The following is a 72,089-nucleotide window of genomic DNA, read 5'->3' as shown; positions in this document are numbered from 1 at the left end:
CGTTTGAGCTAGTTTGTCCCAATTCCTTGTCTTCTAGGTTAGGTTTAAAATTATAGCACTGCGGAATTGAATATTGATAGTCATAAACTTAGAATTTGGTCTGCTGATCAAAGCCGGCTATTATAAACAAAAACTCATTTTTTGACGTGAGACATTTCTTCGAAAGCATTTGCAAAGTTCGAAATTCAGTTCAGTGATTGTTTTTTTTCGATTCACTTAATGTTTTATTTAATTTAAATTATTTTTAACAAATAGTAACGAATTAAGCAATAAACAATCCCATAACAGCTAAAAAGATGAAGACTATGTACTATAAATTTATCTTAAAAAATTCCTTTAAAATATGAGAAATGGATAAAATGCAAGCCATAGCCATGATATTTTTTCGGGGGGGGGGGATATGGTAAGAAGCAAGGACAGTTTCAGACATGCAAAGTAGGGGAGAAACATTGTAACAAATATTGTTTATTCTGTTGTTTGCAAAAGTTAAATTTGCAATTAAAAATTTTTACATAATAATTATTTTTCAGCTAATATTACTTAATAATTATAATCAATTTACAAACAAAGTTTACAGAGAAATGCGACGGGGATTTGAAGAAAATTTTTCGATGAAAATTTTTATTTTTACAAGTTTAAGAGTAGAAAAAGTTCTTTCTGCAGTTGCTGTGGTGATTGGCAACGTAGTCAATATTGATAACAAGCTATAAATGTTTGGGGAAAAGATACTGTCACATCTTCCATTGCTGAAAGTGCCGTATCTGGTCTACTAAGGGATTCACGCAGGTTCCACTTTGAAGTCCATACTTCCATTTCTCACATGAGGTTTTCGATGACAATGAAATCTGCGTTGATTCGGAAATTGCATAAATAAATATCAACGTTCAAACAATACTTAAGTAACACTTTATTGAGAGATGCAAGAGTATCTTCGTGCTTCGAAAATCTTTCAATCAGTTGGGCAGCGAAATAATCTGAAAAAGGAATGTATATATTTTGATGGAAGTACTGTTCTGGGTCTGTGTTCCGATTTTTTTATATTGCCACGGTGATTTTGATAGGATGCCAATCTAGGAAGTTTTACATCTAGATCCAAACTTGTGAAAGTATTAAGGAGTTCCGAATATAGCTTTTGAAATTCATACTCGGCATTTTTTCTTTTGTTTAAAACTGCGTTGTTTATTGATTTTACATGTATCAAAGATCCATTCAAATCTAGATGAATTTGTTGGAGTGCTTTGCTCAGTGAGAAAGTCACAGAAAAAATATTTCTACAAATAAGTAAAGTAATGTAAAACTCACTTTTAGTGACTACAATTGTTTGATTCGACAGTTTTTGTTTTTCTTTTTACTGCGAGGCTCAAAGAAAGACTAAAATGTTTGAATCCCAGAATTTCAGAAAGAGGGGATTTGTTCCTCCCCCCCCCTGGCTACGGGCCTGATAAAATTTATACGGGCCTGATATAATTTGATCGATATTTGCAAGGGAGATAAAATAGGACAGAAATAGTATTTTTTTAGTCAGTGGCATATTTTAGTCAGTTTAGTTAGTGGCATATTTTAGTCAATTTGGTAGTTATAAACTTTTGAAAATCTAGTTTATTTAATGGGTAGGCCTCCAGTGAATCCATGATAATCAGCCAGATACATGCGATAATGATCACCAAATAGAATTGAAGTATCGAAGCCTTTTGAATTTAAAATGTGAATAATGCGTCAAATGTGTTTAATTACCAGTTATAGTTCAATTAAACAATTAATAAATCAAAAACGTAAATCATTAGATAATCTCTCCCAATTCAATGAGAATTACACCAATGATCTACACATTATAGTAATTTCCATTAAATTAAATAAATCAAATACACAATGAAAATTTTCTAGATCTCCTACAGTCAAGAAACGTGAAAATAATGAACATTTTACGATGTGAAATACCTAACTATTTGAAAATTGCTTCAATTAAAAAATACCGATAAAACATTTAATAATTAACTATATAAACATTTTTCTTATGTTAGCTGCCACTTTAGATTTTTGAAAAATAATTATAAAAAAAAGAACATTTGCTTTATTTAGTAATTCTCTGAGACAAGAGCAATATGGACTGGCCTTGACGATAAGGTTTTAAAATATTTAAATTGTGAAAAACTTTTGAATACTTAAATGTCTTTTATACTTTCTCGGACATTACACTGCAAGGAGAGAAAAATTTTCTGGAAAAATTATCTTACTGACATTTCTGGTAAAAAAAAACTAATAAATAAATAAATAATGAAATAAAACATAATTCTCTTAATAAAACCGAAATATATAGTATTTATTGACCATGCGTTGGTAATTTTTCCATTCAGATGATAACAATTTATCGGAAATTTTGGTTTTAAAAATTATAGTTCGTATTACTAAATATTTAGTAAAAATTATAAAACAGAAGTGTAAATTTAACTGAATAAATGGTTTTTATGCCATGTCAGAAGTCATAATAGAATTACCAAATTTTGTCATATTTACTACCTTTTAACACATATTATAACACTATATTTTATGGTTAATTTAACCAAAATCAATATAAATGCTCTTCGGTAAAAATTACCGAGCTGTTTGATGCTCCCATAAAGTCAGATATACGGTAAATTTTACAATATTCTGGTAGTTTTGACCATACTTATATAAGAAAAACAATTCTTAAGTAACAATATTTTTTACCTTAAAATCTTTAATATTTTATAAGATTGCGCATTTTCAAGAAAAGCAATACTTAATTTTCAGTTTATTTAGGCTGTTTTTCTTCTTACTGTAAAATATAAAACAATAATGAATTCTAATATTACGTACCTATGCTTTTATTATATAACTATGATTATCGATAGGCAATAAGATTCCTATCATATCAGCAATTCGATTTGTTTTTCCAAAACACTTACTTGTCTCTTAGATCTAATAACAGGGTTTGTGTATTTAAGGTTAGATTATATTGAGCTATGAAAGTATTAATAAATAATATTTCCTCTTCTTTTATTGTAACGCGGTATTCGAGCATTTTACAAAAGAATGTGATCATGTAGAAAGAAATATTTAAAATACTTTTAAAAAATCACACATTTATTTGATAACAAAATGAAATTATGACTGAAATTATAAGTAGCTTAGTTTGTAGTTTAACTTTTACTCTTGATTGTCTTAATTCAAAAGTAAAATAAAATCTTTGACCATTCATTCTAAACTCAAAATCTCAGAAAATGGATTACAAATTTCAATACATTTAATGAACTTATAGCTATTACTCAAATCTTCAAGTCATAAATTAAAGCACTAAAAAAATACATTCATTGTGATGTTTTAAGGATTTATTTCTTAATTTGAAAGATTTTATACTACTCAAAAACTCAAAAAATGAGTTTATATAATATGATTAATAATTGCATAGCTAATACTCAAATCTGCTTGCAAAAAATCCGTGTTCTATACATTAATTTTAATACTTTGTGTTGAAAAAAGACTAAATTTTAATATATACTTTGCTAAATCGAGCAATATTTCAATGTTTCAAAATAATGCTTTTGAAAACAGAATAAGAAATAAAATGGCAAACCATATTACTCTTATTATTTATTTTATTTATTAATAAGCAATGAAACACCGACCCGAGCCCTGAAGGTTCCCTACGCCAAAACTCATGAAGACCCGATCACTACGAAGCAACACCGCAACAACACGGGAAAGTCAAGCAATGGGAGACTCAAGGACCCGAGTCACGCACGTAAAGGGGCACCAAGTCGAAAAGCAAAGGAGGACTACGGCACTCAAACACCTACCCAACACCCACATGGAGGCAGTGCCAACTTGTCCGCAAGCCTGTCAAGGTTGAGGCCTTGAGGGCTTTTTCAACTTCGTGTCCCTTGTCCGATCGTAGTCCCTTGGTATACGAGAGGACTTCGTTTTGATTCTTAATTATGCTTGCAAATTCAAATAAGATGCTTATGAGAGAGGATACCACTTTCGCATTCATTATTTCATCATGATTTTTCCTAATTAATCTATTTGGTATACTTCATTCTCCACTTTATTATTTCATTGAAGGCTCCATAAGCTTCGTGTTGTAGTACGTTGTTACAGGAGAGGACTTCGTTTTGATTCTTAATTATGCTTGCAAATTCAAATAAGATGTTCTTGAGATAGGATAACACTTTCGTATTCATTATTTTGCCATGATTTTTCCTAATTAATCTATTTGATATACTTCATTCTCCACTTTATTATTTCATTGAGGGCTCCATAAACTTCGTGTTGTAGTCCCTTGGTATACGAGAGGACTTCGTTTTGATTCTTAATTATGATTGCAAATTCAAATAAAATGTTCTTGAGATAGGATAACACTTTCGTATTCATTATTTTGCCATGATTTTTCCTAATTAATCTATTTGGTATACTTCATTCTCCACTTTATTATTTCATTGAGGGCTCCATAAACTTCGTGTTGTAGTCCCTTGGTAGACGAGAGTACTTCGTTTTGATTCTTAATTATGATTGCAAATTCAAATGCGATGTTCATGAGATAGGATAACACTTTCGCATTCATTATTTTGCCATGATTTTTCCTAATTAATCTATTTGGTATACTTCATTCTCCACTTTATTATTTCATTGAGGGCTCCATAAGCTTCATGTTGTAGTACGTTGTTACAAGAGAGGACTTCGTTTTGATTCTTAATTATGCTAGCAAATTCAAATAAGATGCTTATGAGAGAGGATACCACTTTCGCATTCATTATTTCATTATGATTTTTCCTAATTAATCTATTAAATGATGATCTCGTCCACTCCTTCCGCGAGTCTTCAAAAGAGTCGTTAATTCGGGAATTCCATCGGGAATTCCTTCAGAAAATTCCTCGTAGCTTATCGACCTGATGTAGTAAATTAACACAAAGTTTATTTATCAATAAAAAAAACTTTATAAAGTCATAGACATTGCTATATTTAAACATTAATGAATAAAAATTTAAAAATCGATAACTATGCATAGAGGATATTATCTTAATTAAAATGGGAATTTATAAACACCGAAAATGAAACTATAAATAGACTTATATATGGCTTAACTACATATTTCTCTGCGTTTTATTTACATATTACTTTAATGTATCTAAAATTGAAATAAAGTTCTAAAAATAATTAAGGTAACATGCTTTCGAAATAAAACTTCGATAAAGCATAGCTACGAATTAAATTCCATTATGACTTAGAAAGAAGATATTTGAATTCATTACTGTAAAAAACTCATATCATGAATACAATTTCTAAACTGAGTTGCGTCTCAATTCACTTAAAATTGAAAAGCAAGGGATGGAGAAGTAAATAGAGATTTAATATCTACAAGAAAGATTCAATTTCTCTCCTATTCTTAGTAATGCATGATTGAAAAATGTTGAAGCTACTTAACATCATTTCAGACGGAAATTTCTTTCGATCTAGTGCAGAACAGTTCGAGTTTCATGAAGTAACATTTTCGCTAACCTTGGAATGAGTTTTTAATATATACTGAAAGTAAAGATACATTGAAAGCATTATTCTAATTTTCTCAAATGCGTTAATCTCAAACTAACTTGTGTTTTATACAACTTTCTTATTTTCATCATAGCATTGATTTACAATAAAAATGAATGCATGTTGCGACAGTTGCACTTTCAGTATAATTACTTTTCATCTATTTTTTCAATCTATTTTTATGCACTTTTTTTCTCTTTTATGTTCATATTTGCTTCGGATTTTTCTTAATTTAAAAATCAGTTTAATGAATATTATTTTTGTCTCGCAAAATTTCACTTCACTTTTGGAAAAGGATTTTAACTTTCTATGCTCTTCTTTGCTGTCAGAGATTATTGTACCATTCTGTCTGGGTTTAAATTTCTTGTGGGAATAAAAAGGTATGTTATGTTTGTTTGTTTTGGTTTTTTTCAGAAACTTGCAGCCTGCATACATTAATTCCTTTTATCCCTTTCTTTTTAAGATGCTTCTAAGCCAATTTTAATTGTCGGTTTTTCACACTTTCTACTTATTAAATTTTAATTGGATATCGCTTGTCTGGAAGCTTGTCCTAATTTTTTTTCTTCAGTTGGCGTCCTTTTTCAATTTTTACGCCACAATCTTTCTTTCTGAATTTGCTTTAGGTGGCTGCTTCTTTTTCTTGACGTGTGCACTTAAGTCCGTACTGAAAGGAATTTTCTTTCCTTTTTTGCACTTTTTACACTTCCATAAATATTTATACTAAATTCTCAAATATTTATATTCTTGATAGTTATATGATACAATTAATTATTTTTTCATAAAATCAATAAACATTTAACTATTCCACAATAATAGTGTGTTTCAAAGTTCTTTCATCAAAAGTATTAAAAAAATGATAATTTAATTGCCTTAGACTTGAGGAAACAAACCAACAAATTTAAACTAGTTATACAATTTTGCCGTAAAGAATTCTCTGGGATTAAAATAGACAAATCACTTTTTTAAAAATAGTTAATTTTTTTAAAAATTTACTACCTCAAAAGCTAAATTTTAAAAATGGCTAATTTGACGAGATTTATCCACCTTCACGGAGAAAAAACTCTGGTAAATTTATCGCTCTGAACAGTAATAAAATTTCTGGTGGAAAAAGAAACATAATTCTGGTAATAAAAATAAAAATATACGGTACTTAAACTATTCATTTATAATTTTTCCTTTTGTATAGCAACTGCTTACCAAAAATTTTTTCAAAATTATAGTTCTTATTACCACGCATTTTGTAAAAAACTAAAAAGAAAATTCAACCGAATAAAAGGTTTTATCCCAATTTACCAAATTTTATCCCACAATATAAAGCAATATTTTATTGTACAATTTACCAAAATCATTACCGAATTGTTTCGGGAACGATTACCAAGCCTTTTAGCTTTCCCATAAGCCAGAAACATGGTAAATTTTACCATATTTTGATAGTTTTGACTATACTTTTATTTATAGTGTAAATAAAAATTACCATTTTTATCTACACAATTTCTTCATATTTTTGCAAGCCATAGAGCATGACATATACAAGCAGAGTTGAAGTCTAAAGAAGATCACAAGCATTTTTCCTTTTCATAAAACCGTAGTTTTTTTTTCACATCGGCGCATAATTATAAAGCATAAATAACGGATCCTGGCTAAATAACTGCTTAACTTGAACTAACGAACACTCATATAAAAATAGCATGTTATTCATGATATGGTTACAGGTACAGGTTTATCATAGGTTTCATTTTCTTTAATTTACGACTTCCATATATTTTTTTAATTTAGTTTTATTTTCTACTGACCAGTATTTTAAAATTATATATTAAAGGCTTTAACAGCTTATATTATAAGTAAGTCGTAATGAATTATTTTTTACTCTTTAAACATTTTTCTTTGATTGACACTGCTCCAAAGTAACTTTTCTTGTCAAATTTATAGACTAATAGCTCTCTTTTCAAATGGTTGTCAAATACTGTTTACGAACTAAATAACATTTCTATGTTTGTGAGAGTGTTTTTAAAAATGTATCGAAGAATAAAATGTTTAGGCTTTTAATATGCATTGAGAGGAAGAAGAAATTTGTGAGCTAGAAAAGTAATGCTTTTGTCGCAAGAAGCAATTCGCGTAATTCTTCATGACAATGATTTTACAACTGTGCACCGAGAGGAAAAAAGCATAGTCAAAACTACTAGAATATTGTCAAATTTACGGAGTTCCTGGCTCTAAGGGAATACCAAAAAGCTCGGTAATTTTTACCATCTTGATTTGGAAATGAATTTGTAAAAAATAACTGTAAAATTTGGTTTAGTAATGTGTGGTAAAATTTAGTAAATGTGTGTTAACGTGATACATTAGAGCATGGCGAGAAAAAAAACTTTATTACGTTAAATTTACTTTTTAATTTTGTATTTTTACAAAATGTGTGGTAAAAAGGGCAATGATTTTGAAAACCAAAATTACCGGTAAACGGATTGCATAAAAACAAAAAAATTACCAAATGAATAATTTAAATTTTAAAAGCCGTATATTTTGGTTTTATCAACCAGAATTACGTTTTTTTTTATCAAAAATGTCATTAAGATACAGTATGGTAATTTTTTCCAGTTTTTTTTTCCTCCGTGTGTTTATCAATCGTGAATTACCTAGGACGTTACAGTCTCGCAAGGATTTATATAAACTAAAGTGTTTAAAACATTCTCCCTATAACCTTAACCTTTTCAAACCATTTTTTTTAGTTTATCTTAACGTTGCACATTGAAGAAGAAAAGTAATAGACTAGAAAACGTTTTCAATCTGAAATACCTTACTGTTTTTATCTTCTTTTTTTTTTGTTCCACGAATTCTACAAATTTAAAGAAAAAAATGTAGTTACTTATTTTCTTTCTTTTTTTTTTAAATTTTTCATTCAGAAAGAGCTTAACATTCTTCAAACTAACTTCAGCCTCTTCATGAATTGCGCTGAGGTAGAATTCTAAGAGGTAAAAATCGTTAGACCTTCAGAAGCGTGAGACTTCAAGCATTGAAAACACTTTTGCTGGCAATTTTTTTTTTCCTATTTACGAACAAAAAAGGATAGAACTTTTCCACCTAGAACTTTCTGTGTGTGTTTATATACGTAAAAAATATATATATCGGATAAACAAACTATGTGAAAAGAATTTTCAGCTAATCGCTGGAAATTCGAACGAAAATATTTTCCACCTTTTCCACGGAGAAAGAGAGGGAAAAAACATCCAAATACGCGTTCAAAGGAATTGCCAACTGCGAATTTTCTGTTACTTCTTTTTTAACGGAGGTATACGAACTCGAATGTGACAAAATTTAATATGATTGAATAAATGTTTTAAAATACGTTTTTTAAATTCCTAGATTTTATAGAAAATCCGAATGCGTTATTTACAAGAAATTATATTTGGAATGAATTTAACGTGATATTCCTTTGACAAAAATCAAAGTAGAACATTCAAGCGCAAATCAAACGATTTTATATAAATCAGGAAAATAAGATTATTTATCTAAGTAAAGCAACGTTCGAATTAGAAACTACGTGGAAGAGTTTACTTAAGAAAATTAACATTTATATAATAAATGATATTTTTAATCCATGTAAGAATTTAATAAATAATTTAATGACGAAATTCATGGTAGAACATAAAAGCTCAAACGAAACGAGTTTATATAAAGCAGGAAAATAAGAGAATTTATCAAAGTAAAGCAACGTTTGCATTAGAAACTATGTAAAAGAGTTTATTTAAGCAAAGCAATGTTCATATAATAAATCAAATTTATGTAAGAATTTAATATATAATCTAACGACTAAAGAAGGACATATAGTGGTGCCAAACCAAATGATTTCATCAGGAAAACAAGCGAATTTATCTAATTAAGGCAACGTTTTTATTAGAAGTTATGTAAAATAGTTTATTTAAACAAAGCAAACGTTTATATAAAAAATCATATTTATAATTCATGTCAGAATTTGATATATATATGTGTGGCATCGGGTCCCCGAGTTAAAATTTGCAATTCGTACTCTTTCCTTCTTTAGGCCAAACCACATTGAAATTCTCAGCCTGCCAGTCGCCTTGCAACTGTTTGTCAGCCTCTTTGATCGACAAGTGTGAGTTCTGTCAAGGGTTCGGCTTTAGTTGTGACTTGCTTCTCCTCTGACTTTTGCAAAAAATAAAAATATGGCTGTAAATTTAAGCTGGCAGAAATAGACTCGTTAAAAAGATTAAAATGGTGGCAAAACTAGATCCAGTATAAAAACAGAGACATGCCTGCAAAGAATACAGTAACATGATAACCTTCAAAATTAATGTTAAGTCTTTCCCAATCATATTTTTCTTTGACGCTCCAGTCCCACAGTGGACTGATCGTTAAGACACGGTTCCCAGCAGATCACCGAAGTCAAGCATCACTGGCTACGGTCAGTGTGCGTGTGGGTGACCACTTGGATTAGTCTGCGTAGGGACCGAGGGTGTGCGGTATTGGTAATCGTTAAACTGTTCTACCGTCAAGTGCTCGACTTCGCGTGCAGGTCGTTGGGCTACCGAAGACGGGGTTCACCATCCCCTCTACAGAGGATCAAAATTGTGATGGCATGTCTTCGGATCATCCTCAGGGATATTTCCCAGACCGCCACCAATATCCCATTGTGCAGCTCTAGTGCGACGTAAATGAACTACAACTACAACAACTTTGACGCTCCAAAAAGAGCTATCTTCCGCGTCGCCGGAATAATTTAGGAAATCTGCCACTCTATATTTTATCCTGATGCTCCAGCCATTGAATTAAAGATATTTTCCTGGCAACTATAAAGGATGAAGTGATCTCAAAAATTTATTCTTTAAATTTGCTAAAAGATTTGCCCTACCGTAATGATTTATTGAACGTATCTTGGAATTGGAAAAGCACCCATGCCTGTGATCGTGATGCCATGATTCCGACATCTATAGAGGATTCACAGTTTCGAATAAGACGTTGCATTTCCATGTAGTGACTCCTTAGTGACGGGTTGACAGCTGCCTGATTTTTTGGATCGCTCTCAAATAGTAGCCATGCCCAATCACGTTTTTAGTCCTCCATCAAAATCAATAAAAATACTTTTAACTGACTTTTCTGAACTCAGTGATGATATTTCTTCTAGCGACTTCGTCAGCATTTCATCAAGGTTGTATATTTTTTAAGTTATTTGTTTGATGATAATAGAACAATCTTTTTTTTTAAAGACGGGAACTTGGGTTTATTGTCCATTAACCGCAGAAATCCAAAATCGCTACTCACTTACCCGTGGGCATCTGCGGCTAAGCCAAGGGGGTGGAGAAGCATGGCCCACGTCATACAACCACAAACCCGTTTATAGGGCAGGTTACATTCACACAATCGCACTGTAGTAGCCGTGATGACTCAGTGGTTAAAGCGTTCGCCTTAAAATAAGGCGAAGCTGGTTCGAATCTCAGTGATGGCTGGTCGATACGAATTCCCCTTCCGGCTTGCACTGACCACAGTGCTGAAAACATCCTCAGTTGTCGACGAATCATGGGTTAGAGTCCCCTTGCCGTTCAGGCTAACCGTAGGAGGTTTTCGTGGTTTTCCTCTCCGTGTAACGCAAATGCCGGTTAGATCCATCAAAAGTCCTCCACAAAGGCAAATTTCTCCCAACGCACGATCCAGGAGCTCCATTGTCTTCTGGATTGGGTTCAAAATTACAAGGCTACTGAGTTGAACATTAGTAGTCGTAAAGCCAAAAATTTGGGTCAGCTGTTCAACGACGGTTATAAAATAAAATAAAATCACACAGAAGAAAGGGCATAGAGCCCAGACAGAAAGTTAAACCCATGCTTGAGTTGGGATTCGAACCCACAACTACTGGCCCCGTAGTACAGTAACCACTAGAGCAATGATCAGCCATAAAACGATCTTAAAGATGTTTATTGTTAGATGTTAGTGATGAATTTATACTAAAGATGTTGCTGATAAATTTTAATGCATTACCATTTAGATCAACATGGCTCAAACTTTACTTATTTGTAAGAATCTACTAAACAGTTTTTCTTTTTTTAAATATTAATTTTTATTTTACTCTTTATTTTTTTTAGAACAGAAATAAACAAATTTAAGAAATCCTGGTGACGGCACAATATGTGTCAACAAACAGATTATTTAAATAAGAGTGAATTAGACGAGCTCCAAATAAGACGTGAGTTTTTTATTAATTAAATATTTATATTTACAGAGATTTTAAACAAGCTCAAATAACTGCAGACAATAAAAGAGAATAATATATCAGCTCTTAAATTTTTATTACAATTCATAAACGTTAAATGAAATGAAAATCTAAGATTAAATGAATAATAAGACAAAATTGCACAAACTTTGTTGGTTCAATGCAAGATTAACTATTAACAAATCTTTTAAACTCATTGTTTACAGAATAGAATAGGATAGTTTACGAACTGATTCAATTATCCATTCATTTAGGAATTTGTAATATTAAATATGGTAATTTTAAAACATTCTATACAATACCTTGAGGCTTTTTCATATTTATTACTTGCTGTCTTTTCAATACGTTTATCAGTTTCTTCTTCTGCTTATTCAATTTTAAGCTTAATTCTTTGTCAATAGTTTCAAATTAATCATGCGTCAGATTTTCCTTGAAACACAACTACAGTGTATTTATAATTAATAAATACGTACCCGTTTTTGAATAAGCATCAAACTCAAATGAAGCAAGGGATTAAATTCCATTTATTTAAATTCTTCCAGATTATAGTTACAAGATTAAGTTTAAGGTTTCTTTTGAGTTCAGAAATTAACTGCAAACATTTCTTTGTCTTAATTCGAAATATTGTTGTTATTTAGGCGTAAAATCAAAAGTATTGTCTACTTTCTTTTTAAGCATATTTTATATACTAATTCCATTAAAATTAAGAAATATTTTTAAGTTTTAATGACAATTTCTCATTTTCTTGAACGGGTAATTATATTTTTCGTTTATTAAAAAAGAATTCTTGGTGGCTTTCAATTTAATTTCAAAATTAACTTTGAAAAAGATTTCAATTCGCATTTGTATCAAAGATGAAATAATACTCGGAGAAAAGAAGTGTCGTAATTCTGGACATTTCTGTAAGTCACACCGATTAGATAATTCTTGTTAAAAATAAAGTCATAATTCTAGTTGATAATACCAAAATATGCAGTATTTAAACTATTTAGTTCGTAATTTTTCCGTTCATATAGTAATCAAAATTAAATTTGTTATTACCACACGTTAAGTAAAAAAATACATAATTGAAAAATAAATAAACGAATAAATGGTTTTTATGCCATGTTCTAAGGTATCATGATAAACTTACCAACTTTTGTCGCATTTACCAAATTTTATCACCAATTTTAAAACCAAATTTTATTGTTAATCTTACCAAAATCATAACCAAAAGAAGAAGGAAAAAATAATTTTTTATTATTTTTTTATTTTATGTTTTAATACAAATATAATTCCGATTATCTACCAGATTCCTTCTAGTAACTATTAGACAGTTTTTTTTATAATTAAGAAATACCAAAATATATTTTTGCTTATAATTAAGACTCTTGAAAAAATATCTAAGAGGGAAACCGGTGTCCCATCTGCGCCATTTTATGTTTTAGTGCAGAAACATTTCATAGAAAGAGCATTGGTGTCCCATTTGCGTCATTTCATATTTTAGAACAAATATAATTCCGATAATCTAACAAATTCATTTTATTAAATATCAGACAGTTTTTTATAATTAAGAAATACCAAATGATATTTTTGCTTACAATTAAAACTCTCGAAAAAATATAAGAGAGAAACCGGTGTCCCATCTGCGCCATTTTATATTTTAGTGCAGAAGAATTTTATAAAAAGAGCATTGGTGTCCCATCTGTGTCATTTCATATTTTAGTACAAATATAATTCCGATAATCTAACAAATTCATTTTATTAAATATCAGACAGTTTTTTATAATTAAGAAATAACAAATGATATTTTTGCTTATAATTATAACTCTTGAAGAAATATATAAGAGGGAAACCGGTGGCCAATCTGCGCCATTTTATATTTTAGTACAGAAGAATTTTATAAAAAGAGCATTAGTGTCCCATCTGCTTTATTTCATACTTTAGTACAAATATAATTCCGATAATCTAACAGATTCATTTTATTAAATATCAGGCAGTTTTTTTCTAACTAAGAAATACCAAATTATATTTTTGCTTATAATAAAAACCCTTGAAAAAATATCTAAGAGGGAAACCGGTGTCCCATCTGCCCCATTTTATATTTTAGTGCAGAAGAATTTTATAAAAAGAGCATTAGTGTCCCATCTGCTTTATTTAATACTTTAGTACAAATATAATTCCGATAATCTAACAGATTCATTTTCTTAAATATCAGGCAGTTTTTTCTAACTAAGAAGTACCAAATTATATTTTTGCTTATAATTAAAACCCTTGAAAAAATATCTAAGAGGGAAACCGGTGTCCCATCTGCGCCATTTTATGTTTTAGTGCAGAAACATTTCATAGAAAGAGCATTGGTGTCCCATCTGTACCATTTTATATTTTAGAGAAAATATAATTCCGATAATCTAACAGATTTTTTTTTTTGTTGCAACTGTTATAATTAAAAAATACCAAAATATATTTTGCTTTCAGAGCGTCAAAAAAGAAACATACTAAAGAGACACCGATGTCCCATCTGCGTCAGAAAATTCCTTCAAAATAGTATAATAATAGAATTCCAATTTTTATTTAAATTTTAATATCAATGAATTTATAGCTTTCACAGTCAAGCTTTCGAAATCTGCTTTCTTGATTCCATGAATAACGATCACCTTGGGATAGAGAAAAAAAAACAGGTAGCAAATACAAATTTAATGCCGTCAAGAAAGTGCTCTAATATTTCTTCTCCGAATATAGATGATAGAAAAATGTTGAAACTACTTAACTTCAGTTCAGGAAAGTTTTTTTATTGACAGGCTATGAATCAAGCATTTCACTTGCACATTTCACTGGCAGATTTCCGAATATAAAGTATATTAATTTTGAGTTCTGAATCTACTTTCATTGAAGAAAATATTAAGTAAAAGGTTAGAAATGTATGATATTAAATTATAAGTAATAATTCGAAATCGAACTATGATACTGATTTTTTGATAATTTGCTCTATGTAAAAGATGAATGTCCAAATATCACGATATTTCCTTGTTTTTGACGTAACCGTTTCCTCAGCAAAAATTTCGTCTAAGTGACTATAATTACGATATTTGGTGTGGTTGGAGATGTATGGTATAATTGAAGATTGTGATAAAATCATGATCATGATAAAGTATTTATTCAATTACAGTTGTAGAGCTCGCGATACAAAATTTAAAGAATCTATATATATATTTCTCTTACACGGCACCAAAAAAAAGCCTCATTCCAACTCCCTGAATGGCAACGTTAGAAAATGGACCAATGATTGCTGCTAAAAATGTCACATGGCAAATGTCACATGAGGTGGCTCAACATATAGCGCTTTTAAAAACTGAAACAATAACCAGAGTGAGCATTATCAGGTTGTTCAATTCAGATTCATGCCCTAAAAACATGATAATATTTAATTTAAACTGGCTCAACATATAGCGCTTTTAAAAACGAAAACAATAACCAGAGTGAGCATTATCAGGTTGTTCAATTCAGATTCATGCCCTAAAAACATGATAATATTTAATTTAGGCTCAATTAGGAATTAATTAGGCTGGCCTTCTCCATGACTATAAATAAGTCACAAGGTTAGACTTTTGAGAAAATCAGTTTAGTATTGACTAAACAAGTTTTTAATCATGGACAACTTTATGTTGGCCTGTCAAAAGTTAAGTCATTTGACAGCCTTTCAGTAATTGCTCCAAGACGCCAAATCTATAACTGTGTTTTCAAAGAAATTCTAAATGCGTAGTGCTAATTTCTTAGAGCTTTGCAGAAAAAAAAAGTTTTTTGGAAAAAATTTAATTGAAACTTCTATTGGCAGTAGGCAAGGGGAACTGCCAAAATCAAAACTCCCCGATTAGAAATGCAGCATGGCGACCTCCACGTGGTATTTCTCGGGTAATGCTAACAGCCATGCATTTTAATTTATTGTATGTAAAACATCCTTATTTTGTTCTAAAATTTTATGTACTTTATCACAAATGTTAATTAATATAGAAATCGATTTCAATAATGCTGATCACCAAAAAATATTTCGTTTGGCGATAAAACAAATTTTTGTGTTCTTGAAAATGAAATACTTTTTGAGGGTTATTATCTCACAAGGAAAAGTTAGGGTCTAAAGTTTATATTTTTAAATAATAAAATTTTTTTCTAAGACTTTCAGAATTAACTAGCATTAACTAATTTATTATACACATTTAGTTGAATTTAGGTGAGTAACTGCAATATTTGATAATTTATTTTGCTAATATGTTTCTCATTTAGCTAATGTTTTGATTTTTTAACCATGTGCAATCTAAATAGCTAATATACTTTTTTAAAAGCCAATAAGAACACTGATAGAATTCTTCTACATAAGTACAATACTATGTCTTTGATGATAATATACTATGTCTTTGTGCTAGAGCATTGTGTTCATTGGCGAGCGAGAGCAGCGAGCCATGGTTCACGGCGTGAACCACATAGGATTGCGTAGCAATTCTCGGGGGTTGGCGAGCGTTAGCGAGGAGGGGGCGGAGCCTCCTAGTATTTTATAAACTTTTGAAGTGACATAATGAATTTTGCATAATGATACTAGTAGAGACAGGACTTGTGAGATAAATCCCTTATGACCAGCCGAATCAAAAGTCAATTTAAAAAGTGATTGAATTGCTCCCAACAGAAGGTTAGGAGCATGGGAAGAGATCTATGGTTGACGATTTATCGTTAGAAATTTACCATCAGAAATTCATCCCACATATAATCAAAATTAAATTTGAAAATAATTTGGTGAAAGCGAATCCCCAAAAAGACTGTGGAAGTTAGTATAACCATGTAGCTGAAACATTTTTGTAGTAAGAAAAAAAGAATAAAGAGCTATAAATATATTTTGTTTTCGATTTAGTTGCGACAGTGAATTAAGGAGCTTTACATTTGTATTGAAATAAAAAGTTGGCCGTTACATTGATTTTTAAGAAAAGTATAAAATATTTACATTAGCGTTTAATAAAACGTGGTGAAAATTAAATAATTGGTTTAATAATGATTAAATTGGTTTAATATTGGTTTAATAATAATTTAATAACGATTAATAATGATTAAAAATAAATAAATTTACGAAATTAAAGAAATTTTAAAAGCTAGGAAATATGTGATGCCTATTTTGACATCACAGTGACGAAATAACTATCGTCACCTCATCGTCAAAATTATTGAAATAGTTCATCATTCTGTTCTTTTTTTCCGGAAAAAAAAAAGAAAAATCTCATAGTTAATAATGTACTAACTTTACAAATAATGACTCTATCATAGGCACCATATAGGTATATCAATGTACCCACGACCACATAAGAACATTAAAAAGACAAAATAGACATTAAATCATACCCATGCCCGAATCAGGAATTGAACTCGGGATCTTCCTGGTACGAGGACAATTCATCGACCACTATACACGCGGTTGGCTTATTGCGTCAATTTATTTTCAATAGTATAAATATATTTATTATGGAAAACCAAACAAAGAATTAAGTGAAAAAGTTTTAAAACTCAATTTTATCATGAAAATATTTTATTATTTAAGTATTTATATAAATTGTGTTTTGAAAATTGTTTAGTTAGAACTTAAAAACCAATCTATGACGAGCATTTAAATCTGCCATGTTTTAAATGAAAATATAATAGCAATTGTATAAAGCATAAAAAATAAATGTTAATTAGAAGTACTTTTGAAAATTATTTATTTAAAGAAACCATAAAAAAAATGTTTTCATAAACAAAATATGTTTACATATTAAATTCTTCTCTTTACTGCAAAATTTATGAATTATAAAAGGAGGACAATGATCTCTATGCTTAGAACGATGACATAAGAAAAATAAAACAACCAGACACTCAGATGACGTGAGCATTTCGTTACTCTTGAGATTTGAATGCATATTTATAATTAATATAATGCTATGAAATGTCAACATAAAGTACAAACTCTCTTGCAGCACATAAAAAATGAAGAAAAACAAATAACCACGTATACGTCAATTTTTTTCTCCATTTTTCATAATAAAATCTCTAATGTAATGACTTACATAAGAAGTTACTTATTAGTTTTTCTCTGATTGCTTTACTTCTGTATTTTCGTTTCCTTAGAAAATAAAATTTAAATATATCGCATCGATAGATACTTTTATCTCTATTGAATCTACTAATGTAAATTATTTATTTAAAATAAATAATTAATAGCTGCAATTTTAAACGTGTCTTTTCTAAAAAACTTGAATAAATAATCCTCGTCAAGATATTAATAAGCGTTAGAAGTAAGGGTTAAAACGTTGCTGAAAATTTGATCCTTTTGAAAAAGAATCTTTTTTGGTTAGAAGTGCTTTAAAAATGCAATAGGTTCTTATAACAGCGTTTTCAATTTAAAATTGTTTGCTAACGTAAAGTATACATATTTATTTATCAAATAAATAATTTTTTATGAATGAGTTGAGTGCTTCAAATGCAAAAGGTAGCTTTAATACTTGAATTCTCAAACTAGTAAAAATAAATCCTTCTGAAAATAATATCAGAAACAAAACAAAAAAAAGGAAATCTTAACCAATGTCCGACACTTTTAACAAATAATGTGCCCATTAGGAAGTTACTTTTGACCCTTTATCAAATCCAAACCCATCAAGAGACAATTTTCGGCACTTTTTGCTACTAATAAACCCACCTAGAAACAGTTGCTGCCATTTGTAGCAGTTGCTGCCATATGCAATTAATAACCCATGTTGAAACAACTTCTACATCCAACAACTAATATAATGTTGAGTTTAATAACCTGATGTCCAGGTGTGGTTAAATAAACTAATTTCGGTATTTTATCGTTTATAACCCCGAACTTGACAATTAACATGCCTTTCACTCCGCAAACAAGATAATTTTATTTTTTTAGAATTCCACTTAGCTGTGTTACAAAGCCCTACTTACTTACAAAGCCTAGTCTGATTGGATGCTAAGTTTAATAACGCAACAGCTAGCATTGACTTAACTGATACAAACCTAAAAGGCCTCATGGAGAGGAAAACCTCCCACGGTTAGTCTAATGGCAAGGGGACTCAAGCCCATGATCCGTCTACCACTGAGGATGTTTTACGTCAGCACTGTGGTCGGTGAAAGCCGGATACGGAATTCGTATCGATCAGCCATCACTGGGATTCGAACCCGGTTCATCTCATTGGAAGGCGAACCCCTGGTGGCTCAGGCTCTATCCCCTGGCCCACCACGGCTTCTTTTAATTGTATTACCAAAATTAAGTAAAATTACTCAATGTTCTCACGACATTGAGAATAAAATCTCTAAGAATGTCATAACCTTTTGTCTTAGTTTAGCTTATTAAAATAACAAACTGTTTAAAAATAGTTTTAAAAAAATTAATTAGATAAATATGGTTTTCATTTATTATTTAATTCACTCCCCTAAACTATCTTTAAGCATTTAGTACATTCGAAACTTCAAAATATTAAGTGCAGTCTCCATTCAAAAATTCCAAGTAGTGATTTGCTTATAAATAACAATAATTAACTGAGTAATGTTTTCAAACTCAGTAAATACAAACTCGTGGAAAAAACATATATCTTTAAATTAGTTTTCAAAGACAAAATGTTCTCAGTTTCCATACATCTTTCATTTCTTCCCTTTTGATGTTCAAGTTTCAGACAAATTTATAGTTCCCTTTTGAAAGCAAGGAATATTTTTAAACAACTATTTCAATTAGTTCCGTTTCGGATTTAATACAAAGAGAGAAAGCATCTGCAAGTTTAAGATCTAAAACTTGGAAAACTAAATCTTGGCAGAGAAAACTGTATTATTAAAAAGAAATCGAACTTTTAAATATCCTTAAGTAAGTCATTATTGTTGAAAATATGCTTCTCTAGAATTTGTAGTATCTTTTAATACGCTAGTATGAAATGTGGAAAATTCTGTCGAATTTCTCGATCAAGAGTTCTCGATCGTTCTAGTTGTTTTTATTGATGTATTTGATGCACGAAGTTTCATCAGAATGTTTGTATGTTACATTTTCATTTGTTGAAAATTAAAACTTCATGGGAAAGTAGAGAATTGTAGTACTTAAGGGAGAATTGTGCTGAAAACTAGAGAATAGTAAAAAAAAAAAAAAATAAGTATAATAAGTATATAATTTTGAATAACCCTTGCGCTTTGTAAAGAGCCGCCTACAATTCGCAATGTGCTAGGCTAATTGAATAACCCCGATTTTTTGTAAAGAGCAGTCTTCATTTTGCAATACACCAGGCTAATTGAATTACCAAGTTCTTTTTGAAAAGCTGTCTCCATTTTTCAATACGCCAGGTTAATTGGAAAAATATCCAATATCTTTAAAGTAGTTGACACATTTCAGGCTTATTGCAATGATCTCACATGCCTCTAGGCTAATTATAATATTTTTTATTCATTATTCAATTGATCTGATTTATTTCAGGAAGTTTTCAACGAGTCCAGCGTTATGAAGGTTAATATTAAACAGTCTCATTCAATTTTTTATTACAATAGTTTATTATAATTGCTCAATTGTTTATTACAATAAATCTAAGGACTTCAATTTGATTGAGTAGTTAATCATACATTTTTTATAAGCTTTAATGCATATAGAGTAATTCGAATAAGACTAAGAAATATCAGATAGATTATAAAGTACTGAAGACTGCCAATATATGTGATGCATTGCGCCGACAATTGCAAAGCACTTGATTTTTCAAGCAGCCTACGGCATATATGAAGTGTTTTCCTGAAATTGTGTCAAATAACAGAAAAAAACATTCAATTAATAACTCCTAAATAATTCCAATTCGTTAGTTTTTAAAAATTCGTTTTTTCCTCCTAACGAGTTCGTTAACTGTTATAGTTATGAAACGAATTCGTTCATATAAAATTATGAAAACAGATTGAATTGAATGTGGATGTTTCGGTAAAAATTTCCGTGCCTTTTAGTGTTCCCATACACTGTTAAAAATTCTGAGTCATATTGCTGTATAAAGTATGGGTGCATCAGGATGCAGTATGGGTGCATCATTGTAAAATCCATTTTTACCGTAAAATTATCCCGTAGTTTTTACATTAATTTTTTTAACTAAAGTGTTTCAGTGCTTTTACGGTAATTATTGCTACAAACATTTCAGTACATCAGATTTTTTGTTCCGTTACATGTTCTGATAAAAAAAAACGTAATTTGAACCGGAATTTTTACAGAAACAAGGTAAATTTTACCATATTCTAGTACTTTTGACAATACTTTTATCCCATTGCACCGATATGTGTAAAGTATTTCGCATTTATTTTACAATAAATATAGAATTAGTTTTTAATTTAACTAATTTTATTTTATAATTTTAAGATAAATTCATACAAATTTTAAAGTTAAATTGTTCGAAATTTCTGCTATTACTAGATACATTAAACAGGGATACCGGAATGGGAGAAAACAGATATAATTAATAATCTATACAAATTTCATAGTTCTAGAAGCCCCATATAAAAACTTAAACAATTGTCTAATCTGTCTATAAATGTATAACAAATGAACTACAAACTTTTTGTGATTAAACAATAAAGACGTTATCTAAAATAAAATCTAGCATAATCAGGACATTAATTAAAAAAACACTATAGAAAATAAGCTGTCCTGTAACTAAAACTTCACTTATCACTCGTACCCGATATGAGTATTAATTTTGTAAAGTTGAAGTTCAAAAAAATTGAAATTTGTTATAAAATGTTAAAACAATGTAAAATTTATTTCATGCAGAAATATTCAATAAAAATAGAATTTCATTCAGAAAACTAAGAATCTTCAGCCTTTTTCGAAAAAAAAACATTTGTGAAATATATATACATTTATTTAAAATGCTTGTTTCTTAAATATGTATGAGTTATTCTCATAAAATAAAATTATTCTCAATAGTAACATTGCGATTGCTAACAAACATATTTTTATTCATTCCATACAAATGGTTCTGAGATGTAAGTCAGTTCACAATTTATTCTTTCAGCATGAGCTTACATCATTCACTTACATGCAGCATGTTAAAAGGGTAATTAATTAGATTTTGAAATTATTCATTTATCTAAATTTAATTTATCGCCGCTTTTTCAAATTTTAATGCATAGATGGCAGCACGAACAAAAAACATAAATCAACAAAGTCCCAAACTAGAAGTGATAAATACATTTTGTCAACATAGAGAATTTCGCAAATAAATAAAGTATCGAGTTAATTTACGTCATTTTAATCTACGGATTATTCATAATAAATTCATAAATTATAAGTATTTATTACATAAAACCTAAGTGCAATAATTCATATTTTTTATTCAATGCTATTTGTAAAATAGTTTTTCTTCAATAAGTCCTATTTATAAAAGATTTTGCTGCATATGAATTATTTTCTACTAATAACCAAATAACTATAAAATATATCCTAGTACACTAATTTTTGAGTGCTTTAAACATAAGCAAAATGTCTTCTTTATGTAAAGAGCTGATCAATAAAATAAAGAATTCAGACGAAAAAAACATTATGTTACATGACACTAAAAATAAGCTGCGCAATTCTTTCTTTTTTTCCTGTAAAACATACATCATTTTTTTTTATTAAAAACCACCTTTTGACTCAATTTCTAAGAATGATACACAAGCACTAATTTAGCCTTAATAAATTCAATCAACTTAACTGAAACAAACTTTTTTCTTGTTAAATTTTGATTTGTATAAGAGTAAAAACATTTCTTTTCCATACCATCCTTTGGACATCTTTTTAAAAATATAGACTCTTGCGTAAGTTCTATTTGAATATTTATCGAATTTGAAATTCAGTTTTAGCAAACAAAGCTAATAACTTCTCACACACTTAAACTGAAACATTCTAAAAAAAATTTTTAAAAAAACACACAATATGTTTTATTTTATTTTAGAATCGTCTTCAAAGAGACGACATCATTTTAGGTTTACGACTATCAATGTTCAACTACGCAGCCTTGTAATTTGAACCCAATCCAGAAGATAAGGGAACTCCAGGAGCAAATATTAAGAGGAATTTGCTTCCGTGGAAGACTTTTTGAAGGATCTAATCTGCATTCGCTTTGCGTGGAGAGGAAAATCACGAAAACTTTCTACGGTTTGTTTGATGGCAAAGAAATTCTAACCTATGATCCGACTACTACTGAAGATATTTTACATCAGTACTATGGTCGATGCGAGCCGGGTGCGGAATTCGAATCGATGGGATTCAAATCCGAGTCACCTCATTAGGAAGCAAGTGCTCTATCCCCTGAGCAACAACGCACATACTCTGTTTTTATTTTATTTTATAACCGTCGTTGAACAGCCAACCCAATATTTTGGGTTTACGACTACTAATGTTCAAATGCGTAGCCTTGTAATTTTGAACCCGATCCAGAAGACAAGGGAACTTCTAGATCAAGTATTGGGAAAAATTTGCTTTCGTGGAGAACTTTTCGGTGAAGCTAACCAGCATTTCCGTTACATGGAGAGGAAAACCACGAAAACCTCCAAGGGTTAGCCTGATGCAAGGGACACATACTCCGTTTGAAAGAATTGGCTAAAAGTAAACACTTAATTATTTTCCAATGAATTCCTTAACCCTAAACACAAGAATACTATCTTTATTTTTTGCCAATCTTTTGTGTCAATCATTTTCTGCTAATCATTTTACTTTACACGTCCTCCATAGCGTTTCAGATCTACTTAGACTTTCACTTGTCGTTTTAACGTTTTGTCTTGGGCTCCATGTAGTCCTGGGAATAATACGGTTTTAACATTTTGTCTTGGGCACCATGTAGTCCTGGGAATAATACGGTTTTAACATTTTGTCTCGGGCTCCATGTAGTCCTGGAAATAATACGGTTTTAACATTTTGTCTTGGGCACCATGTAGTCCTGGGAATAATACGGTTTTAACGTTTTGTCAAGGGTCCCATGTAATCCCGGGAATAATACGGTTTTAACGTTTTGTCTTGGACACCATGTAGTCCTGGGAATAATACGGTTTTAACGTTTTGTCTTGGGCTCCATGTAGTCCTGGGAATAATACGGTTTTAACATTTTGTCTTGGACACCATGTAGTCCTGGGAATAATATGGATTTAACGTTTTGTCAAGGGTCCCATGTAATCCCGGGAATAATACGGTTTTAACGTTTTGTCTTGGGTTCCATGTAGTCCTGGGAATAATACGGTTTTAACATTTTGTCTTGAGCACCATGTAGTCCTGGGAATAATACGGTTTTAACGTTTTGTCAAGGGTCCCATGTTATCCCGGGAATACTATGGTTTCAACGTTTTGTCTTGGGCATCATTTGGGCACCATTTCTTGCTTGCAACCACACTTGTGATACACTCGCATACATTTGCGACCAACAAATCAATTTAAATTAAAAACATTTTCTCGTCACTCAAAGCGAATATGCTATGCACAAAAAAAATAACTTCATAAAAATAACTAATAAAATAACGTTCTCGAATGAAAGTGTTGTGTAGCTGTAGAAGTCTGACTTAAAAGCAAAAAGGAGTAAAGACTAGCATAACTTAGATTCTTTATTTACCTAAAAAGGTAGACTTTTCGAGAGAAAATCAAACAACTTAACAATTTTGAAATCACCTAGTATAATTATACATATTATATTATATTATATATTACTAATGATGTCAACCTATTAGTATTCCTGGAATTAAACTGAATACAGAGTTTATTGTCAAAAAATCCAGAATCGACTATACTGCGCTAAGTGTAACACGAAACAAGAAAGCACATTATTTTTTTAATGATTTCTCCATTAATTAACCTTAAAAATCTAAATGAAATGAACATGCATTTTATATGTTGCTATGTCATACAGGTTTGTAAACAACAATATACCTAATAATGCCATTGGGAAAGTATTAATTTGTTTTTTAAATCAATGAAAATTGTTTTTTAACTCGTAGCGAGAAAGGAAAAAATAAAAATGTAATTATATTTTTTAAAAAGAAAAATAACATTTTAATTTGACATTGAATTTGTAAAATACAAAATAAAATTTTAAACTTTTTGACTTAAATTTACATCACATCAGAAAAATTTATTTAAGGAAAAATTATATTTTTTTATAAAAGCAAAACTTGTAAAATTATTCAACACAACAGTTAAAGAGAAATAATTTTCGTTTTTTTCATCAAGAAATAGAAATAATTTAAGTTTCATTTAGTGATGACTGGATAAAATGTTGAGAAAAATATGAAAAATAAAAAATAACTGATTGGAAACAAAACCTCAAAATGGGCTGTAGTGCATAGAAGACGAAGAATATAAAATAGTTCAAATAGGCAAAAGCTGTTTCTATTATATGAACAAATCAAGAAAAGTTTGTGTATCATTTCACATTGGTATATAGAAAATGGGAAGTTGAAATTTGTTTTAATTAGCGCTACAGGGTTCAAAAAAGGACATGATGCTTTAATCAATAGGTTTTAAAACATATCAAAAGTTAAAGTATGCGCGTGCTACAAATTTATCTTACCAAAATACATAAAATTAATTATCTTTACAAAATACATTCAAGAGTGAATAAAATCAGAATAGGTTATTCGCACAAGTAAACGACATGCCATTTTAAAACAACTGTATTTTATTAGCATACATTAGTATACATTTTATTGAAAATCTTGTTTTATGAATATTAGAATTCTTAAGATTCTCTCCGAAAAATTCCTTAATTTGAGTAAAACAGGAACAGTCAAAGCATGTTGAGAGCTGCACCTAAACTCCAGCTGGTTGAAACTCCACTAATCTGAGTTGCGAACTGCAAGCATTAAAATATTATTTTATTATTTCAGGGAATCTAATAAAATGAGTAAGCACGGGATGTAAACTATTTTAGGAACTGATTTGATTATACTAAAGAAATTGCATTCTAGTCACCCTAGTAATCTCTGAATATGTTATAGATACGTAAAGTATCATTTTTAAACATTTGTGCACGACGGTTTATAAATAGCACCTTTTATGCACAAACATTCATGTCCAAAAAATTTTCAATGCATATGGTTATTATATATAGTAGAGCGACGATTATCCGAACGTCCAATTATCCGAACTGTGTCTGAATTCGTTTTTTTTTTTTTTTTAAGTTTAGAATACCTTTTAACCTATCGACAATTTTTCTAAATTGAGAAGAATAAATAATACCCCCCAGAAGACCATATTTAATTTACAATCCTTTTAATAGTTTTCTCATAGTAGCTATACATACATGTATTGTGATACAGTTAAACCTACATACCCCTTTAGCCCTTTACAACAGAAAATTATCTTCCAAGAATGCAAGCTTCATTTTGATAGTCTACAATGGTTGGAATGCAGAAGGAGTTTATGAATTGATAAGTTCTGAAGTTCTATAATTGGGGAATGGGTAGTTGTAACTTATGATTAATAATTAGCGATTACAGTGCTTGGAATCTTAAATCTTGGAATAAAATTCTTAACAGAAAAACAAACGAAACTGAAGTTTCAGAACCAGTAGATCATTCGGAGGAAAATGATGAAATTGTTGCTGAAATTTTGAATGAAAATCGGAACTCTACAGACGAAGTGAAAGAAGTAGGTGATCAAGTTCAAGATAGTGGACCTTCTCATATAGAAGCATGCAATCCATTAGATTTCGCAATGAATTGGCTAGAACGTCAAAATGATGTTGATCCAGTTCGGTTGATTTATTTAAAAAGAATAAGGGATAAATGGCTGCTAAAAAAACGCGTCTTCTTTGAGACGAGATCTTTGCTGGATTTCTTTTGCAATGGAAAATAATGACAAATGTTTTAAAAACAGTAATTGACAAAAAAAGTTATAAAAAACTGAAATATGATAAAAATAATTCAAAATGAAAAAAAATTAAGAAAAAATTTAATTAAAAATATTTAAAAATTGAAAAAGGAAAAAAATTTTAAATACGCCAGAGCTATTTTAGATAGTACTGCCAGTCCTAAGCCTACAAAAGGTGCGAAGGGAAGTTAATGCATAAATAATAATCATTTACACTAGATTTTAAACAACTTTCCAATTATCCTAACTTTTCATTATCCGAACCATATTCGGTCCCGAGCAGTTCGGATAATCGGCGCTCTACTGTGTATGTATATATATATATATATATATATATATATATATATATATATATATATATATATATATATATATATATATATATATATATATATATATATATATATATATATATATATATATATATATATATATATATATATATATATATATATATATATATATATATATATATATATATATATATATATATATATATATATATATATATATATATATATATATATATATATATATATATATATATATATATAAAGGAAGAGATAAATAATAAATACATAATTCCAAGTGTTTCGTCAGCACCGAAATGATAAGGTCACAGCTGGTGAGAAAGAGTATTTGAAAATTGAAAAATAAGAACTTGAAGATGAAGTAAAACAAAATAAATATATATTCGTTTTAGTCTCTTTTCTTAGCACAATTAAAAAGGAGAGTAAAACGAAGAAAATTAAGAAAATTTATTTAGTTTCACTAAATTTTTATTTACTGTGTATAAGCTGCAAGTATATAGAACTCGTAAAATAAGTTAAAAATGCAGAGAATGTATATATATGGAAAATAATATAATAAAGATTAATGAAAAGAGAAGAAAAAAAATTATTAAAATAAAATATTTTTAATAAATGTTTAAAGAAATTTTATTTAAAAAAAAAATTACAAGAAAGTTTGAAAACAAAATAATGAAAAGATATAATTTCATCATCTGCTCACACGATTATATCTGCAAAAAAGGAGTGCTTTCTAGTATTAACTTTGAAGGGGAAAATATTAGAGGTATTAGAGGAAACATATTAGAGATACCTTAAGGAAAAATATTAGTGGTCATCCCGTGTCGTATACAATGGCACCCCATGCCATCACACAAGCTGTAAAAGTAGTGTACCACTGAACAGCATAAGTAGGATTTAACACCCACCGCTGCCTCTCGTTTGGATGGTGTCGCTCTCGATGGGATTGGACTCAATCGAGGTTACACTATACAGCAGCGCTCCTCTTCTACAGCTGGTTTCATGGTATATGGTGCAATCCTGTACGACACACGATAATCCCTTGCATTAATTCACGGCGCCATGACAGCCCTGTGGTACGTTTCAGCCACTCATGGTCACGGCAGGGCGTCCATGAGTCATTTTTCATCAAAATGATGCTCTCCCACACACAGAAAGAATGTCACAGTAATGCCTCTCGTACATTACCACTTCTCTCTGACCTTCTGGATCTCCAGATTTGTCACCGAAAAAGCATATCTGGGCCCACTTGAGACGACAAGTTGGGCAGATTTTGAGTTTAGTAGATTTAGCAATGTTTTAACTCCAAATGTAGAACAAAATACAGCAAGATATTATAAGGAACATTTATGCCTCAATGCATGCTCGTTTCGCACCCTGCATTCCCCCTATAGGTGACCCTAGATGGTGCTAAAGCCTCCATTCATTTTTATCTTTTTCTGCCATAAATTATCCTTTTAACATTGATTTTTTAATCTCTTACTTTTATCATCGTTGTACTTACGTTATGTAAAATTTTGTTTTATTCTGCCTACACTTTCTAGGTGCGATATTTTTTATGACAATGAGTGTATCATAATAATGTTATTGCTATATTTACCTTTATTTCCTTTTCGCTGCTAAGCCCGATAGAATGTTGCAATAATGCTGCAATATAGCAACATTCCAGGCATCCAAATGTTCTTAAAGGTAGTTCACATAAGAACCTACATGAACTCACAAATTCACCTACAGTAAAACTGCCGCTTGGTTCATCTATAAATTGGAATAAAATCTTCAGTTGATTATTTTTAATATTTATTGCAAATAACACATATTGACAACAAAATGTTTAAGGAGTAACGTTTATCTACAAGCAAAACTTTTCGATATTATGAAGGAAAAAATTTATATTATGACCTGTTTTATTCTGAACAATTTACACTAAGTATAAGATATTTCATGGAAAAAAAAAACATTATAAGGTCTAATAAAATGAATGAACTTAAAACAAAGTGAAATTTTGGAAAAGAGAAAGACCGAAGAAGGAAAATGACGACAGAATGAAAAACAGTCGATACTTTCGTTTGCCTTATTTTCATTAAGGTTTGTTAGTTTTATTTCTAGACAAAGAGCTATAAGTATGCTTATACTCCGCTTTACACTTGGTGTATTGATTAAGCTTGCAATGAGAAGTAACCATAATTGTGGCACACACTCTAATACTATACATACATTTAGTATTGAATCATATAGAATTGATACATTTATGACATTAGATTAGTTGTATGTAATTAACTTACACACCAATAGCGTTGAGGCAATTGCGTCGATAAAATGTGCAGAAACTGCGTAGATTTCACGATTCTTTAGCTCCTCAGGCACACGAACTGTATCGCCCAAAAAATCAACAGCTTTTTTATAGCAATACTTGTAACCATACTTCCCATGTCGATCTCCTCTGAAATGAACATAACAAATGCGTATTTTATTTTAACAGTTCAGACTTATCTTGATAGATTAGGTTTTATAAACAAACTTAATTATTTCCGGAATATCATGAACAAATTTTTGAATAATACAAACTACAGTTTTGTTTCGAACCTTCAGAATTGCTTAATTGCATTACAATTTTTTTTAAAATTTTATTCTATATATCTGATACATATTTTACATATATGACACATATATTAGAGTTTAAGAATTAATCTAAGTTAAACTCTGTATCCCTATAATTTCGAACCTAGCCCAGAATACAAATAAATGCATGGATCAAGCATTTATAACCGTGGTTGAACAGTCGACTGAATGTTTGGTTTACGACTACTAATACTCAACTTCGTATTGTTGTAATTTTGTACCAGATCCAGAAGACAAAGAAACTCAAGCATTGGGACAAACTAATCTTCGTGGAAGACTTTTATTAATGGAATTAACCCACATTCACGCTACATAGAGGGGAAAACTACGAAAGCCTCCCATGGTTAGCCTTACGGCAAGAGAACTCTTCATCGTGATCCGTCTACCACTGAGGGTATTTTACGTCAGGACTGTAGTCGGTGCAAGTCGGATGCGGAATTCGTATCAATCAGCCAACGCTGATATTCGAACCTGGGTCACCTCATTGGGAGGCGATCGCTCTATCTCTGGAGCCACCATGGCTGATTCATTGCAAATTATTGATTTCCTTTAAACGTAAAGTTACTAGTCATCTCGTTTCAGGCTAGTTATCTGTTGACAAGATCTTTACAATAATTTCGTAATTCTCCGGTCAATTATTATATTCTGTATGGACATGTCATAATAATTTTTTTTTCTAAAATTAACGATGTTTAAAATTGCTTAAAATCATACTGAAATTAAAAATAAAACAAATCATTTTGGAGTTCATAGGACTAGATTAGGTGGATAAGTACAATGGCACAAAAACTCAAAACATTTTACAAATTTAATACTTCAGTACTCAATGTAACGAATTTAAACGTTATCGAAAATTGATTACGATATAAGAACATCAAGAAGAAAATATAGAAAACTCACCTAATTCTATATATTTCTGAGTTATATCTATAAGTAATTTTCTCCAACGGATGTACACATGGCGTAGAAAGTTCGATAAGGTCTTTAGAGTTCTTTTTTCTTTTAGACACAACTAAAATTTTAAAAATAATCCCTAAGTGCTAAATTATTTTATGAAAAACAAGAAGTAACTAATGTTTTGAACATTATCATTTCTGTTATTATTTTTAACTTGAGTCTAATTAGTCCCACAATGGACTGATCGTAAGACATGTTTCCCAGTGGATCACCAGCAGCGGTTGGTAGGAAGTCTTCAATCCGATGCGATGGGACCGAGGGCACGTGGTATAGGTCCTCATTTAACCGTTTTACAGTAAATGACTCGACATCACACGCTGGTCAAAGGACAACCAAAGCAGAGGAGCCATGTACTATGCAAATAACCGAAACTACGATGGCACGTCTTCGGATCATTCTTAGGGATGTTTCCCAGAATCTAAATAAAGTACTACTACTACGAGTCAAATTTGACAGTAACCACAAAAACATGAAGAGTCTTTATTTGTTATATATTTAAATATTGCATTTTAAATATCGTGTGCTCTTATTTATCTCTGTTTTGTGAATCTAGGAAGTCGTTTATTTATCTATTTATAAAATTCTATTTGGAAGACAAAATAAATCGTAATTTATAAATCAGAATTTCCTAATTTTCCATCCATTTCTTAAAGTTAATTGTCTAGAGTTAATTTATATAGTTTAGAAGACAGCCAGACTGATTTTGAAATTAGTGATGGCACAGTTTTGTGATCAATAAGATTTGAATTTGAATTAATGCCTGACTTAACAGTTTATAATATCATTATTAACTTAATGAAAAATTTACGATTACGATAGCATTAGAAATACTGCAACAATAGCTGTACCATCAATCATACGAAAAAGGTAAGAAAAATTTATCTCTGAATACGAGTTTGAGAATAACCAATTTGCGTGAAAGCATTTAAAGTGAATGTAAAGTCCTGCTAAGATTTTATTCAGACAAAATACTGAATAAATGTCCAGGAGTCATAACACTCTTACAATTATTACTTACCATATCATCAATAGCAGCAGCGCATCTATTACAGATAGTGGTGTTTGCTTGCCCAAAGTCTTCTTAATACTTGCAATGCTAATGTGCGCCATTCATGAAAACTTTTGTATAATTTGTTCACATATGTTTGTTCTAGATATAGTTCTCCATATACAGCTGCCAATTGACAATGTTTACTCACTACCTGCTATACTTTTTTCTACTTTAAAAGCATCCCTCTTTGCACAATTTTATATTCACTTTAAATGCTCTCATGCGGGCTGGTTAAATATTTATACGCAATCTGCGATTTACTCCTCTTACTTAATAACTATGATTGATGGTATTGCTGGTTATCCAGGGTTATTGTTGTACAGTTATTATCTAGGATATAAATTTCTTTTAGATTTAATGTAGTCATATGTTGCTTTATTTTAAAGTTTTGATACAATTATTGCTACGAAGTTGATTACCGTCTTGTTTCTATGTTTCAATTCTTGATTTCAATATTTTTCAATTAAATATTATCAAGTGTTTTTGCAATCAAAAATAAATAATCAAACCAAACCAACGCAAATTATCTCAACATTGAAATATTGATTTAATATTTTAATAATAAATGTAACATCTTACCTGAATTATTTGATGGGATTTCTAGTATTGACAGCTTTGCAGACGTTGTACCAAATCCTAAGTAACTAAGTAAAATTAGATTTATTTAGAGTAGCACAAATAAAGTAATGCAAAATACAATTGTTTCCATTTAGTTAGACTCAAAATAAATATGTTATTCACGAAAAGTAATTTAAAATGCACAACAAACCAATCAATATTTGCACATTGTTTAACATCACAAGATCCAGTATTAGCTAAAGGGCACAAAACGATACTGTGAACTCAGGATAACAAATTTAAACTGTAGTGTAAACCAATTTGAATCTTTCTGAGCATTGAATCTTTCTCCAACTTTGAAAGACTTTTGTTTTAGTAAGTTTTACATCTACACTACGTAAATGCAACATACCCAAGGATCCAAACCAAAGTTTAAAGTATAGAGTCGGTAAAATCGAACAACCTGTTAAGCTATAGACCATTGAATCAATCTCCCATTTAAGCACATCATTCACAAAGTGTGTGGATATGGGGTTTTCATAACCTATGCATTGATCGTTTAGCTCAAATAATTATTTCTACAAAGCGAGTATTGTGTATGCCAGAAAAATACATTTCTCTCTATGGAAGCTACAAGCAAAACTTACCTACGACTATAGATAGGTACTGGACTAAAGTGCACTTTAGGTAAGATCTTATAGTCTTCAGTATTCAGTGAAATTGAATCTGTATCAGCTGGTGAAAAAGATAATTGAAGAGACCCTCCTCCCACAGCCAACAATGCAACTGAATTATTCTCTTTCTCAATTGCGCCTAAGGAAACAATAATGTGATTGAGTCACGCATCTTTATTTATTCCAAATATTATTCACTTCTTTGTTTAAAGCAATACGTTACCAAGTAAAAAGTTCAATGTGTACCAGCCATAGATACCTAAAATAATTTTTTGGTATATTACATTTTAATAAAATACTAAACAAGACCGTTTTTTCATTAAATATTTCTGACAGAAAAATAATTAATGTAATAAATAAGGTGAATGTAAGCAGTTGTTTTTATTGATATAGTCAGTGAAATAGTGATTCAGTCATTATATAGTCACTTATATAGTCAATGAATCATCGATACATATAAAAATTATTACAGTTTTTAAATTAGTATTTTTATCACAATATTTTTAATTATTCTATTTAAGAATGATAGAAAAAATTAGGAAGTGTAAGGTATAAAATTTTTCGCATCATTTTGAAGAATGTAATTTTGCTTGGCAAAATACAAAATTTGAATTTAATCGGTCGAATAGTTCCTGAAAATCGAATTTCAACTTTCTTTGACTTTTTTTAAATTCTATTTCTTAAGGTCTATTTGACCAACTTCGCTCAAATTTTGTATTTTGACCTATAAAATTACATTCTAAAATGATGCAAAACATTTTACAATTCAAAATTTTTTTGATAATTTTTAAATAAAATAATAAAAAATAATAAATATTTGCTGAAAGTTACTTTTTGCTCGGAATTATCTTCGGATAAATGAATTTTATAATTGTGAGACAAAAATTTTCAATTAGCTTAAAAAAAGGTTCTCGAGATGTAGCGAAATAAGCAAAAAGTAAAATTAACATTATCTTTGGAGCGCTCTCATGATCTATTGGAACCGTATTTCCCAGAATTCGGCTACCCGCTATATTTCGGAGGTCGAAAATCAGAATATTTAGGGGGGGGAGGTATATTTATTCAGAGAAAGTATGATTTCGCAACTTAAAACATCACTTGCACTTATTATTTAGTATATTTGAGTTCTCTCGTTCGAGCCCTTATGATTGAGTCCTAGAACATAAAAATCGGATTTATTTATTTATTTATTTATTTTTGGTGCACTGTACATTGGTTATTAAACTTTTATATCAACCACTGCTGAAGGCATGGCTTAAAAAATATATTTAAAGTTCTAGTTAGAACTGTTTATTTTTTTGCAATTTTTTATCTAGGTTTTAACAAGCATTTAAATTAGGCTCGATCAAATAAATTTCAAAATATTCTCACAATTTCAAACTTAAGACAAGTAATTTGATTAAACAAGTGTTTCACTTTTTGAAAGTTCTGGAATGAAACTATTCCGACTACATAATTATAGAAACATTAATATCTTATAAATAATAAAACCAGAGATGCCTACTTACTCCGGACAGCAAATAAATATTTTCGAGTGTTAGTTTATTAATGTGTGATTCTGACTTTAATAAATTCAATTTATTAGGTTTATATCCACCTCTATTTCTAAATAATTCGAAGGCTTATATAATTCGCCACTATGTTATGGTTTAGCATGCTACACCGTTTAAGAATTAATTGCCTAATTAGTGAGATATTTGCAAATTTTAGTATGTAGCTGTTTACCGCTTTTTAAATTATTATGGCGTGTCCGAAGCAGTTGGCATCTCTGTAAAACCCTGTCTTAGTTTAATAATTATAATTGATAATATTGCTATAGTAACAATTAATCATTCATTACCTTCATCCTCGCCTGATAACACAGAAACACATTCCTCAGCACATGAAAATGAAGAATTTTCTACAGTCTTCTGCACCTGAAAATTCGTAATAAGAACGCTATAAAGATGAAAATGCCTAATAAGAACGCTATAAAGATGAAAATTCGTAATAGGAATGCAATAAAGGTAAAAATTCGTAATAAGAAAGCTGTAAAGATTAAAATTCATAATAAGATCGCTACAAAGAGGAAAAATTGTAATAAGAACGCTGTAAAAATGAAAATTCGTAATAAGAACGCTATAAAGATAAAAATTTGTAACAAGAACACGATAATGTAAGAATGATTGATTAGTTACATATAAGTTTTAATGACACTAGATCAAAAAAGAACGTACTGTCTCAAGCAATAAGTAGGAACATATCATACAGTAAGATACATGGTATAAAAGTATCGTCATAAAATACTTGGAATTGATAAAACATAGCGAAGGAGTTTAAAAGTAGTTAAAATCAGATAATTGTTGTAAGTACAATATAAATTATATATTATAAAAAATTACGTTTTTTATCACATTTTCACCTTAAAATTATAAGGAACGGAAAATCTGACATATCGCAATTTTTATAGTATTTATTATAAAATCACTAAATCTCAGTAGTTAATAAATATCACTGAAAAATTACGGTATAAAATGCTACAGTAAGAATGAATTTTACGGATCCAAATTGCCAGTACTTTTTTACCATAATTTGATCTGTAACCTTTTACAACGCATACAAAATAGATAAATAATAAACATTTTAACCTTTAATGTAAACCTTTTTTCAACATGATGTAACTTTACAGATGTGACATGTGTGCTAATTTCGAACCTTAAAAGTGAGCTTATTTTAAATATGAATAATTAAGAAATTCAAACAAAAATGATGTTATATTTCTTACTTCATCTAAAATTGAAGTTGATACGTTAGCAGGCAAAGATCTAAACCCTGCAGTTGCTTTCAATGCAACTAGAGTGGTGTTCCATTTTTCCTTCGGTATAATTACATGAGCATCTTTCAATAAATCAGTTATAACATGCGATGCCTACATGAAAAGAATATCTTTCATTAGCATTGGGTTGAAAAACGAAAAAATATTAATATTTAAAAAATATACTGATAGTCACTCGCACTTTTTATGCACCAACAACATACGCTAATAATAATATATCAGATATTTTATACCATAACATGTTCCTGTTAAAATGGATTTTTTACGGTAAAAAGTAACGCCAGTGTCGGTACGTAATTCCATCCTGAATTTTTTACAGTGTAGGAAAATATTATTTAATACATAATTTACGTTCGTTCACCATACCCTATGTAATCATTTTTTTTAAACCATATAGAGTAGTTATTTATTTTAATACAAAATTTGAACACGCTACAATTCTCGGACACAGTTGCGTCTTCCGTTTCTCTCTGAATAACAGCAGTTTTGAAAGTATTAAACAAAACGTTTTAATATCTACTATCTATTAAAGACTTTACAGAGTTCATATATTTGCAAATTTGTACCATTTTACCCTCTAAATTTTATTTTGTTGGAATAAATTTTATTAAAAAATGCATATTAGAAATGATTTACTGCTATAAAAAATGTATTCTACAATAAAAACGAAATAAATATGAGACAAAATTTATTTAAACATACTGACTTTAAAGAAATTTTATTTAAAAATGTTGGATGAGGCAGAATAATAATAATAATGTATTCATTAAATTATTGTGAATAATTTTATAATAATTTAATGTATACATTGAAACTTTTGATTCTTTTGATGGATTCTGAAGGATCAAAATTTTAAATGAAGACATTGGATATTTTAATGAAAATTTTGCTTTCCCGTGTCCTTCTGCATTAACGTACTTATATACTTTTTTCACTAAAATATTGATTTTCAAAAAAAAAGAAGAAAAGTAAAAAATAATAATGGCAAAAAGTGGCCGTTCGTTTATTCAAGTTGACTTGCCACTTGGTGAATCTTTATTTTCAGCTCAAACCAAACATTATATTAATAAAACGATATTATACAGTTACCAAAAGCTTCGGTAAAAATTCCCAATATTTTTGGTAATCCTATAGTCTTAATATTTCTTTTCCAGCTTCAAATAATTAACTCTTTATTAAATAATCTATGACTTTTGCGAAGAATTTGTTGCAGTGTCTTTAGCTCTCTAAATTCTATTTTAAAATGAGCAAATCATTAGAATTATTTGCATAAAGAATTGAAAATAGTAATTAGTGACAAAATATTACGTTTTTCATAAGTAAAGTAGAAGTGCATACTTTGTTAGGGTGTTTAGTAAAACTGGACAAGCTTTTCATGATTTTGTCATAAAATTCGCCTTTGAGTGTCAGCGTACCATCTTAAAAAAATAATACTTTTAAGAATTATTATTTACATACAATTATTATCAATTTAAACAAATATTATTTGTTGTAAGGTTTAACACAATCCCACATTTGCAAGTTCCACCATATTAATCTATAATAAGCATTAAATGTAAAAAAGGGTTTATCAAAATTGAGTAAAAATATGTCGAAATAGCTCCGAAGCAAATAATAGGCAATATTGAATACTGTTAATGCTGTTCAAAATTGAAATACCATATCTAATCTCAAAACTTATGTGGATGGAGAAATGTATGATAGAGATATTCGTTGGCTGACTGCAGGATTCGAACCAAGGGACTCCCGAGGTTCCCGAGGCTCAAACTATCATAATTGTACAGTAAGAACTTTTGAAATGTAATCTATTGAGTACTAGCCACCAAACCTTGGCCTAATCTGTAAGAAAATATACTTTAAAATAGGCAGACTCAAAATAAGTTCAAACTATTAGCTTTGGCTTTAATATTATGAAATTACTCGAATAATTTTAATCACTACTTTATGCTAACCATTTTTTTCAAAATTCTTTTCAATACCACTATAGCGTTAATATATCATTTTAGTACGTAATAATTAATAATATCAGGTGTTATGTTGTTTCTTATGCCACTTGCCAATACCAGCAAGTCTGATTGGCGAAACCAAACGAATTTAAGGCAGAGGGTGCGCTTCTTGTTATTAAGTGGCGCCATCTATAGCCAAGAATACGACTTTCAGCCACACACACATGCGTCACACCCCGTTTTACAGAACAGACTTATTAATACGTCTCCAGGGCGTAATTTTGATCTGAACCAGAGAACAATCAATCTCCAATTCAGTACCCCCAGAGGCATTGATTTGTTATGGGAACTTGGGATAATTTTGTGACCCGACTGATTTAATGTGCACCAGACGCCATTTACTACAGGGGGAGTCTGTCGCTGGAACTGTTCAACGCCTTACCAGCCCGGCCCTCAGATGTTATAGTTGCCAAAAATAAATATTCAATAAATATGCAAAAATATATATGTGGCAAAAATATATATGCGTCAGTTTTAAAATAGCGTGTAATTTCTACTACAGTGTAAAAAATCCAGATCAAATTATGGTAAAAAGTACAGCCACTCAGGGTGCCGGTACTTTTTACAGTAAAATTCATTTTTACCGTAAAACTTTACACAGCAAAAAATCTGCTACACAGTTATTTTTACAATAATACTATAAAGTCAGAGAAACACTGCAATTAAAAAATATTAATGTAAAAGTTACAGTATAAAATTTAACAGTTATTATGTTTGTGTTAAAGTGGATTTTACAGATGACACACTCATGTTGACAATACTTTTAATAGTAATTTGATTCGGAATTTTTCCCAATGTAGGATTGTATGTTTTTTCAACATAGACCTGTTCTGATATACCCAAAAGTTAGCTAGTTTTCAACTTTCAGGAATAAAAGCTAAAAACGGCTATATCGTATCTAAAACTTAATAAATATTAAAACTCTCGTGATATGGCCAAAAGAGTCGTGTTTCAATTACATACGAATTTTTTCTTATTAAACTTTATCAAAAACAAATATTTTTCAAATAGATAAAGCGTCTTTAAATTTTCAACTTACTCGCATTTAAAGAAAATAGATAAACGTGAATTCGTGTACCACTGCTTCCAGCATCAAACATTATTAAATATTTTTCTACAGGTTCAGGACTTTCAGGAACAATGAAGATAATTTCAGGTGTTCTCAAAGGAAAATATGGACTTACTTGAAGGTGAAATATATATAACAAAAATGCTGTAATGACTATGAAAGACAAACATTTTACTTTATATTCGTCTGAGAAGGTCATTAAACAGACGTCAATGCTGAGAAAATGCCTGAAATTCTGGAGAAAAAAATTCAAATATTTAATTTTTATATTTCAAAAAACATCAAAAAAAATAAATGAATATTGTTTTTCGTGTTAATAATAATTGGAACATCATTTACCACTTTATTTTCATTTCAGACGAGCTTTGAATTAAATGTGTGATTTAGCTTTAGAAGTGCAATTTATATTGTTAAGTAATAAAAAGGTTAAAATTTTAAAACATGTGTTTTTACAAGTAAATTGGAGAGAAGAAAATAGTTTTATTTTAGCCACAACTTTTACAAAAAACGTAGAACACGTTAGTTTGAAAAGACGAGGAAGAGTTTTGATAGAGATAGAACTTTAATGCAAAAAGTGATGTATCTTACATTTTTCGTTTCAGGTGCGACAAAAATATAATTAACTTCTTCTCCTTAATCTGCTTCAGAAACATTGTTTATACAAGAATTATATTTAATAATTTTCCATCTAGTTTTGTGTCTGTTAACTTGTTCACATTGGAAAGCGGTCGAAATTTTGATTGACAATAGGTTATATGTGTTTGTTTACACCATTTAGGAATTAAATTTATTTAATTAAATCGAATGTGGTGTATAGGGGGCTAAATGTCCAAAAGAAGACATGCTGTGAGAAAATAATCGTGTGGTTGCTTCAAACGACACTTAAACAGACTAAGCTCTCCAGCCATTGGCTTTTTGCGAATTAAGTCAAGAAGGTACAAGAATACGTTAAGACAAGAATACATTTGACTAGTATGAAAGTACGTTTTGGCTCAGAACCCAACGGAGGGATGACATTCTCACTCATACGTGAGATCGTGAGACCACTTCCACAATTTAGACGTAGATATTAAAAGGAAGGAAATTTTCTGCAGATTCCTGTACCCAAGGTAATGTTCAGTGATCAACCAAAGGACTTGCGATTCCACAGATTTAACAAGCATGTATATTGCATTTACTAAGTGAGTCTAGAGTGATCCCCGCCCCCTTGGACCTGCGTCCGATTCTCTGACAACTGAGCTACCATGACAAAGTGGTAATATTTACATATATTGATTGTAAATATATGTTACCAAATATAATATTTAAATATAGTTATAGTTAATTGCACTGGAGTCAATGAGAGGTCCTAATAAAATTTCAGCGTTCTAGCTAATTTAAAATTGAACGATATACGAACAGTGACTTCAAGCACTTCCATAAAAAAAAATCTTAACATGCAAAGGCATGTTTACAAATCATTTTAATGTAATATTTGTATAATGTAATATAAGTAAGAAAACAATAAATTTTAAAGGAAACTAAGCAAATGAAGTAATTTATTACAATAGAGTACAGAAAAAAAACTAATATCCGCAAATATTTCTGAAATTCGAAATGCATTGTAGTTTATAATTAATCACATATACATCCTGCTGATAATTAGTATATATATATATACAGAGAGAGAGAGAAATTTTTATAAGGAATATAAATAGTAAGTTTGCTTTGCTTCTTCTAGTTCTTTCAATTATAATAATTTAAACACATGTTAAAAATGAAAAAACTTACCAAGGTCAAAAAATATATAAATTTTAATGCATTATATATTAAGAACAGTTCGCCTCCAGCCTCGGCCAATCAAGCTAAGAAGAACTAAACTAATTTTCGCCGAGGATAAACGTCAGCGAAACATTATATCGTCATTAGGTGAAAAGTGGATATAACACAGATGATACAATAAACAAAGCAATAAAACTTTCTTTACAAAAAGCAAAAGATAGAATCAATTCGATTAGATCAGTAAGATAAGATGTAATTGAGACATATAGACGTTGGCGAAAAGTATTAAGTCCATTACACAGCATTTCCCTTTCAAAGGGTTTCCATATAATTATTATTTCAGAAGGCCTGAATTTGTTTTGTTATAGCAATTAGTAAATCTACTTTACTTCAGAAGTTTGTGTTACCCAGGCCTTATGACATCTAGATACTCAAATAAACTTCTACGTTTTGTCTTGTTTTCTTTTTTGTCAGACATGGTTTACACCACCGTTTGATTTTGTTGCTCTGCAAATCGATTAAATGCATCGCTTAACTGACTCTATATAAAGAATAGTTGACATGCTCCTTTAAATGGTTTTATGCAAATCCAAACGCTAAATACATACTACAAACTTGTCTTAATGAAATTCGTGAAGTTTATAAAATGGTACAAATGCATTAAAAAACTGTAACAGAAAATGGAATAAAACAGATGTATTTAAAAGTGAATTAAATCATAATTCTAAGCACAATAATACAAAAATACGTTATACATTATATACAACATAAGATTAATAACTATCATATAATATAAATATTATCTTTCATAATAAATTATATACAATTCAAAATTCCAATAGTCCTTAGAAATTTGACGATGTTTGGATGATGGGTTTCATCTAACAGACCTTTCTTAAATAAAATAGAATTTCCAAAAAAGCTAAGACTATGTTGGTCTAATATTAATAATCGATTACAATGAAGTGAGGCATAAGTAAAACTTTGCAAGTGTTGCATTGGAGAGAAAGTTTCCCTAACGGCAAATAAAGTTGACTCAATCGAGTATGAACAATTTGGAGATGAGTAAGCTTAATGCTTACACCTACGTAAACTCAGCACGAGCAACGGGTTGAAATCAGAATTAGCAGAGTGCGTTTTGTTGTTGATTTAGATCGATAATATCTTTCAAATTTGAAACAATTTAGCCAATTGTGGCTCTTTTTTACCATTTGTTTGATTCTTAGCTTTCGCCACAGTAGCCAGAAATGGCTTGATCATATGCAACCAACTATATTACCAATTAATTGTCTGAAGTTCTATAAAAATTTATGTTATTTATATATGCAAAATAACATTACGGATATTTAAACTTTGAATCCTGTGAATTTGCTTTTATAAAAGAGTAACAGAACGTATAAAAGCATTACATTTATGTTGCTCGTGAAGATAACTGGGTCAAAACGTCTAAAGTTGTAATGAATCCTTTATAAGTGAAGTTATATATTGTTTGATCTTAAAGAAAGTAAAGAGATGTCTTAAAAGTTAAGTATATTTTATTAAATCACATTTATTGCAAGATGGTGAAAATATTTTAGTATAGCCTTCGCTACAAACACTTGAGTAGCTAATTTGCGATACTGAAAATTGAGTTTAATACAGGGCTTAATGGTATTAAGAGAATAAAAGGTAATGTTGTTGCAAATAAATGCCAGGAAGCAAATCAGAGCTTAAAATATAGGGTAACGCTTGAAAATTTAGAATTAGAATTTGGTAGCAGCTTGAAAGTTTTTAGTAGCTTATACACTGTAATCCTGCTGTATAATTTTATATATTCTGCTTTATATATTCTGCGCTAATTTATTTATCGAACATTTTAAATGGTTTTTAATCATTTGTTTAAAAATTTATAATTTATACTTGCCTTTTCTCAGTTTAGGAAATAATTTTATTTACATAACCCAACGCTTTTGTCGTGAATTATTTTTATATCCGGATTAATTTAAACGTAATTAGAATTGAATAAAAATGGTTCAATGCTCAGAAGCAGGATGCGGCTAGGATGCACCAAACTCAAACGCTACACTCAAACTTTTCGTGAACGTGTAAATCATGTTTACCAAAAAATGTACGTTTTAACACGTTTTAACACGTTCTTAAAATGTACGTTTTAAGAACAAGGTTAAACGGGTAGACGAGCACGGGTTTGCTTTTGCATTGAAATGATGTATATGTCGCGCGATAGTTGGAAAATCTAACTCTTTGGTAACTCAGGAATGTTACTTTTCCATGCAATAAGCCAAACAAATGATGTCGGGATTTTGCAATGTATGAAATAATGATATAATGACTAATAGTATTTGTCACTTAAATCTTTTTCAGGGTTAGTAAAACAGTTATTAGGTTTAAAGAAAATATTAAAGTGACGTTATTAGTAAGTCAAAAAGAAATCTTCTCTATTGGTTTTTCTTAATAAATGACAAAATTTCAGACAGTATCATAATTTTTCTTGAGAATAATTTACGTATTGAAAAACATTTGCCATTAAGATTCAAATCGAGGTCACTTTAATTTATGAATTTCACATTCAGTGGCAAGTAATAATAAATTTCAGAAGTACCGTAGGGGTCAAATTATTGAAAGACCCCATTTAAGAACAAAAACTAAATCAAAATGGCATCAATCAAGTGTTCTGAAATACTAATAAATTTCTTAAAAGAGAGAAAATTTCTTTTTTAAAATAAAGACCTTTCCAATTTTATTAAATTACTATCTAGAGCATAAGAACACAGAAATTAGATTCAAATATTTTCGAATACATTTAAACATTTATGTAGATTTAAAGCATCGTAGATAAAATTACACATTGTAGATAAAATTCATATTGTAGACGGATATAGATTTAAAACATTGAAAAGTTCAACGTTAATAAAAAAGTAAACTGAGCTCATATTTTTAAATAAACCAAAAACCGCAGTTATTGCACTACATTTTTATCTCGCCTTTTAATTTTTCAATCTATATATCTTACATTTTCCCGTCTTCAAAACAAAATATCATTAAATTTTTACATCTGTCTTATTTTCTTCTATGTAAACATTTATGAAGGTAATATTCGTTCACACGTGTCTTTATTTTTACACAGAAACGGTATGAAATATATGGTTTAATGGCACGAAATTCATTTACGCAAAAACAAATTTCCACTGTTTGCACAATGTTTGTTGTTGTTCGTAATCGCTGTCATTTCATGAGGTTAACTGGATATATTGTTACAGCTTAAAGGTAAAAACGTTTCTTTTTATTTTATCTATTTCTTTAGACCACTCTTTTTTAAAAAATCGTAAAGATTACCACTATTTTGGATCTTCAACTTTACGGGGCACTTTGCTTTGTTGCACGAAAATCATTCACTTAAATAATCCTGAAAATAGGAGGATGTATCGAAAAATATATGCTGTATACAATTATATGTATATAAAATATTGATGTTGTATACAAAAGAAGGATAAATAAATATTAATATTGTATGATTAATTCGAGAATTATTAAAGCTTAAAGTAAAAAATTACATGCAGGTCGCTCTGCAGTCATTGAAAATAGAACAACAGAGTTGAAGTTCTGAAAGAGCTTTTTTGTTGGTGATTTACGAAACTGATTCTCTTAAGTGGTTTTAATTTCGTTTTGATTTAAACAATGACCACATATCCTTTATTACAAAGAAATGTATAAATTTAATTAATTTCTCTCAAAAGATTTCTATTTTATATACTCATTTTTCTTCGTTCAGATTAAAAATGGTTTAAATGGTTTGCCCCGATTGTTATTTTTAAACTCATTTCATTAAAGCAATTCTCTCGGACAGCTATTATTTCTTGCTGTTCGACAGAAATAAAATCGAACCTACAACTTTATTGAATAACCTTAAACCTAAAAAAAGCAAATTTCGAATTTAAAAAGCATAAACTTTAAAAACACCATTCTAATTTTTTTTTATATTTGCCTTTGTTTATTTTACTTTTGTATATTACTTTTGTATATTTACTTTTGTATTTTAATTTTTTTTATTTTTTGAACTGTTAATAATAACATTTAAATCAAAAAAATATTTACAATTCGGTAAATTTTAAATTTTATTTCTTTTTCATCTTAAGTCATTCAACATAAATTTTAAACTCATGTTGAAAATTTGAAAATTAAAAAATATAATCTATTAGCACGGTATACACTTTCCCTTTAACATGCTTCTTTTTCTCTGCTTTGTGCACTATTTACCGAACTTATAAAAACAGTTACTTCTAAGTTGGATAACTTTGAAATTAAACAGGATAGTTCTCAAATTAGAAAATGTATTAGAAAATATAAGTTATAAACACATTGTTTTCATTACCTTGTTACATTATTTTTATTTGTTATATTTAGAATAAAGTATAGGTGCCTGACAATCCCTCCCTCTGGCGTATGAATACATTTAATCTACTCGTGCTAAAATGGATGTTTTATATTATCTCTGCTTCATTCCTGCTCTACATTCTCGAATTTGAAATGAGATCATTTCTATACATGAGAGGAAAGTTGCAAGAACAAACAAAAGAAAAATATGTCATAGTTCTTGATGGGGGAAGCACTGGAACTCGAGTCAACGTATTTTTCTTTTCCTACATTTCAAGTAAGCATTTCATGATTCATTCAAAATTACAATTACAAATCAGGTATAGGACATCTAATAAGCTTGTTTGTTTAGTGTTAAAGAAGTTTTCATGCCCTAGTTTACGAGCATTTAAAAAAAAAATTCTTTATTTAAAACAGAGAATATCCACATTCTATTTGTTATTATTTTAACTCGAGGTTAAAATTGACTGTAAAATATATATATTTTTTAATAACCATTATAAAAGACCAAAATTGTGAAAGCATGGGAAGAAATATTCAATACAGTTTTTTTTAAGTAATAGACTGAATTACAGTTCAAAACGAAGTTTTTATAACTAGCGTTGAACATCCAACACATTTTTAGGTTTACGAATATCAAATAATTAGTTTGAACCCAACCGAGAAAACGAGAGAACTCCTGGATCAAACATTTGGACAAACTATATTTCGCGCGAAGGAATTCTTTACGCATTGCCCATATATGCGTTACACAGAAAGGAAAGTTACAAAAACCTTCTACGGTTAACTCGACGGCAAGGGGATTCATTTGATACATTTTGATTTGATACAAGGGGAAACGCATGATACATTTACAACTGATTTTTTTTTACGTTAATAATGTGGTTTGCGTGAGCCCTAAGCAGAATTGGCATTGACTAAGGATTCGAACCTGCGTTGGGAAGAGCCAACTCGACTGATACAACAAAGATTGTATACATATATATATATATATATATATATATATATATATATATATATATATAACGTCGTTGCCGAGTGGAAGGATTAAAACCATAGAGTTAAGAGTATAAGTAGAGATGACATTTCCCACCCTCCTATGAGTAGAAACTGAAGTAACTGTCGGCCATCTTGGATTATGCAAAGCATTCATTGTAACCTATGGTTGCATGGCTAAAAAATGGAAGTTTTTAAATGTCAAGCAAAGCTTAATTTTTTTATTGCTTTTAGTTACACGCTCCTCATTTATTACAATTTAATATTTGCAAACATAACATAACTAAAGATTAAATTTAATCATTTTTATGCTAAATAATCTAATATTTTATGTATGTAGATTTATTTTTTTGACACATAAATGAAAAAGATAAAATAGTTTAAATTAAAACGCTTTTGATTTTAAACTGTTATTTTTTATTTAATGCTTAAAAAAGAGAAAAAAAGTTTTTTGTTAGTAATTTTTTCATGCACTTATTAATTTTGGAAGACAAACTTTCCCTTTCATAAATTATATCCCTCAATTGAAGCAGTCATTTTTTGTTGATTGAATCCTCATAGAAAAATAATTGAATTTTAATACTTTAATAAAAGTTGTGAAAAAACATTTGATAATTATCAAAAAACTTGAATTAAAAGCTTTATATATTATATTTATTTTATATATTTCCTTTATTCAATAGAATAACACTGAACTTTAAATTCTTTTTCTCAGTTCATGAAAATGAATTTCTTATTTTATTCTTAAAAAATACACAGACATAAAAGAAAATTTTTTATTTATTTTTACATTATATACCATCAATATATCATTAAAGTACTATCAGAGTTTATTAGTCAAGAATAATAATTCTTCACTCACAAATATGAATAATATATGTTGGTTATTCGACAGTAAAATATTGCATTAAATATATTACAAGTGATAAGAATTTAAAAATATACACTTATTTATACACACATTTTAAAGTACACAAAAAACAAAAATTTAAAAAAACGTAACTTTATTGTTAACAATTTTTTCATTCATTTATTAATTTTAGAAGAAAAACTTTCCTTTCATAAATTATATCCCTCAATTGAAGCATTGTCATTTTTTGAAAATAATTGAATTTTAATAAGAATTGTGAAAAACATTTCATACGTTTGTTAAAAAATTTGAATTAATACTTTAATTTGTCACTATCTTGTAAATGGTTTTTGCAACAATATTGAAAATTATAAATAGTTTAATAGTTATTAGAGTAAATTAATATTTAAATTATTTAACAATAAGAGTTTTTGTTCACAAATTTTTTTTTAATCAATGAATATGTAAGACCATCAAGTAGATTTATTGTTCTATCAATCATATCTTCTGAGAAATGCTCATTACACTATTTACTACACGAAGAAGGTTTCCAATTAACTCGTCTCACAGCTTTGATCCATAACTGTTTACGTTTTTCATCTTTAGGAAAACTGCAAATAAAATTCCAACTTAAAAGCATGAACATAAAAACTCGTTAATTATATAAGTCTTTTAAAGAACCGACTCAAAAGATTTATAATTAGCAATTACAAACAACTTTATTAAAATTTTGATAATTACATTTAATCCAGTCGATAATTTCAAAAAAATAAATGCAGTAGCACAAATAGTCTGTTTTCAGTCTATTATGCTCAACTAAAACCCACTAATCCAATATAGATTACCCACAACTGAAACTTTTAATTTATTTCATTACCCTAAATGCATATTAATTATCAATAAAATGCACGAACTGAAGTAGTTCGCAAAATGAGAGTATGGCGGATTTTTGCCAGTTTCTATAGTTCACACTGGATTTTCTATTCTAAAATTTATGGAAAGGTTTTCACCAAGGTTATAAAAGTGAAAAAAGTAACAATTTGGGTGAATTTTTTAAATTATGTTTGTGTGTCAAAAGCTCTCAAAAAATTTTATGTCATTCATCAGGGCAAGAGTGATCATAAATAAAATAGCAGTTGAATAATAATCAAATTGTTGACAAACTAGACATTACGATCATATTTTTAAATTCCACTTAATAGCAGAGCAACAGTTCGGAATTACAATTGAAAAAGCAGCAGTGCTTATTTTTAATGTTTAGATTACGAAATAATGATCAATAACCGTAAATAACAGAAAAACACACAAAATGATTTGAGAAACTCTTCATCATAGATTAAATTTCATAAAAGCAAAAAATATCGTAGCAAATAAAATAAATACTTTTAACCATTCCCACTAATTCGAATAACACATTCTACTTATTGATACTATAATTATGCCATATTAATTGTCAATTAAGCAGTATAAAAGTAAACGAAATCACATTATCTTATCTATAATTAGTTTTATAGTTTTGATATTCTATAAGCCACTTAGAAATTCTATTTTGATTCATTTCAATAAAAATTGATAAGAATCAAGGTTGGGTTTGAAATGAATAGCTAATAGTTAAGAAGAAGAAGAAAAATCTTTAGTCTTCTGACATTAAAGATACAGTTTATTGTAAGAACAGAATTTAAAAATACTAAATTAGAAAATGAATAAGAGAATTAAATTTACACTTACCTATGAAATGTAATTCCAGGCATTTTCTTTGTCCATCGATTCGTACAGCCGTATGCAACACAGCTCGTCATTCTTACAAGCAAAATATAACTAATTCAATGTTTAAAAGGTAAGATAAAGAAAATCGTTAAAGAGAAATAAAAAAAAACAATAAAAAATAACATTGATATCAGCAATTTCAACGCGCAGAAGACAGCGGCATTCGAATGTTTTGCATAAACCAATATGGCCGACCGGTTACAGTGATGGCTTCACTGCTATTTTCTCATGTCAACTCTACCTATACTCTTTACTCTATGATTAAAACAGGTCATAGGTCGGGAAGGAGGGTACAAAATTTATTTATTAATTATTAGACAAGAGCAGCCATGAGAATGAGTAAAAGTGCACATGAAAAGTTGCGCTCCTTGGTTATATGTTAGGGAAAATCTTGCAAAGTAAAATCCGTAAAATGTCTTAATTTAGGGAAAGAGGGAAATCTTAGTAGTTGCTATTGGTTTATGAAAGAGAACGCGCGTTTCCCACACAAAGCAAGGGAAATATGTCCTGCTCTTAATTAAATGCATAGTTGAGCCAAAAATAGATTTAAGAACAGGATGTGGCTTTTAAAAGTGTGAGAAAGTATTTCAAATAGAATAATTAATTAGGAAGAAGTTTTATAGCAAAGAAACTAACATAAAAAGATTAATTGAAGCTTTTTATGTTACATATATATATATATATATATATATATATATATATAACGTCGTTGCCGAGTGGAAGGATTAAAACAGGTCATAGGTCGGGAAGGAGGGTACAAAATTTATTTATTAATTATTAGACTAGAGCAGTCATGAGAATGAGTAAAAGTGCACACGAAAAGTTGCGCTCCTTGGTTATATGTTAGGGAAAATCTTGCAAAGTAAAATCCGTAAAATGTCTTAATTTAGGGAAAGAGGGAAATCTTAGTAGTTGCTATTGGTTTATGAAATAGATCGAATGTTTCCCACACAAGAGCAAAGGGAAAAATGTCCTGCTCTTAATTAAATGCATACTTGAGCCAAAAATAGATTTAAGAACAGGATGTGGCTTTTAAAAGTGTGAGAAAGTATTTCGATTAGAATAATTAATTAGGATGAAGTTTTATAGCAAAGAAATTAACATAAAAAGATTAATAAAAGCTTTTTATGTTACATATATATATATATATATATATATATATATATATATATATATATATATATATATATATATATATATATATATATATATATATATATATATACATAATAGGTGAATACAAAAAGGAAAAAGCCAAGAAAACTTTTAAAAAAACAATAAGTTTTATTTACTATATATTATAATATTGATATTTTCAATCATGCAATAGCATGATGGTTTAATAAAACCATTTTTAAGAAATTATTAATTAATAATTTTAAACCATTTTTAGGTAATAATGCAACTCTCGAAGAAGATATTGAAGTCAAAGGCATAAAAATTAAGCCCGAGCTTGCAAGTTTCGCATATCAACCTCAGAACGTAAGTACATTAATAAGAGTGGAGTTAAGTTGAAAATTACTTAATGGTAAGTTTTCGGCGCGCGAGACAAAGAAGGCTGTACCATAATCAAACTGAAACTTTAAGAAAGGATTACATTTGTCTTTATCGAATCGAAAGATGAATTTAGTTAAACAAAGTCCGTATTAGGGAATGCTATGCAAAGCAAAAGATAAAATTCATATTGAAAACGTGCAGTTAGCTGGCCGACGTTTATTGGCACAGGAGCCAGAAATGAATAAATGTCAAAGGTCCAAAAAAGGAGACTCTATGCAAGCAATATGTTAAAACTGTTCAAAAGGGGAAATGTATACTACAATTTACAATTGGATACATGCGAAGTCATTATAGGTAAATCATAACATCTGTCGATTCATAAGCCAATCAATTTCGATACTCACACGTGACGTCGCTTACAGGTATCCAATTAAATCTGATTAAAATCACACGGTTAGTCATAATCACTTTACCTCTTCTCAAACTGCAAGCACCCAATTTTATCAAACTGCATTATTTTTAGCGAAATCAACTTATTTAAAAGTGAACAAAACCAGATAAAAAGTGTAAACTCATTTAAGTTACAGGAAGTAGGTAAAATGGTACGAAGGTAAAAATATACTAAAGTGAATAAAATAGAAAATGTAATAAAGCACTTGCATACAGTTTAAAGTACCTTTTGCCTGTAGAAATGCAAAAATGATAGGTTGGTGGAATTCATAGAACAAATCCTGCCTACATAAAATAGAATAACCAAAAAAAATAAGATGCCGGTTAAAATATGTATAAATGATTAAAATAAACAAGCTTTGATTAAGAAAGAAACTCTAAAACGTTCAATACTGTAAAAAAATATATTTTAACACTAAAAATGGTGGCAACTACTTTACATAAAAGTGGTGTGGAACAAATGACAGTTCCTGGCGTAGTGCTACACCAAGAATGTTCTTTACACTACTCTGTGTAAAAGAGCTTCTACCAGTTTTAGTATTCAGTAACGCAAATATTTATATTTACATTGAGATAAGGCACAAATAAGAGTCAGTAAAGTTATTTTTAATCGAAGTAAGAAACTTTAATTTAGGAAGTTTATATCTCTTCATCATCAGTTCTTAAAATTTAACTAGCTTGCAAAGTACTGAGAGAATATTTTGACGAATTCGAACTAGGCTTAACGGAACCGAAGCGGATAGAAATTATACATTATAAAATTACATTACGACAGAGAGAATTTTAAGACGAATTCGAACTAGGCTTAACTGAACCAAAGTGGATAGAAATTATACATTATAAAATTATTTCATACAATTTACAGAAACTGAGTTAAAATATAAATATCCTTATTACACAACTAAAAACATACATGTATATTTTAACGACAAACTTTTGTTTCAGTTAATTAACAGCATTGAACATATTTCAATCTCTATCCAACTTGTATTCAATATAAACAAACTACTAGCGAAATCCAAAACGCTCTAATATATGAAAATATTTAACGTATAAAGTGAAAGCACGTCAGTTCAATGTAACTTTTTTCACATTATAAGAATTACTATTAACTAGGAGGCTCCGCCCTCTGCTCGCTAACGCTCGCCAACCCCCGAGAATTGCTACGCAATCCTGTGTGGTTCACGCCGTGAACCATGGCTCGCTGCGCTCGCTCGCCAATGAACACAATGTTCTAGCACAAAAACATAATATATTATCATCAAAGACATAGTATTTTATCATCAAAGACATAGTATTGTACTTATGTAGAAGAATTCTACCAATGTTCTTATTGGCTTTTAAAAAAGTATATTAGCTATTTAGATTGTACATGGTGAAAAAATCAAACCATTAGCTAAATAAGAAACATATTAGCAAAATAAATTATCAAATATTGCTTCACTAATATTCTGCATTTTAAAGCGTGAAAATTCAATGCATAAATAAACGCGAAATATAAAAAAAATTCAATGCATTCAATACAAACACTTAAACGTTTTTTAGAAGTTTAGGTAGCTCCCAGTAGAAAGATATCAATTCAACAGCGGCCTTTTAAAGCATTCTCACTTCAATTAATTAATTAATTCCTAATTGAGTTTAAATTAAATATTGTCATGTTTTTAGTGCATGAATCTGAATTGAACAACCTGATAATGCTCACTCTGGTTATTGTTATCTGGTTGCTCACTACGTGCTCTTGCGCGCCGAATCCAATCAATTAAAAATGAAAACTGTTGCCAGCGCGAGAAAAGAAATATCATCGGTTTTATTGATACATACATACATACGTACGTATTAGCGTTTTATATAATATAGATGAACAACCTGATAGTGCTCACTCTGGTTATTGTTATCTGGTTGCTCACTACGTGCTCTTGCGCCCCGAATCCAATCAATTAAAAATGAAAACTGTTGCCAGCGCGAGAAAAGAAATATCATCGGTTTTATTGATACCTACATACATACGTACGTATTAGCGTTTTATATAATATAGATGAACAACCTGATAGTGCTCACTCTGGTTATTGTTATCTGGTTGCTCACTACGTGCTCTTGCGCCCCGAATCCAATCAATTAAAAATTAAAACTGTTGCCAGCGCGAGAAAAGAAATATCATCGGTTTTATTGATACATACATACATACGTACGTATTAGCGTTTTATATAATATAGATGAACAACCTGATAGTGCTCACTCTGGTTATTGTTATCTGGTTGCTCACTACGTGCTCTTGCGCCCCGAATCCAATCAATTAAAAATGAAAACTGTTGCCAGCGCGAGAAAAGAAATATCATCGGTTTTATTGATACATACATACGTACGTATTAGCGTTTTATATAATATAGATAGATAGATAGATTATATTACCATTATTACACCATTCGCTTCGGTGTTAATTAAAAGCAAATAATATAAAAAAAATTAAATCAATTTCCACTTAGATCTACAAAGAAAAATTTTATTTTAGTTACTTTTTATTAAATAATTACAATTTTTCCTTTCATATAAACTGAAATTAATTAATTAAATTTAATTAATGAATTAATATTTGGAAAAACTGTATTAACATCAAGTGTCATCTACAAGTTTTAAAAAAAACGTATTTGAACTTCAGAGGATGAATAAAAAGTATTTTAAAACCGATTGAAAATTTGAACAATATATTAGGAAGAGAGTGAACTAATAGTAGAAATTGAAAAAAAAAACAGTTTTCCTTTACACAATTTTATCGGTTGCTCAACATCAAGCTCGAAGAGATTCACCACAATTTGAACTGTGAAGAACTAGTAATAGGAGTAATAAGAAAAGCTGATGTGCTATATTTTTTCCTTATTTGATCTGCGTATAATGTTGTTTAATCTATGTATGCTAGTGTTTTATCAAACGTATTTGTGACTACAATAACTGTTCTCTTAAAATGTTCTTAGTATATTAATTGTGCATACTTTTAGGCAGCACGAAATATTACATATTTGTTAGAATGGGCCAAGAGTATTATACCAGTTGAGAAATGGAATGTGACTCCCCTAACATTCAGAGGAACTGCTGCTCTGAGAGCATTGCCTAAATTTCTGTCAAGTTCTTTATTCGATGAGGTAAGAATTGAGCAATATATTTGGGCTTTTAATCGTATACATATGTTAATGGTTATAAAATGGAGATAACAATCTGATTTCAATAATAAAAATTTATACATCTGCTCACATTGTATAAATGTAGATGATTTTTTGCGTTGTTCAAAAGCTTATACTAACAAAATAATGTCAAAACGATTCACAAAATAAAATGCTGCGTTGTCATAGCAATCAATACAGATTTGTGACACAAATCATGCCTTCCAACTTCCAATAGGAAAAAAAGCAATTCTAAAAAGTATTAGACAGCAACGTCCCACAGTGTGACTGATCATTAAGACACGGTTCCCAGCAGATCACCGAAGTCAAGCATCACTGGCTGCGGTCAGTATGCGGTTGGGTGACCGCTTGGATTAGTTTGTGTAGGGACCGAGGGTGTGCGGTATTGGCCCTCGTTAAACTGTTCTACCGTAAAGTGCTCAACTTCACGTGCAGGTGGTCGGGTTACCGAAGCGGGGGTGCCACCCCCTCTGCAGAGGATCAAAATTGTGATGGCATGCCTTCGGATCATCCTCAGGGATGTTTCCCAGACTCTCACCAATAGCCCATTGTGCAACTCTAGTGCGACGTAAATGAACTACAACTACAACAGCATATTAAACAGCAACGATCGCCATAGCCATTGATGCAATGAAGACGCGTGAGCACTGTCTGCTCTTGGAACAACGGAAAATATTCTTGCAAGATTGTTCTTATCCTAACAAAAAATAGAATGTTTTTGAGGTTAACGAATGTAAAATAATTACACCTGACTTGGAAAATGAGGTGGTGTTTTGCGCTAAAACTATGGTCATCAATGAATCTTAATTTCAACCTTATTTATTAGACCTTATAAAATCAACCTCATATACAGCTGTGCAATACTTTTAGTTGAAATTAGATGAAGTTATATTATTTAAGTGTAGAAAAAATAATTTGTGCACCTCAAAAAAAGCTTTTTAATCTGGTTGCTCTAAAAGAGATTTTCATCAACTTCGAGTGTTAATAAGAACAATTTCTTGGTCAAGAACAATGAGAAGTTGGTTTTTTAAGGTTGTTTTTGAACTCAGTTTCAAATTAATCTTAACACTTCAAAACAATCTCAAAAACACCATAAATTTTTGTAGGCGACGTCTGTAAAACTGTATTTGTTTTTCCATTTCGTTCCATCAAGATGTTATAGAATATTTCCTTTTATTTTTCTGAGATTAGAATTAATCAAAAATTGCGAACCACTGAGACACTGGTTTTAATAAATAAACTTTTTAAATTATATGATTCATTATTTTTTCAGTGTTTCTCTGGTCAGACTGATGATTCTGTAGTCACAAATTATTAATTATTTCGAATTTATTTTTAGATAAATCAAGCTCTTCAGAATTCTCCGTTCTACTGTCCAAATAGATGCATATCGCTTTTGACAGAAGAGGAAGAAGGTATTTTAATTTCACAATTGTATTACCGATTAATTCAAGAAGATTAAAATACACAATTTTTCTTTATTGTAAGCTTTTAAACTGAATATCTATTATATTGTAAAACAGTTTAGCCAATATTATGTATGAAATTATGCTTTTGATATTGGTTACATCTTTTACATTTTCTACACATTCTCACTATAAAATAGAGAACTTGGTGCTTATTTTGTTACGAAATTTTATAACCGTCGTTGAACGGTCGACCCAATTTTGGGTTTACGACTACCAATGTTCAACTCCGTAGCCTTGTAATTTTGATCCCAATTCAGAAGACAAGGAAGCCTCTAGATCTAGTGTTGGGAGGCATTTGCCTTCGTGAAGGACTTTTTGGTGGAACTACTACTCCTTTGCGTTGCATGGAGAGGAAAACCACGAAAAAAAACACGATTTGTCTGACAACAAAGGGACTCTCACCCATGATCCTTCTATCACTCGGGATATTTTACGTCAGCACTGTGGCTCGTTTGAGTCGGGTGCGGAATTCGTATCTACCAGCCATCACTGGGATTCGAATCCGGTTCACTTTATTCGGAGGTGAGCGTTTTATCCCTTGAACCACGGGAATTTTGTAAGTTAATTAGTTCTAAGTTTTTGGCTCAAGAATGGAAGAAAAAGTCTTCATTACAATGACTAGGTTGATGTTGAGAGATCGATTTATATTAAAAGAAAATACTCGTGAATTTTGGATTATCAGCTTTAGTAAATATGGAAACACCAAGATGTAGGGTGCAATGGCAAATGGTAAGGAAGAAGACGTGCAATGTCAAGCAAACGTTTTAAGCATAGATCAAAAGGTAAAGTGCACACAACAACGTAACAAACTTTTAAATCTAAAAGTATACAAACTTTAACAAGTCCCTTTCTCTTGGATAAATATTCCTAATTCCCCCTGTAACATGATTTTTTGGTTGCGAGCTAAAGACGTACCTGAGAAAAGATTCCCCTCCCCCCATTAAGAAAAGAAAACGCTGAGAGTTCATTGGAAAACTTTTCAAATTATATTCCAGTTCAAATGTTAACATATAGTCTGTCTAAGTAAAAACCTACCCTCGTCATTCGTTTGGAGCATTCAACTTTTTCAAGTAGGGTTGTTGGGTCAATATTTAAGACGGGTTTTGGTTCCAGTTTATGAGAGAAATAGAGTCAGGGAGAGAAAAGCTCCCCTCTTTGAAATAAGCTATTTCTTGTTTCAATGGCAACAGACAGCCTTAGTGGCGAGAAGAATTTTTAATATAGACAAATTATAAGTAACTATTCAATGCTAATCATTTTCTACAAGTAGATGACTAAAATGTTTATTTTTGTAGGTATTTATGGATGGTATGCTCTCAATTACCTGATAGGTAGTATATATTTCTAATGCTCAGTATAATTATTTATATAAAAATAATTCAAATTAAAAGTATATTTATTGTTATTATATATATAAAATCAGTTAAGGGTGTATTACCATCTCCTGTACAGAGAGACTAAATGACTTAAACCATTCAGCAGCACTTGTAGAAACAGGAGGAGGTTCATTTCAAGTAACATTTTCAGTGGATAATCAACATGCACCGAAAGTGAAATTTATCAACAGCTCCTTTCCCAGCCTCAAGCAAAAACCATTAGCTATGTATACTCGAAGGTAAAAACCTAAATCATACTAAGTTAGTTTTTTTTTTACTTAATTAGTTGGTTTATTGATTAAAATTTATTGACACAAGAGCCAGATATGAATATATTGCGCCAGCCAAAAGGTTAAAAAATGCTTTCTTTTTAAAGCAGTGAATATAATCCTATTATTTTGACAAACCTAATAAGATTGTGATGTATAGGGTCACCGAACAAGGATTTAAGATCAAGGAGAAAGCTGCCAAAGAGTTTGTTCCTCAAATACTTGAATCATTTGCAGTTTGTTAAAACGTGCTTAATAGTTAAGGTCGACTAGACACAGAGAGCAACTTAGGTGCAGGATCAACAGTCGGTAAATGTTTATGGGTGTAACGGAAATGATCGATATGCAATCTATTAATTATAACCTGGGTTTTGACGATAAACGGATATCAATTAGCGGTTTTCAAAGTAGGGGAAAATTCCATGCATTTTATTGTCGATTTGTTTACTCCAATGTTCTTTCCATGCCTGCTGTATTGCAAATTTACATATTCGTTTTAAATCGAATCACGTTTAGCACTTAGTAAAAGGTAGAATCATACATTCGAAATAGAACGGGCTTACCTTTGGGAGTAGCGTCCAAGGATACGCACAGTAATCAGTTGTAGTATGTACACAAGTTTATATACTGAGTGCCAATTACGACAAAGTTCATGTACCAACAATTTCGAATGACCAAGGGTACACAAACTGCTCAATTGAAATATTTATAAGGAACTTAACGAGAATACGTATCTTTCCATTTAGTGTATATGTATGCTAACGTAACGTGTATGTTAAACGCTATAATATACTTGTAAATAAACAATCCTAAAAAACTCGATAAAATAACTAATCCTGTAATAACCACTTATTATTATTTTTTCTTGTAATCGTTTCATTTCAACAGTTATTTAGGTTTGGGCTTCTTAAATGCAAGATTTATCTTTCATCAAGCATCCAATGACAATTTAGGTATGTTTGCTTCCTCCTACTTTTTAAATATTCAATTTTTCTTTATCTTTGTTTCTGTACTACCACAGATGGTAAATCAAATAAAAAAAATAAATATTAGTACCTCGTAAACGGGAATTCTTGATTTAAAGAGGTAATAAAGGATTGTTCAGTCGGAACCGATGTACTCCGCCAAATGTAAACTGAAAAATCCGTCATTTCGAGCTTAAGTTGGTCAAAAGAGTATAGCAAAAAATAAAACGAAAAAAAAGACGGAAAATTTCTGATGCACTAGGAAGATAGTGAATGCAAACATCTAGATAGTATACGCCTTAAGAATCCATACTTTTTTAGAAAAAAAATGAAATAATTCGAAGTATGGATTTGAGAAAAACTAATTCAAGTAAATTGTTATCAATACATGTTTTGTGTGGTTCTAAGAAAATTTTAACATTGGAAGGAGTTTTCTCATTTTATTGGTATTATGAATAAAATTCAGAAGAATATGGATTTTGATTTTAAGTCATTTTTTCTGATTTGTAGCAGAGCACATTTCCGAGGGGTACACATATAGTGGATAATTTGTAAATTTTTAAAATTGTTTGCGCCGTTATAATCATTTGGAATTTCTTTCACATTAAAATACAGGCTTTTTTTTTAAATAAATTTTGAAAAATATAATTTTTTTTTTTTTGAAAATTCTGGAAGACACAATTTTTATAATATTTATAAAGTTTTTTTTTTTAAAAAAAATATTTTGCCAAAAACATTCTAAATTTGTAGTGAATTCCTTGTTTAAAAATTTCTTATATTTAGTTAGTTGGTTTAGATTGTTCAGTGCAAAAGTCAGTTGTGGCTATATTGCATCTACAACTAGTATTATTAACATCAATTCCAATGTTGCATAGAAACAGTTTGCCCCACAACAATCATTTGTTAGTTTGTAATATAAAAGAGCGGGCAACATAATTTTGGAAAATATCAGAATATACCAGCAAATATTTGAAGAATATATATTTTTAAAAAAATAACTTTTGTTTAAAACACTCAAAGTTGTTATGTTTATAAACATTCCGTTAAATAGCGAAAAAAGTTCCTAATTTTAACTGAAGCAAAAATATAAAAAAATTTATAAATTAAGAAATGAAGCAAAAGCGAGATATACAGTTTTAAAGTTTCCTATAGTTCTAAGTTTAACTGTCCTTTAACTTACAAACTCTTTAAATTTCCCTTTAACCCTTTGACGCAGATGAGAAACCGGTGACCCTTTTGTATATTTTTTCGAGCTCCAATTACAATCAAAAATATATTTTAGTGTTTCTCTAATTATAAAACCTTTCATTAACTTTTTGGCGCAAATGGGACACCGTCCCTTTTCATATGTATTTTCGATGCTAAAATAACAAGAAAAAGTATAGTTTGCTATTTTTAATAATAAAAAACAGTCTAATAGGTACTAAAAGAATCTGTTAGATTATTCGAATTAAAGATTATTCGTAGATTATTATTTGAAGTCCAAAAAAAGTATTTTTTTTTTCATTCATATTTATATATTTATCAATAATTGGTTTTGTAAACTAAAACAATTTCAGTAATGAATAACTATTTCTCTTCGATCTATGTCACTGAATATAAGTGGAAAATTTAAAAATTATATTTTGGAAGATTTTACCTTTCACGCAGAAAAAGACGCCAGTGTTTCATACTGAATTTCATAACCATAAATTATAAAAATACTAAATGTAACATTTTTCACTAATTTTGACCTAAATTAATATATCATCATCATCATCATCATAGTTGACCATAATGCCCAATGTGGGACAATGCCTTCCCATGAAGATTTCTTCATAATGACTTCCGATTTATCTAAATTAATACAAAATGACGTAAAAAAAATTTTTTAAATATGTTTAATAAAAGTTTTGTGTCAAAGGAATAATTCAGAGCATTAAGTTAGTTGTTTTAAATTTTTGTGACGCGGGAAAAAAAAGAGAATCAGTTAAAATTTAAAGTTAAGAAAAGAAATGTTGCCAGAGTAATTTAAAATAGAAAAACATAATATTAAGTTTAAATTTCAGACACTTGCATAAAATGTATTATTGTCAATGGCATGTAGGACAAGTTGATGCGACATTTCAAACAAATATGGATTATATTATCCACTGCTATAAAATGCATTGTATTAATTATTCTTATTTACATGATTGAGTTTTGTTTCTATAACTTAAGTATACAAATATATTTGTTGCATTTTAGGTCTCCCAGAAGAAATCGGGAAAACGATGTTTATAAGTTCTTGCATTCAGCCACATCATGCGGGGGTTTTGCATTATAATAATGTGGATTACATTGTTATGTAAGTTTAATAAATTTTATACGCGCACACGCATTGAAACCCCTCAGTAAAAACACGCGTAATAATTGTAGTTACAACGAACTTTTCTTTTTATGGCCAAATACAAAGTTGTAATGGTCAACAAATTTATAAAAATACTAAGAAATAAAATAACTATATTTAAATTACTAATGTTCTAGTTATTTTAACATTTTCTTACAAATATTTAATTAAGGATAAGAAAAAACTTGGGAGCAAATAATCACATTATTTTTAATGCTAGATAAGGTATCACAACCAAACTTTGAAATAAAGATCTAAAGCCCTAAAAGATGTATGAGCTACTAACAAATGCATTAATATTACTCATACTACTCATAATTCAATACAATTCATAACTCAAAATTTTATTTTTTTATTATATGAATCAAATACATTTTTTTTCATTTTTCAGTGGTCAAAAGAATAAAAATTTTAGTTATGAACATTGTTATCAAAAAGTTGTTAATTTTCTTGGCAATCAAGTAGAAAAGATTGAAGAATTGAACAATAGAGACATTTATGTATCAGGAATAAATTCCGGATTATCATATCCTATGCGTAAGTAAATATTTGAATAGAATAAATAATTTATAAACAATATTCGATGTAACGTTTTAGATTAACAACTATCCTTGTATATGAGCGGCATTTAAAAGTAATTGATGTTAATTAGAATTTGAAAAAATTCATTTGAAATTAAGCTCTTCAGTGAGAAGCGTCTTTGCTGCAAACTTTAAAGTCTTTTTCTGAATAAATATTTATCATTTTAAAGAACCGTTTTAGTTGTACAGTATACTCTCGATATCACGAACTTCGATATCTCGAAAACCTCGCTATGTTAAAAAAATATTTTTACCTTTGGCATTATATATCCACCTAATGTTAGTTATAATTCCTATGTCAAAGGGTTTCTTCTCAAAACCTTGCTATGTCGAATTTTTTTCGAAATAAAAACTTAATTTTTTCCAAAAAATCGCCATGTAAGTTCATTGTAAACCAATTCTTTTCTTTTTAATGCATAATTGTTCTTGTCTTGCTTTTAGAAATAAAATTTACATTGCTTTATTTGGACTTATAGTCAACTATCATTACATGCATTTTTAAAAGTAGTTATTCTTACGTTTCGTGACTCTACTTTTTCGAGTAATATTTTACAATATATTTTTTTTTTACTTTTTAGAAAATATTTAGTTCTGAACTTATTATCTCGAAAACTCGCTATCTCGAAATAATTTTTTTAGCGTCTCTTCAATTTTGAGATATCGAGAGTATGCTGCATATTTTAAAGGTAGTGGGCTAAGCTGTACCATACGTAAATGGTACTACGTAAGTTGATGAAGTAGCTGAAATAGTGCTATTAACAATGCCTGTGGTAAAGAAACAGAAATCGTGGGAAATGAGTTAACCCAAAAAGGGAAATCCATTCAGTAAATATTTTTTTACTTTTTAGAACATATTTAGTTATGAACTTGATATCTCGAAAACTCGCTATCTCGAAATTTTTTTATCGTCTCTTCAATTTTGAGATATCGAGAGTATACTGTATATTTTAAAGGTAGTGGGCTAAGCTGTACCATACGTAAATGGTACTACGTAAGTTAATGAAGTAGCTGAAATAGTGCTATTAACAGTGCTTGTGGTAAAGAAACAGAAATCGTGGGAAATGAGTTAATTTAAATAAAAAAGCAAATCTATTCAGTAAATATTTTTTTACTTTTTAGAACATATTTAGTTATGAGCTTGATATCTCGAAAACTCGCTATCTCGAAATTTTTTTATCGTCTCTTCAATTTTGAGATATCGAGAGTATACTGTATATTTTAAAGGTAGTGGGCTAAGCTGTACCATACGTAAATGGTACTACGTAAGTTAATGAAGTAGCTGAAATAGTGCTATTAACAGTGCTTGTGGTAAAGAAACAGAAATCGTGGGAAATGAGTTAATTTAAATAAAAAAGCAAATCTATTCAGTAAATATTTTTTTACTTTTTAGAACATATTTAGTTATGAGCTTGATATCTCGAAAACTCGCTATCTCGAAATTTTTTTATCGTCTCTTCAATTTTGAGATATCGAGAGTATACTGTATATTTTAAAGGTAGTGGGCTAAGCTGTACCATACGTAAATGGTACTACGTAAGTTAATGAAGTAGCTGAAATAGTGCTATTAACAGTGCTTGTGGTAAAGAAACAGAAATCGTGGGAAATGAGTTAATTTAAATAAAAAAGCAAATCTATTCAGTAAATATTTTTTTACTTTTTAGAACATATTTAGTTATGAGCTTGATATCTCGAAAACTCGCTATCTCGAAATTTTTTTTGCGGCTCTTCAATTTTGAGATATCGAGAGTATACTGTATATTTTAAAGGTAGTGGGCTAAGCTGTACCATACGTAAATGGTACTACGTAAGTTAATTAAGGAGCTGAAACAGTGCTATTAGCCCTGCCTGAGGTAAACAAACGGAAATCGTGGGAAATCAGTTAAGCTAAAAAAGCAAATCTATTCAGCAAATATTTATTATTGCTTAGAATTGGATGAAATTGAACATTTTTTTTTCTTTTTTCATGTATTATACTTGGCAGGTAAGGATGGTGACTATTGTACACTAGATACTTTTGTCAACACCTGTAAACATTACTGCTCAGTCGAAACACCATACGCAACATTTCTGTGTTTTGATTGTACTTACATGGCTGCTTTTTTGATTCATGGATTGGGACTCGACATAAAGAAAGAAATTAAGGTGACATAAATAAAATTATTTCTTTTATATTACGTTTTTTTCAATTTACATTGAAGAGTAAATGAACGGCCTAAGAAGTGGCCAATCAAAGGTTCCATAAATCTTTAGTATTCCTTTCAAATTTTTATTATTTCTAAATAATTTTTTTTTAAATAGTTTTACTTATATAATGTGTGTATATTATAGTATTTTTTAAAAAAAAAAGGTTTCAATAGAGCATTTATTTTGAATTTTTTCAATTTTTAGTTAATTTAATCACCTTAGTGCTTAAAATATAGCAATAGTAGAAAGTACAAGTGAGACTTCTGTTATAATTCTTAAAGATAGTTTGATTTTATGATGGATGCACATCTAACACCATCTTAAAAGTTTACAAGAAGGGATGAACAAGCAAATAACTTAAAATAAAAGTCTGTCTTTATACCAAACAAGCGGAATTAATACACAATAAGAGTTAGTTTAATGTTTATTAAGTATTAGTTAGAGCCATTTTTATGCGAACTAGAAAGTTAGTTAACTGATTGGTTAGTGCAATATCCCCAGATTGAGTTCAGTTAAATCACACCAAAAACCTGCTTGAAATCAGAATAACTAGATTAAAAGTTTAAACAAATTTGTTAAAATTGAAACAACTAAATTCAAGCTGAAATATATATTTTTGTATAAACATTTAGCAAATGATTAAATTAGAGACACTTGTAAGAATTTGCCTTCTTATTCATCAATTCTTTCATTACAATCCATAAACGTGCTAAATACCAATTATAGAATTTTAAATAAGTGAAATATACTTCAATGATTATGGAGTTTAAGGTCAACAAATATATAAATCAATTATAACCAATTGTCAAAACAATCATATATAAACCAATTGAAATTTTCTAAGAATAATAAAACGGCGTGACCCTGCGAATAACTAAAAATGTTACGTCAAAAATGACCTTATCGATCTTTCTTTTCTATTAATCTAACTATATGGTTCATCAACTTTATAAATTTAATCATGATTCATAAATTTTTATGAATCCAATCGTGTTTCAGAAACTTCATCCGTCTCATCCTGTTTCATAAACTTCCTTAATCAAATCAATTTTTATGAATTGCATTAATTCAGTCATGCATCATGAGTAAAATCATTATTCAATGTGTTAATGAATCTTGATGAAATTTATAGAATATGTTTGTTGCAAAAGCTTCATTAATCATTTATTATGAACTTCAATAATTCAATCATGTTTCATAAATTTTTATTAATCCAATCGTGTTTCATAAACTTCGTCAATCTGATCCTGTTTCATAAACTTCTTTAATACAATCAATTTTCGTAAATTACATTAATTAAAACAGTTATTAATTTTTAAATGAAATACTCTTTTTAAAATTAACAACTGACATTTAAAAACTAATTGTGTATGCTTTTAAATTGTGTATGCTTTTCTGCTAACTAGTCAAGTGAACATATTAATGCTTCTAATATTTTGTTATGGTGTCTTCTAAATATAATATCTTATTAGTATTTTAATAAACGGTATTTTGAATACTGTAGCATAATTGTCCTCGTTTTAGATGTTGTTTAAATAAGCATTGCTCTTATGTTAATTATTATTAAATAAATTGCATTCAATATAATTTTTCTTTGCAGATTCTGAACAAAATAGATGGAATTCCAATTAATTGGTGCTTAGGTGTTGCTCTTAACACGTGAATCTGAAACGAAAATAATAAATTTAACGCTGACAGTATTCACGTAAATACTAAAGATGAACATTTGTAATATTTTATTTCATTATTCATTTAGAGTTGATTAAAAGAACATTTTTTTATTTGAAATTAATCATTTCTTTCACAATTAAAAACATGAATAAAGTTTTTCATGGAATACGATCTGATTTAGATCAATCGCGTCAATCGACGTTGTTATAAACTATATATAAGATAGAAACAAAGGAGAATAAAGGAGGAAAATCGACATTTGACACTACCCATATTTTTAAAACCCACATTTTTAAACCCCTGTTTGCTTCATGAATATAAACTTTTTAAATAGAGTACATAAGCACCCGAAGAATTCAACTAGAAAATTTGTGCTTTAAAAATAATTTTAAAAATATGAGTTTGAGAAAACCTTACTTCCACAACTCTCTTCCTTTCCTTCCATAAATTGCTACTGATTTTAAAAGTTTCTAAATTATACAAACCATAATTTAATAACTTAAAATTAAGAGTTTCAGATTGCTTTGATGTCATCGCGAAATCATTTACGAACAGCTTTTGCTCTACTTTCTCAATCTTATCTAAAATTTAATTTAGAATTCTGAATTTTTTACAGGAGTTTTAAAAAAGCACAGACATTGTTTAAATAAAACTATTTTCGTGAAACGTGGCAAAGATTTTTTATATTTTACTTTTCTTTATGCCGACCTGGTGGCCTAGCAGTTAGCGCGCATGACTATGAAACCAATGGCTGCGGGTTCGAATCCCGCTCAGAGCATGGATGCTTCTCTCTGTGTCTGTTATTCTGTCCTGTGTTGTGCGTGACATGTGAATGTGGCTCACCCTATGAGCGGGTATCTTTGGGCGGGTAATGTTGCTGGCCTCCGTGACTTAGGCCATAAGTGCTCACCAGGCGACGCAAAATGAGAAACACTTTCGGCATCCGATAGTTTAAATGCCTGCAGTTAAAAAAAAAAAAAAAAGAGGAAAAAAAGCTTTCTTCAGAGCTGAAATTTGAAGAAAAATAAAGATACTATGAGGTCTTGTAAGCTCGATAAAATTCATGAGAATCATATAACTTGAAACAATGTTTAACAAGCATTCAAAAATGCTCTTTTTAAAGCGACCAAGCTTTTTATTTTACATTTTATTTTATAACGGGCGTTGTACAGCCCTCCCAATTCTGAGTTTGCGACTACCTTTGTTCAACATCGCAGCTTTGAAATTTCAAACCTAACCCAGAAGACAAGGACATTCTTGTAGCAAACAATGGGACAAACTTGCCTTCGTGGAGGATTTTTCGAGGGAAGTAACCCGCATATGCCAAAATTGGAAGCTGCAAAAAAACCACGAAAACCATGCATGGTTAGTATGACGGCAAGAGAATTCTAACCCACTATTTCATTTACAACTGAAGATATTTTATGTGAGCACTGTTATCGATGTGAGCCAGGAGCAAATTTCGTACTTAACAGCCACCGCTGGGATTCGAACCTGGTTATTATTTTGAATTACATAGTTTAATAATATTACATATTAATTTGAATAATGATTTTAAAATATTAATTGTTCATAATAATTATATAGTTATAAAAATTAAAAATAAAAAAGTTCCAACAGTTTTGGAAGAATTTAAACCTTTAAACATATCTTGGCTACATAAGATTTCTCCACTAGATGATAAATTATTCAGGATATTCAAAGTTGCTTACCTTAGTTCAAGCTTTTCCGAATTTATTAAATTAAATAAAAAATAATAATTACTAAAATTTATTTTTTACGTGAAGTTATGTTTATGTAAATAATTTTCATGAATGGTGGCAGAAATTTTAAAATTTTTAGTTTTAGTATTATAATTATAACTATAATTAATTTGTCGCTCTAAAAGAAAGACAAATTCAACTTTTGTCGCTCTTTTGTCGCTTAATCAAACTACAGGAGCCATATTTTCTCAAATTGCAACCCCCCTCCCCATATTCTGGGGATCAAAAATCGGAATCCATCGAAAAGAAGACGTGTTTTGACAAAAAAATTTTGTCTCCAATGTCACAACTTTACTTAATGTTATCAATAATTAATTAGCGAAGTTTTTGAAGTGCGTCTTTTATAGAGAAAAATAAACTGTCGTCACCTGCCACATACCGACTAAATATAACAAATCGCGACTTAGAAATTGTCTGCCAGTCTCCATCCGATCACTACTATCTTCATTTACCCCTTGTCCATTATTTTTTTAATTTTTTAAATAAAGTTGGAAATTCTGAAAATTGCTTTATTTCTCGCTTGTGACTTAAAATTTTTCTTCATGTTAGAAATAAGCAATGTAATGTTCACAAAATTTTTAAAAAAAACTTCTTCAAAATTATATTTTTAAAAATTGTTAATTAAAAAGAAATTAAATAGTGTTATATAAGTGTTAATTAAAATTTTACTTGAAGAGCTGCACGTTAATTAAAAAGTATTAAAAATGCCACCATTGACTATAGACCTCAAATTCGCCCTATGTCTTTCAAAGGATTTAAATTGCACTTTAGTATCTACGAACCAGATTATTAGATCAAAATTTCATTTAAAGAGATTGATACTTGCTTGGCCCCCATTGTTAGAGTATTTATAGCGTTTCTGAAATATATATAAGTAGAATACAACAATATCTTCAACGACAACAATGATCATTTTCATTGTTTCGTAAGAAAAACTCCATTAAAAACAAAATTTCGTTGTTTTCATTGTTAAAATTAACATCTATTGTAGAAGAATCAATTTCATTTCTATTCTAAACTTTGGTGAGTATAGAAAGCTTTCTAACTTACTGCGAATTAAAAAGGCGAATTTTGTGAAAATGAAAGTTTCGATTGACGAAATAATGAATGAAAATCAGATCTGCGATTTAATTGATGCATGGTTCTGTTTTCTTGAATATGGTGCAACATTGACTGAGAGTGAGGAAAACTACGAACATGCACCAATGTCGCATGAAAAGCTTGCTGATGAGGATATTTGTGGGTTGCATCAAGGGTCAAATCCAAATGGTGATTTAAGTGTAAATGACACAGAGAATTTGGCGAATGATGAAATAATCGATGAAAAACATATTTGCGATTTGATTGATTCATGGTTTTGGTTTCTAGAGTATGATGGGATAGTGCCTGAATCACATTATGAGGAAAACTATGGATTTGATCCTACGTTATGTGAATTGGATTTGGCAAAAACAGAAATTTTTAATGATGATTTAAAAGGTGAAGAGCAAATTTGTGAATTGATTGATTCATGGTTCTGCTTTCTTGAGTATGATGACGGATTTAAATGTGCTGCAAACTCTTGTTCACTTTCGCCAATAAAGAATGAATGTTTTGCTATTAGAAAATCTGATCAAGAGTATCGCATTTCAAATTTGAATGTTGATTTGAAAATGAAAGAGAACATGGATCTGGGCAAAGTGAAGGATAAAAAACCTAAAAAGAGGAATCGCATCAAGCAGAGATTTGTGCAATTTTTCCTCTCCTGCATTTTTTATAAAAAAAAATAATAATAACTAGAAAAACTCCAAAGGAGCAAAGTGTCTGAGAAAACGGCACTGTAGTCTTTCCTAGCCATAAGAACATGAACATACATTGACTTGAAAATTACATAACAAACGGATGTCACAACACACTGATTCAACCTAAATATGAGGAAATTTGTGATCCGACAGTTATTACTGATAAATTAAGTGTGACGACATAATGACGGAATCTATATATGAGGAAAGCTATAAACTGATAGTTAGTACTAATTACCTTAATGTAGCGAAATAGTGACTGAAGATAAATGTAAGGAAAGCTATGAACTTATATGGTTAGTACTGATTAATGTGACAACATAATGACGGAATCTAAATATGAGGAAAGCTATGAACTGATAGTTAGTACTGATTACCTATATGTAACGAAATGGTGACTGAATCTAAATATTAGGAAAGCTATGAACTTGTATAGTTAGTACTGATTACTTAATTTTCATGACATAATGACAGAATCTATGTGTGAGGAAAGCTATAAACTGATAGTTAGTACTGATTACCTAAATGTGACGAAGTCTAAATATGAGGAAAGCTATGAACTGATAGTTAGTACTGATTACCTAAATGTGACGAAATGGTGACTGAATCTAAATGTAAGGAAAGCTATGAACTTGCATAGTTAGTACTGATTACTTAATTTTGATGACATAATGACAGAATCTATATGTGAGGAAAGCTATAAACTGATAGTTAGTACTGATTACCTAAATGTGACGAAGTCTAAATATGAGGAAAGCTATGAACTGATAGTTAGTACTGATTACCTAAATGTGACGAAATGGTGACTGAATCTAAGTGTAAGGAAAGCTATGAACTTGCATAGTTAGTACTGATTACTTAATTTTGATGACATAATGACAGAATCTATATGTGAGGAAAGCTATAAACTGATAGTTAGTACTGATTACCTAAATGTGACGAAGTCTAAATATGAGGAAAGCTATGAACTGATAGTTAGTACTGATTACCTAAATGTGACGAAATGGTGACTGAATCTAAATGTAAGGAAAGCTATGAACTTGTACAGTTAGTACTGATTACTTAATTTTGATGACATAATGACAGAATCTATATGTGAGGAAAGCTATGAACTGATAGTTAGTACTGATTACCTAAATGTGACGAAATGGTGACTGAATCTAAATGTAAGGAAAGCTATGAACTTGTATAGTTAGTACTGATTACTTAAATGTGATGGCACAATGGCAGCACATTAATATGAGGAAAGCTATAAACTGATAGTTGATCCTGGTTACTGAAATGTGGCACCACAATGACGAATTCTTAATATGAGGAAAGCTTTGACAACGTAATGACTACATAATGACTAATATATGACAACATTATGACTAAATCTACATAAAAGGAAAGCCGTGAGAACCTCGTGAAAACTTCTTGATTAGATGTCTTGGTGGCTAAATTGGCAAATTGGAATGCCGATTTAAGAAATGATAACAAGGAGGATTTTGGCATAAATAATAGTTACAAATGATAAAGAAAGAGCAACAACTATGAAAGCTCCAAAATAGCAAAGTGTTTGAGCTAATGGACACACGATCTTTTTTCAAATGTAAACAAAAACAAAGATGCTGACAATTAAACAAAAACGGTGCTATTTTCAAGTTTTTCTTTCTATTTTAAAAAAAATAATTGTAAAACTAGTCATTTAGTTATGTGAAAATAAAAGATAAGGCTTAAATCTATGTGATTATTCTTGTTCAAAAATTTATTTTCATTATTTAAATTATATATTCAAGTTAATATTCTGCACGATGAAGTTAAAGTTTACAATTTTATACTTAATGATTTCCCTTATCCCATAAGCCTATAAAATTTAATATTTTTTCCCAAAAATGTAAAATTAAGAATAGATATAAAAAAGCTCTAGAAAATTTTTGACAAAGTGTAGAATATAGTTTCTCGATTTAGTTATCATTTTATATTTAAAAAGTAACTTAATTTAATAACGTATATTTTCTGCATTTAACAATATATATATTTACTTTAGCAAAAAATGAGTAAAAACGTTGAAACTTTTACTTCTCATGAGTAAATAATGTAAATTTTCGGCGCAGGAAATACTTCCAGCTATATCGCTCGAAAAACTAGGTAAACATTTATGCAACTTGGTTAAAATAAGAACAACTAGTTTAAAACTGAGGGAACTAGTTTTAAGTATAAGCAATAAGTCAAAATTAGAAATAAATTAAAATTATAAAATCTGATGTCTGTAAGGCAAAGCTTGAATGAAACTTGATATTCTCGGGAAATGTCAGTTAAAGTACTGTCGTCTGCCAATTTAAAATTCTACTGTTGGGTCAGAAAATGCTTTAATGCAGAAGATTTTTCCCAAATCATTGCAGAGTAAACATGGTCATACTCTTTATTTACAAAATAAGCTTCAGATTTTAAGTTAATGTGTTTGAAATAGGAAGTGAATATCATGCGTGGTTTTACTTTGCATTCGCAAGTTTCCAACTGTCGAAATCTTTGAACCTCCATCACTCATTGAAGCTGCCATTGCATTGTTAATCTTGGGATTCCAAAAAATAGGTTTCCAAATTTTTCCACTTTCAGTCTCCGTGTATTCAGCTCTTGAATTGAGAGCAGTTATTTTCACATATTCGCAAAAACAGACCTTTTTCTGAAAGACTGGAAAGATCAGCCGTTTTTGTGTTTTTTACAAAATTACAAAAATGGAATCATATTAACGAGAATTCAGAAAATTATGAGCAGACTTATTCAAATTTCGTAAAAAGTCTGAATTTATTGATAAGCACATGATCTTACACACACCTGTATTTTATCCTTATAAAAACAACACTCCCATACAACTTAGCTGAAAAATGTTTAATTTCAAGATACTTAAAAGGCATTTAACGGCCACTAATGGTTTTAGAAATTATTTTATTTACTTTAATGCTAAATTTTAACACTTAGTAAATACAACTTCTAAGAAAATCTATCTTTTATATCCATAAAATTATAATCTCGCACTCAAAACTTCCACCATTTTTCAAATAACTAGTGTACTCTAATGGATCTCGAAAATCAAGGTTTTAAATATGTTAACTCGAATCATTATATTATCGTCAAAGAAAATTTACCATAAATCCAAATTCTTTACAATTTCTGACTAACAAAAGTTCTCAAATTTATACTGGTGCTTTGTACTGGATGAAAATAAAACTTTAAATCTTTTTCTAACCACTACAATCAGAATTTACCTGCTAGAAGAATTTATCATTAATCCAAAATTCGACTTCAGTTTACAGAGCATAAATTTCGACTAGAGTTCCGTAACTGATGACAATACTAGTAACAATCGTTTCCTAATCACTGCAGTCAAAATAAGTTTTCGTTTAGTTAAAGATCTCAAACTTCGACTAGAGTTCCGTACCTGATGACAATACTAGTGGCAATCCTTTCCTAATTACGGCAGTCAAAATAAGTTTTCGTTTTGTTAAAGATTTCAAACTTCAACTAGAGTTCCGTACCTGATAACAATACTAGTAACAATCGTTTCCTAATTACTGCAGTCAAAATAAGTTTTCGTTTAGTTAAAGATCTCAAACTTCGACTAGAGTTCCGTACCTGATGACAATACTAGTAACAAACGTTTCCTAATTACTGCAGGCAAAATAAGTTTTCGTTTAGTTAAAGATCTGAAACTTCGACTAGAGCTCCGTACCTGATGACAGTACTAATAGCAATCGTTTTCTATTGCTGCAATCAAAATAAGTTTTCGTTTAGTTAAAGATTTCAAACTTCGACTAGAGTTCCGTAACTGATGACAATAGTAGTAACAATCGTTTCCAAATTACTGCAGGCAAAATAAGTTTTCATTCAGTTAAGGAGCTCAAACTTCGACTAAAGTTCCGTAACTGATGACAATTCAAGCAGCAATCCTTTCCCAATTATTGCAAGTAAACTTTATCTTACTTTCATTGCCACTTGAAATGTACTTTACAAAGTAAACAAATTATTACAGAACTAAAAAAGAAGAAAAAACATCAAAATCAGAGTTTTTTCAAATGGGCTTATGAGAGGGAAATGATTCCATTTTTATCACATCTAACACAAAAATGTGATGCATCGCTATCG

General features: G+C 29.7%; 2 protein-coding genes across 5 annotated transcripts; one reads left to right on the top strand and one right to left on the bottom strand.

Annotated features, from left to right (window-relative positions):
• Positions 1–25,401: 25,401 nt before the first annotated feature.
• Positions 25,402–40,573, bottom strand: LOC107438622 (ectonucleoside triphosphate diphosphohydrolase 6). Of its 3 annotated transcripts, none has more exons than XR_015434796.1 (12): positions 40,440–40,573; positions 38,640–38,904; positions 36,933–37,012; positions 35,544–35,687; positions 34,620–34,695; positions 33,003–33,038; positions 32,753–32,918; positions 32,127–32,191; positions 30,440–30,551; positions 29,207–29,360; positions 28,521–28,675; positions 25,402–25,593 (listed from the first exon to the last, which is right to left on the bottom strand). XR_015434796.1 is itself a non-coding variant. In XM_087166255.1 (12 exons), the coding sequence occupies exons 2-12, from the start codon at positions 38,866–38,868 to the stop codon at positions 25,528–25,530; spliced, it is 1,287 nt and encodes a 428-aa protein (XP_087022381.1). In that variant the 5' UTR covers positions 38,869–38,904; positions 40,440–40,573; the 3' UTR covers positions 25,402–25,527. The 3 variants fall into 3 exon arrangements, 2 of the variants coding, with proteins under 2 accessions (XP_087022381.1, XP_087022382.1); XM_087166255.1 differs by having other exon boundaries at positions 29,203–29,360; XM_087166256.1 differs by lacking the exon at positions 38,640–38,904 and having other exon boundaries at positions 29,203–29,360; positions 40,440–40,515.
• Positions 40,574–43,563: 2,990 nt separating this feature from the next.
• On the top strand, positions 43,564–64,537 carry LOC107438621 (ectonucleoside triphosphate diphosphohydrolase 6). Of its 2 annotated transcripts, XM_043050587.3 has the most exons (12): positions 43,564–43,694; positions 44,832–45,078; positions 49,808–49,896; positions 53,355–53,498; positions 54,877–54,952; positions 56,302–56,337; positions 56,459–56,621; positions 57,540–57,604; positions 59,843–59,942; positions 60,376–60,521; positions 62,547–62,707; positions 64,350–64,537. In XM_043050587.3, the coding sequence occupies exons 2-12, from the start codon at positions 44,871–44,873 to the stop codon at positions 64,410–64,412; spliced, it is 1,251 nt and encodes a 416-aa protein (XP_042906521.2). In that variant the 5' UTR covers positions 43,564–43,694; positions 44,832–44,870; the 3' UTR covers positions 64,413–64,537. The 2 variants fall into 2 exon arrangements, with proteins under 2 accessions (XP_042906521.2, XP_087022380.1); XM_087166254.1 differs by lacking the exon at positions 62,547–62,707.
• The last annotated feature ends 7,552 nt before the right edge of the window (positions 64,538–72,089 follow it).

The sequence above is a fragment of the Parasteatoda tepidariorum genome, chromosome 6 (genome assembly GCF_982258835.1).
Source record: "Parasteatoda tepidariorum strain Cologne lab strain chromosome 6, Ptep-v5.0, whole genome shotgun sequence".
Taxonomy (NCBI): Eukaryota; Metazoa; Arthropoda; class Arachnida; order Araneae; family Theridiidae; genus Parasteatoda; species Parasteatoda tepidariorum.
Note: the sequence above shows the minus strand (reverse complement) of the source record. Positions and strands in the feature narration are given on the sequence as shown.

Bases quoted from the DNA above. Each gene is read 5' to 3' on its own strand.
- LOC107438622 (XM_087166255.1), bottom strand. From the start codon at position 38,868: ATGACCTTCTCAGACGAATATAAAGTAAAATGTTTGTCTTTCATAGTC. The intron at 29,361-30,439 runs GTGAGTTTTCTA...TGTTCATTTCAG, and splicing joins TCAGAAATATATAGAATTAG to AGGAGATCGACATGGGAAGT. The intron at 25,594-28,520 runs GTAAATATAGCA...TAATGCTTGCAG, and splicing joins GCAGCGAAAAGGAAATAAAG to TTCGCAACTCAGATTAGTGG.
- LOC107438621 (XM_043050587.3), top strand. From the start codon at position 44,871: ATGAATACATTTAATCTACTCGTGCTAAAATGGATGTTTTATATTATC. The intron at 54,953-56,301 runs GTATTTTAATTT...TTATTTTTGTAG, and splicing joins TTTGACAGAAGAGGAAGAAG to GTATTTATGGATGGTATGCT. The intron at 56,622-57,539 runs GTAAAAACCTAA...TCATTTCAACAG, and splicing joins TTAGCTATGTATACTCGAAG to TTATTTAGGTTTGGGCTTCT.